General features: G+C 36.5%; 1 long non-coding RNA gene and 2 other non-coding genes across 4 annotated transcripts; 1 reads left to right on the top strand and 2 right to left on the bottom strand.

Annotated features, from left to right (window-relative positions):
- Positions 1–19,379: 19,379 nt before the first annotated feature.
- Positions 19,380–19,484, bottom strand: LOC121230978 (small nucleolar RNA R71). The gene has a single exon (XR_005929048.1). It is a non-coding gene; the product is annotated as a small nucleolar RNA R71 (small nucleolar RNA).
- Positions 19,485–40,058: 20,574 nt separating this feature from the next.
- On the bottom strand, positions 40,059–41,473 carry LOC107961706 (uncharacterized). Of its 2 annotated transcripts, none has more exons than XR_005928593.1 (2): positions 40,489–41,473; positions 40,059–40,362 (listed from the first exon to the last, which is right to left on the bottom strand). It is a non-coding gene; the product is annotated as an uncharacterized lncRNA (long non-coding RNA). The 2 variants fall into 2 exon arrangements; XR_001701379.2 differs by having other exon boundaries at positions 40,821–41,473.
- A 6,648-nt stretch (positions 41,474–48,121) lies between these two features.
- On the top strand, positions 48,122–48,228 carry LOC121231233 (small nucleolar RNA R71). The gene has a single exon (XR_005929298.1). It is a non-coding gene; the product is annotated as a small nucleolar RNA R71 (small nucleolar RNA).
- The last annotated feature ends 23,861 nt before the right edge of the window (positions 48,229–72,089 follow it).

Genomic DNA, 72,089 nt, shown 5'->3' with positions numbered 1-72,089 from the left:
TACTACCATAATTCACTATCACATCATGAGCAGTTAACCAATCCATGCTAAGAATTAGGTCAAATTCATCAAACAGTAATAACATGAGGTTAGCTGAAAAGCAATAACCTCTAACCATCGAAGGACAATTTCTACACACTTTATCAACTATCAGATGCCTACCTAAGGGTTTTGACACTTTTATCACAAATTCGATGGACTTAATAGACATATTCATAGTGGGTACTGATTTCATGCATACATAGGAATGAGTAGACCCTGGATCAATCAAGGCAATAACAAAGATATCGTGAAGAGAAAAAGTACCCGTAATCACATTTGGTGAAGATGCCTCTTCGTGAGCATGAATGTGATAAGTCCTTACAGGCGCACGGCCCTCAGACCTCACAACTGAATCTCTAAGGGCACCTCTACTGCTAGCCCCACTACCTGGGTTCTTCTGTGGTCTACCCCTATTAGGAGCACTATTCGTCTTCACGTCTTGTTTTTTCTCTTTCTCATGTAATTCAAGGCAGTCTTGGATGAAGTGGTCCAAAGATCCGTATTTGAAGCAGCCTATTTCATTCGTTCGGCATTCACCGAAATGACGTCTACCACATTGTGAACACTTTGGTCTGTTTGGCCGAGCACTACCAACACTCGCGACAGAAGTAGTTTAGGATTTAGACACCATATGTTGCTTATTCTTGCCCTTATTCGAGAACCCCACTGACTCGTTTGATCAGGTAGAAAACTCTCTCGGTCTCTTGGATGAGGTCTGCTGTGATTTCCCCATTTGTCTCTTTCTTGAGTCTCGAGACTCTATGTCAGCTCTTTTCTTCTCTTTGGCCAATTCCTTAACCTTACATGCCCTCTCCACGAGCACCACAAATTCCCTTATCTCCAAGATTCCAACTAATAGACAAATGTCTTCATTCAAACCATCTTCAAACCTGTTGCGCATAATGGCTTATGTAGGCACGCACTCCCATGCATATTTGCTGAGTCTCACAAACTCATGTTCGTACCCAGTCACCGTCCTACGGCCTTGCTTCAGTTCTAAAAACTCTTTTCTTCTCTGGTCTACAAACCTCTAACTAATATACTTCTTCTGAAACTCCTCCTGGAAGAACTCCCATGTAATATTTTCCCTTGGTACTACCGACACAAGGGTGTTCTACCATTTATAGGTTGAGTCTTGTAGGAGTGACACTACACACTTCACGCACTTCTCAGGTGTGTACGATAACTCATCAAATACCCTAATGGTATTTTCTAGCCAAAATTTTTCTCTCTCCGGGTCATCATTAATCTTAGCCAGAAATTCCTCGGCCCTTTGCTTTTGTATCTTATCTATTGGGTGTTTCTCTCTCCTAACCAAATCCACTCCTTGTAGAGCTACAAGGGCATATTAAAGAATCGGAGGAGGTGGGGGATGTGGAGTGTTCAAATTTGCATGAACAAACTCCGTGTACCAAGCATCCATCATGTAGAGATAAGCCTCTCTAGCTCCTCCACCCTAAGTTAGTGTAACGGGCTCACTATCTACTTGCGTGATCCCTTTAGCTGGAACCGGCGCATTACTCTCTACATCGTTTGCCGTAGCTTCGTCGGGATCCATTTACTATATGAAAAACATGATTTGTAATCGTCAAGAGTTATCACACTATCAATGTATATCTATGACATGTATAGCTAGACTCGTACTCAGGCTAGGTTAGTCCTAGAACCGACTAAACCATACTCTGATACTACTAAATGTAACATCCCTTACCTGAGTCCGAGGCTGGGACTGGGCATGAGGCATTACTATACTTAACTACATGCATAGAATCATTTCTGAGTCACCAAGACTCGATCAAATTTAAAACTTTTTCTAACCTTGCTTAAAACATCCTTAATGTGGGCCTACGAGGTCTCAAACTCTCATTGGAAACCATTCGAAACTAACTCAAGTACTTAAACCGACAAAATAAAAATAACCCTTGAAACAGGGCACACGCCCGTGTGGAAGGGTAACACGCCCGTGTGGAATTAAATTTTAAATTCGAACCTATAGGGGTTTTCACAAGGCCTAACACGTGCCCGTGTCTCTCACACGGCCATGACACGTCTATGTCCTATCCCGTGTCTAAAAACCTTGACATTTTGTTTCTGTCGTCAGCAATCCTTAAGGGTCACACGGCCAAGGCATACGCCTGTGTGTTAGGCCATGTCCTTCACACGGTTGAGACACACGGCCATGTCTCTACCCGTGTGTTTACTACCATACATACTGACTTGAAATTTCTATGTGCAGGGAACACACGGCTGGACAACACACCCATGGGGCTGGCCGTGTGTCACACACGGCCTTGACACACACCCGTGTGTCTACCCGTTTGGGCAACATAGGGCTATTTACCAAGCCCTTTGCCACCTTGAAACACAAAACAACAACAACCATCATGCTAAAGATCATCTTAATATGATTCCTCAGTCCAACAACTACATCTAAGGCCTTTACACATTTCATATTTACTAAAACAACTAACAAATTACCCTTTCATGAAATAGCTTCTTGTTTTCATATAATAACTTTCAACTTTAGCCATTTCCATGACTTTGTCCAAAATGAATCAAAATGCTAAAGTAAGCCAACACATTTGGCCAATTAACAAAGACACAAAATTCTAAAGTCAGGGTCCTATACATGCCATAATCAAAATAAATAGATCTAACTATACCAAGTGCTTCGATTGATAGTGTGATCGATGCCTCTGACAACCGATGATCCACAAGCTAATTAGACGACACTATAAGAAAATGGAAAGAAATAGGGTAAGCATAAAGCTTACTAAGTTGCATGCAATAAATATAACAACAACTTTACCATTTATCATCATGCTTATAGTACATAAGTAGGCATAAGCACAACTTACTCATCACTAGCCAATACATTTCACATAGCATATATTGAGCTCGCATCTCATATATTTCAAATAGGTATCTGTACCACTCACAACATGATCATACTTTTCTCGTTTAACTTAAACTGTAACTCTCGCCCTTGAACCATTTGAAATACTATCGGGTAATCACTAAGCCTCAAACACAAGGTGTAATGTCGATGCCATGTCCCAGACAGGGTCTTACACTGACACATCTTGTAGCCGATGCATGTCCTAGACATGTCTTACACTGGCTTACGTCACGAGGCCGATGCATGTCCCATAAATGTCTCACACTAGCTTTCGTTTCAATGTTGATGACATGTTCCAGAAATGGTCTTACACTAGCATACAAATGACCCGAGTGTCATGGCACGAATAACCGATTTATTTCCTAAGGTTTAACGGGAGTTTTACTATCTCAATATTCATCATACATAATTATTTCCACAGACAAGTGATTTATGCTATATCAAATTAAACAGTTATAATAACTATGTAGTTATATTATTTACATACAACTTACCTCGGTATGTAAAAATGTAGGCCACTCGTCCGACTTAGTCCACTGGCTTTGGTTTTCCCCGGTCTAGGCCCGGATTTTGAAATTCTTGATCTAAAATGATAAAAATTCACAAATTGAATCCTTATAATGATATAGGTGCTCAACAATTTATAATTGGGCAAAATGAACATTTTGCCCCTATACTTTTGCAAAGTGACCATTTTATCCCTAGCTCCGAAAATTAATTTTTATCGAATTTATTCATATCTTAATCCTAGCCGAACCCTTTTTGCTCTTATAACAACCCAAAATTCTCATTATTTCTCACATTCACCATCTAATTTTTCAACTTATGCAAAAAGGGTCCCTAGTTAGGGCTTTCATGAAATTTTTTTCAAAAAGTTATTTATTTTTCAACCATAGCTCATATTCTTCCATAAAATTTAAGAAATAAACATGTCTAATATCATGGAAAAACTATAGACTTTCAACCATTTTACAAAATAGTCCTCTTGTTAGAAAGTTCATGTTACAAGGGGTCCAAAAATGCAAAAATCATTAAGGAAACTATCAAAATCACTTACCTACGAGAATAGAGAGTGGATGAAATTTTTCAAGCTCTAAAACCCTCCTATGGCTGACATTTTCAGCACTGGAGAAGATGGGAAAGGGATGATATCATCCTTTGTTGATTTTATTTTCTTTTTAGTCAAACAAGCTATCAAACCCACCTAATTTGACTTTTTTGACCATTTTTGTCCAATGGCTAGCCTAGCACTCTTTTTAGGGTCTATTTGCCCTTTAAAGACCCCCAATTTAAGTTCCATGGCAATTTAACACCCTTAGCTATCAATTTAAGTCTTTTAAACTTTATGTGATTTAGTCCTTTTTTTGCAATTAAGTTCACAGATGCTAAAATTACCTCGCCAAATTTTTCATGCACTCATATAATAATGCCACAACACATAAAAATAATATCAAAAAAAATTTCTCTAACCTCAGGTCGGTGGTCCTGAAACCACTGTTCTGACTAGCCCCAAAAAATTGGACTGTTACACGTGAGGTTTGAAGAAGGTTTGAGATACCATTTACGGGTTCTGGTAGCTCCTCAGAGGGAGCAAGTTTTTGCAGTTCTGGTTGATAAAGAAAAAATAGTGGAAGAGGTGAAGCACAACGAGCATGAGTGACGTGACTGCGAGAGAGATCAGAGTAAAATTAAGAGGGATTCGGGTCCCTCTAGTTCTAGGTAGTGCCCTAAGAAACGGGAAAGATTTAACAGGCCCCCGAGGGTAGAGGCACCAGCTGTAATGACTGAGATTCAACTGTACAATGATTGCGGGAAATGCCATCCGGGCGAATGCTGGAGGAAGTTAGGAGTGTGCCTTCGTTGCGGGTTGATGGAGCATCTAATTAGGGACTGCCCTCGTCGACCAAATCAGGTTCCAGCTTCAGCGCAGACTCCAGCTCCAGGTTTTGTCCAGCCTCCGAGAGTGGTTCCATAACCACTTAGATGCCGTAGTACTGACAGAAGTGGTAATGGGTCTAGGAGAGAACAGAAAGCACAAGGTAGAGGTGTAGGTTAGATTGAGGCTCATCAGCCGGCTCTAGTTAATGCAACAAGACGCTGCGAGGATAGCAATGATGCTGATGTCATTGCAGGTACCTTCTTTATTCATTCTTTTCCATACTATGCTCTCATTGATATTGGATATGCTCACTCGTATATAGCTAGTGTTGTTTCTACAAATTAGGGTTTAACTACTGAAAATACTGTTAGAGAGTTCTCTATGATTAGTCATTTGGGTCAGTCAGTTTAGGTTGATAGAGTATATAGACGGGTACCTTTGTAGATCAAGGGTATGGTATTTCTAGCTGATATGATGAAATTACCCTTTAATGAGTTTGATTTGATTCTGAGAATGGATTGGCTTGTAGAATATCGGACCAGTCTAGATTGTAGAGAGTTACTCTGAGAACGTATGAGAATAATGAGGTGGTCATGGTTGGTGAGTGTCGAAATTACATATCTAATGTAATCTCTGCTCTTGTAGCATACAAGTTGGTCCTAAAGGGGTGTAAGGCATACCTTGCCTATGTATCAGAGTCTGTTCCTGTAAAGCTTTTCATGGGGGGTATTCGCATTGTGAGGGAATTCCCATATGTTTATCCTGAGGAATTGCCTAGAGTACCTCCAGATTGGGAGGTGAAATTCGGTATTGATCTGTCACTAGGTAAGGCTTCAGTGTCCGTTGTGCACTATCGTATGGAATCGAAGGAGCTGACCAAGCTAAAAGTGCAACTTCAGGAACTTCTTGATAAAGGGTTCATTCTATCGAGCGTGTCTCCGTGAAGGGCACTAGTTTTGTTTGTTAAGAAGAAAGATGGATTGATAAGGATGTGCATAGATTATAGAGAGTTGAATAAGTTCACAATCAAGAATATGTACCCGTTACCGAGGATTGATGACTTGTTTAACGGGTTTCGAGGAGCGTCTATTTTCTCCAAAATTGATCTGCGCTCTGGTTATCATCAGCTCAAAGTCAAAGAGACTGATGTGTACAAACCGCCTTCAAGACTTGTTACGGATATTACAAGTTCTTGGTGATGCATTTCGATTTGACGAATGCCTCGACGATGTTTATGGATCTAATGAATCAAGTATTTCAATCGTATTTGGACCAATTTGGAGTGGTTTTTATCAATGACATCCTGATTTATTCTAAAACTGAGTCTAAGCATGATACGCACTTTTGCATTGTACTTCAGATACTCTGAGAAAAATAGTTGTATGCCAAGTTCAGTAAGTATGAGTTTTGGTTATAAGAAGTCGCTTTTCTAGCTCATGTCATAATCGTGGAAGGGATCTGAGTTGATCTCAAGAAAATAGAAGCTATAGTGAGTGGAAGCAACCGAAAGATGTAGCTGAGCTTCGTAGTTTCCTAGGTTTAGCCAGTTATTACTGAAGATTCATTGAGGGATTTTATCTGATTGCATCACCTCTAATGAAGCTGCTACATAAGAATACTCCATTTGTATGGTCTGAAACACAATAATCTAGTTTTGATAAGCTCAAGTCCGTTCTGACACATGTTCTTATTTCAGTTAAACTAGAACGGGGTCGAGAATTTGTGCTATACAGTGATGCATTGCATGTTGGGTTAGGATGTGTGCTTACGTAAGATGGTAAGGTAGTCACTTATTCGTCACGATAGCTTAAGACACATGAGAGCAACTACCCTACGTACGATCTTGAGATGATTGTGGTCGTGTTTGCTCTGAAGATCTGGAAACACTATTTGTATGGTGACAGCTGTATCATTTACTTTGATCACAAGAGACTGAAATATTTGTTAACTCATAAAGAGTTAAATCTTCGACAGCAAAGGTGGGTTGAATTACTTAAGGATTATGCTGCACGATAGAGTACCATCTGGGTAAGGCTAATGTGGCAGCTGGTGCCTTTAGCTGTAGAGCGATGACTGATTTGAGAGCTATGTTCACCCATCTGAGTTTGGTTGATGATGGTGGGCTGTTAGAGGAGTTTTAGGTTAAACTGACTTAGGTTGAGCAGATTCGAGCTAAATAGTTAAGCGATGAGTCTCTACTTAAGCGATTGCAACATGTTGGTTCAAACGAGACTTCTGATTTCAACTTGAATAGCGATAATGTATTGTGTTTCAAAGTTCAAATTTGTGTACCTAATGATAAAGAGTTGAGACAGTCGATCCTTCAGGAGGTGCATAGTAGTCCCTATGCTATGCATCCTGGTGGGAAGAAAATGTATCGAGACCTCTGGGAACTCTATTGGTGGCCCGGACTGAAACGGGAAGTAATCACTTTGGTGTCCTGCTGTCTGATGTGCCAAAAGGTTAAGGTTGAACATCATTTGCCCTCTGGTTTGCTTAAACTAGTTAAGATTCCCCAATAGAAGTGGGAGTGGGTAATGATGGATTTTGTTAGTGGGTTGCCTTTAACCCCTACTAAGAAAGATTCAGTTTGGGTCATTTTTGATCGGTTAACCAAATTAGATCACTTTATTCCTATTCGAACAGATTACTCCCTACAGAAGTTAGTTAAACTATATATTGCCGAAATTGTGAGATTACAAGGGATCCCAGTCTCAATTATCTCTGATAGAGATCTGTGATTAACATCTCAGTTCTAGAAGAAAATTCACGAGGCCTTAGGCACCCGACTTAATTTCAGTACTACGTATCACCCTCAGACCAATGGATAGTCTGAGCAAGTCATTCAGATTCTGGAGGATATGCTTTGAAGTTGTGTGATAGACTTCTGGGTAATTTGGAGAAGTTTCTACCATTGGCTGAGTTTTCATAAAATAACAGCTTCCAATCTAGTATTTAGATGACACCCTACGAGGCCTTGTATGGTCATAGGTGCCACACTCCGTTGTGTTGGACTGAATTAAGTGGATGTCGGGTTCTAGGTCCCAAGCTAGTGTCTAAAATTGAGAACACTGGGAGATTGATTTAAGATCATTTAAGAGCTGTCTCTGATCTGCAGAAGTCTTATGATAATTTTAAAAGAAAAGATATCGAGTTTTCTGTAGGTGATCAGGTATTTCTGAAGGTATCACCATGGAAAAAGGTTCTCCGGTTTGGACGTAAAGATAAGTTGAGCCCGAGGTTCATTGGACCGTACCACATTCTGAAATGCGTCAGACCTATTGTTTATCAGTAAGAATTACCACCCGAGTTAGAGCGAATTCATGATGTGTTTCATGTCTTGATGTTGAGACGATATCGGTCTGATCCATCGTATATTATTCTTGTTAATGAGATCGAGTTGTGACCAGATTTAACATTCGAGGAAGAACTTGTTTAGATCATAGAACGTGATGTCAAGGTAGTGAGGAAGAAAAATGTCCCTCTAGTAAAGGTTTTATGGTGGAATCATGGCACTGAAGAAGTGACATGGGAACTCGAAGAAGAGATTCGACGGCAATACTTGTATCTATTTGAATCAAGTAAATTTCATGGCCGGAATTTATTTTTGGGGGAGAGAGTTGTAACGCCCCAAAAATTTGAGAATTTAATTGTGAGAATCTATAGAAATTAATCTCTACATCTGTGGTTTTGTGTTCTACTATTGTATTTAAGGGCTGGAGTTTGAGTTGTATCGTTAAAGGTTTTATTCTTTTAGAATAATCCTTACTCATGTAGTACTTAGTTAAGTGGAATTATGTGCAAATCTGTATCAAGAATGAGCCTACTGGTTCACTAGTTAAACATCCATATTTTGTCTGGTCCTAAGTTCAAATCCCATCGTATGCATTAGGAAATATTTTTGCTAAATATCGGAAGGCGGGATGGTGGTTAACTTAAAACATTCTAAAAGAAATTCTATCATTCTTTTCTTTTTATTTTTTCTAAGTGCTGAGTTCTTCCTTTTCTTCCTTTCTTTTATTCTTGCTTGTTGCTACTTGATTCTGCGTTAATTGGGAATTCTTCGTTGCTTGTTACGCCGATTATGCAATAGTTGAGTAAGTTTCGTGATTACCTCTTTTCATTTTGCGAGTTTCATCTTATTAACGCTTATTCTGTTGAAAAGGGGTTTTACTCGTTTTACTTGAACGCATTGTTGAAACGATTGATTGGTTACGTTTTAGGTAAGAATCTTACGAGATATGCTCCACCACCATGTTAGTTTGGTCTCCTTCATTATGTGAAAGGTAAGTTTGGAAAACTGAACTGGGATTGTGTTAAAACTTTTGACATAGTTTTGACGTTAGGCTGATCTTAGTGATTTATTTAGAATAATGGCGTAATTGATTATCAGATGGCTGTGTTAGGTCTTGGAATCCTCCTACGTCATTTCTGCATCAAAAGTACTTTAGGTGCATGCCAAAAACCTTAATTTTTTTGAGTTTTCGTCACTAAAAATGGTGGCTATCGACGCCACACGGCCAGGCACATGGGCATGTATCCAGGCCGTATGAAATTTACCTGATTCAAACAGAAATTTTACTGGAGTAACAGTTTTCTTTATCAGTAACTTGACATCATATTCCAAGATCTGAAAATGTTCCTCCTCGAATGTTAAATTTGATCGCAACTCGATCTCGTCAACTAGAATAATGTGCGACGGATCAGATCAGTACCACCACAACATCGAGACATGAAACACATCATGAATTTGCTCTAGATCTGGTGATAACTCTAACTAATATGCAGCGGGTCCAACATGTTTCAAGATGCGGAAAGGCTAATGAACTTCGAGCTCAGTTTCCCTTGTGTCTAAATCGAAAAACCTTTCTCCATGGTGGTACTTTCAGAAATACCTGCTCACCTATAGAATACTCAATATCATTTCTTTTTAAATTAGTATACGACTTTTGCTAATTGAAGGCGGCCTTCAAACGATCTCAAATCAATTTCACAGTGTTTTTAGTTTCTGAAACTAACTCGAGACCAAGAACCTGACGTTCATTTAATTCTGTCTAACATAACGGAGTATGACACCTACAACCATACAAGGCCTCATAGGTTGCCATCTGAATACTAGACTAGATGCTGTTGTTATATACAAACTCAGCCAACGGTAAATACTCCTCCTAATTGCCCCAAAAGTCTATCATACAACCCTGAAACATATCCTCTAGAATTTGAATGATCTACTCAGACTGTCTGTGGATCTGAGGATGATAGGCGATAATGAAATTTAGTCGGATGCCTAAAGCCTCATGAAGTTTCTTCCAGAACCAAGACATGAATCGCGGATCTCTATCAGAGATCATTAAGACTGAAATCTTGTGCAACCTCACAATCTCAGCAATATACAGCTTGGCTAACTCAGTTGTAACACCCCTAACCCGTATTCGTCATCAGAATAGGGTTTCGAGGCATTACCGAAACTTTTAAAAACATTTACAGATAAATTATGCAAGTTACTATTCAAATTCTAAAATCATTCGTAACGTCCTTTAAATGGAGCCTCGAGGTCCAATACGAGCATTAGAATCGAGTCAGGACTTAATCAGAACCTCTAAGAATTTTTCGCGAAATGTCAAAAATTTTCCAAGGTGCAAGGCTCACATGCTCGTGTGGTCCAAGGGACACGACTGTGCGACCCTAGGGCACGCCCTTGTTGGAGGCCGTGTTCAACCCCGTGTAACTCTCTAACTTGTGCACATGGCCATGCCACACACCTGTATGCTAGGCCGTGTGGTTAATTAATTCAATTTGAATTTAGGTGTAGGTTTCACACGGCCAAGACACACGTCTATGTTCTAGGTCGTGTAGCACACACGGCTAAGACACACACCCGTGTCTCTGCCTATGTGCTCAATTCTGAGCATTCTGATTCTCGAATTTATGGTGCAGGGGACACACGGCCTAACTACAATCCCATGTATCTGGCCGTATGTCACACACGGTCTAGACATACACCCGTGTGGACAAAATAAAGCCATTCCTAGCTTCATTTCTCACCCAAAATCACACCCATAACTTGCACTTGAATCACACATCCAAATACCAACCATTTCAAGCATTCAAATCAAACAAATTCCATCATTCATCATGGCATATCATTTCATGCATTCATGTCTATAATCTTACCTTTGTTAAGTCCTCAAGTAAGACATAATTTGATCAACTACTTAACATATATGTAGCTACCATAGTTTGGCACTACAAGTATATTAAAACAAACCAATACTAGCCATTCCAATGGCTAGATTACAAGTATCATTTACATTTACATGCCAATGTGACCAATATATCTTATACATGCCATTACAACCATAATTGATTTACCATATTGTACCGACATGGGCCGATGGATAGTGTGAGTGATCTCCGCCAAGCTTCCAATCCAATGAGCTTCTGATTTACTATAAAACAGGGAAATAAAACTAAGTAAGCATGAAATGCTTAGTAAGTTCATATAACATGGTACTTAACTTACCATTTATTCTATTTTGAGGTAACTATGTAAGGCACATTCATTCAATTTGACATTAAGCCCTACACATATCCTCATTGCCCTTTTAGTCATATATTCCATAATAACATCAAAAACATGTATGAGCTCAATAACAATCAAGTTTCCATGCACATACACTTTCCACTACATGTATAATTCATATTACTATATCTCAAGTATATTTTCATATAACACATCTTGAGTTCAGATTATTTCATATAAAAACATTATACATTTTACTCGAAATAGCACTGTCACACGAGTAGTAGTACACTTAAAGTGTACAAGTCTATAACCAAGGATGAATATATTCATTAAAAGAATCCCATGTACAAATATCATCATCTCATGTTTTCATATGTCAATTGTCATGTAGCATCATTTTCATAGATTTCAGAAAACTATGTGTAATAACTCATTTCTTATTCATGTCCTTTCATGTCAAGATTTTTACCTGTTGGATTTGTTTGGAACATCTATGGATACACATGTAGTACACCCAAGGTGTACAAATCAGAATTTGTCAATTCATGTTCAGTGATACCTATAAGGTACTATTTCAGAGAATACCTATAGGATTACCAGTCTAGGCTAAGTCCCTTTCATTACATATGGTCTAAGGAGCTTGATCTAGATTACCCATCTCCATAACATATGCTCGAGAGGACTTATATCAGGATTAACCATCCGGGCTAAATCCTTTCTGTAATGAGGTCAATAGGATTACTCGTCTGAACTAAATCATGCCAACAACAAATGCAGGACCTCATTCATTTCAGGAAATCACATATCCATCAAATTTTCCATTTATTCAAATGAAATTTAGCATCTTTCAAGCATGATCAAGCATGTGGTCAATCTCATTTATTTATGCATTTTTGCAATTCAAATGTTCACATTCAACTCAAGCATAAAATTTACATTTTTATCATTTATAATTTCACATATTTATGGAATTTATATAATTCACAAACACAACATTTAATTCAAGCATAAAAACATATACAATTTAGTTACACGAACTTACCTCGACAAATGTTCATATACATAAATCTACTAATCCAACATTTTCCTCTTTTCCTCGTTCTAACTCTGAATTTGGTCCATCCGAATCTATACAAGTGAATTTAACGTCAATTTTTCACATTTCACATTCATGTGGACTCAATTTACATCCAAGGCAAAATTACCATTTTGCCCCTAACTTTTCGATAAATTTCAATTTCGTCCCTAGGCTTGGAAAATGAAATTTATGAAATTTACTCCCTATTCCAAGCCTAACCAAAATTTCAACATAGAATTTAAAGAACATATATTCTATAAATTTTAGAATTTTCATCAATTTTCACCACTTTGCATTTTAGTCCCTAAATCATGTTTTCATCAAAAATCACTTTGTAAAAGTTATTTATCTATCAACAATCTTTCATTTTCTACCATAAATTTCAAGTTTTAAGCATATACACCCATGACCCATTTTTCATACTTTGGTAACTTCTCAAATTGATCCTCCAAATAGATAGATTAAGCTATCCCGGTTTCAAAAATATCAAAATTACTAAAAATAGGACAAGAAAACTTACCCAATTTGGCCAAGAAAGTTTCTTCTCTCTCTCCTAGGGTTTTCATGTATTATTTTGGGGAAGAAGATGATAAAAATGATTTTTATTTCTATTTAATTAATTTATCATCTTTAATAAGTTTGGTTTCTAATTTAGTCCCTAGCCTTTTTCTAATTTTCCATGGATGAAACATCCAAAAATATCTACTAACTTTTTATTAATGGTCTAATTTCCATATAAGGACCTTAAGTTTTGAATTCCATAGCTATTTGATCTTCTAGCTACTAGAATTCAACTTTTGCATTTTATGCGATTTGGTCTTTCCCGTAATTAAACACTTAATCGATAAAATTTTCGTATCAAAATTTTCACACGACATGTAAATCATAATACAGACCATATAATATAATAAAAATAAACCTTTTTTTGGGTCAGATTTGTGGTCCCGAAACCATTGTTCCGATTTCACTGAAAAATGGGTTGTTACATCGGTAGGGAGTAATCTATTCTAATAGGAATGAAATGGGAAGATTTGGTCAATTGATCAACAATGAACCAAGCTGAATCTTTCTTAGTGGGGGTTAAAGGCAACCACTAACAAAATCCATCGTTACTCATTCCCACTTCCATTGAGGAATCTTAACTGGCTGAAGAAAACCAGAGGGCAACTAATGTTTGGCCTTAACCTTTTGGCATGTCAGACAATGGGACACAAAAACGACTACTTCCCATTTCAGTCTGGGCCACCAATAGATTTCTCAGAGTTTCTAATACATTTTGTTCCCACCAGGGTGTATAACATAAGGACTACTATGTGCCTTCCGTAGGATTGATTGTCTCAACTCTTTATCATTAGGTATGCAAATCTGACATTTGATGCACAACACTTGATAGCTGTTGAAGCTAAAATCGAAATTCTCGTTCAGATTAACATGTTGTACCACTGAACTAAGGACTTATCAGTCAATTGTTTAGCTCAAATCTATTCAACCCAAGTCGGTTTAACCTGTAATTCTACTAATAACCCACCATTCTCAACCAAACTCAGACGAACAAACATTGCTCTCAGATCAATTTTCGCTCTACTGTTAAGGGCATCAGCTACCACATTAGCCTTACTCGAGTGATACTCTATTGTGCAGTCATAATATTTAAGTAATTCAACCCACCTGCACTGCCGAAGATTTAACTCTTTTTGAGTTAACAAATATTTGAGACTATTGTGATCGGTGTAAATGATACACCTTTCACCATACAAATAATGTCTCCAGATTTTCAAAACAAATATGACTGTCGCCAGCTCAAGATCATGTGTAGGGTAGTTACCCTCGTGTGTCTTAAGCTATCATGACACATAAGCGGCCACCTTACCGTCTTGCATCAGAACACATCCTAGCTTGATGTGTGACGCATCACTATATTCCTGACTCAGTTCCGGTTGAACTAAAATAGGAGCTTATGTCAAAACGGACTTGAGTTTATCAAAACTATGCCTCAGACCATACGAACGGAGCATTCTTACATAGTAGCTTTGACAGAGGTGACACTATCAAAGAAAATCCCTCGATTAATCTTTAATAGTAATTGGCTAAACCTAGGAAACTACGAAGCTAAGACACATTTTTCGGTTGCTTCCACTCAACTGTAGCTTCAATTTTCTTAGGATCGACTCGGATCCCTTCTACCGTCGCCACATAACCTAGAAAGGCAACTTCCTGTAACTAAAACTTACACTTGCTGAACTTATCATACAACTGTTTTTCTCGGAGTATCTAAAGTACAATGCGAAGGAGATTATCATGCTCAGTTTCAGTTTTAGAGTAAATCAGGATGTCATCAATAAAAACCACTACAAACTAATCTAAGTACAGTTGGAACACCCGATTCATTAAGTCCATAAACACCGCTAGGGCATTCGTCAAGCCAAAATGCATCACCAGAAACTCATAGTGTCTGTAACAAGTCTGGAGGAAAGTTTTGTACACATCAGTCTCTTTGACCTTGAGCTGATGGTAAACAGAGCGCAAATCAATTTTGGAAAAAAAAGATGCCCCTCAAAACTGGTCAAATAAGTCGTCAATCCTCGATAACGGGTATTTATTCTTAATGGTCAACTTGTTCAATTGTCGATAGTCGATGTACATCCTCATCAACCCATCTTTCTTCTTAACAAATAACACCAACACCCCTATGAGGACACACTCAATCGAATGAACCCCTATCAAGAAGTTCCTGAAGCTGCACTTTTAGTTCAGTCAACTCTTTCAGTGCCATACGATAGGACGCAATAGAAACCGAAATAGTACCTGGTAACAGATCAATACCAAATTCCACCTCTCTATCTGAAGGTACTCCAGGCAATTCCTAGGGAAAAACATCCAGGAACTGCCTCACGGTGCGGGTTTAGGGTTTAGGGTCCCACAGTGAGCTTTGCGGGAACAGAATCGGATACGTAGGCAAGGTATGCCTCACACCCTTTTCAGACTAACTTATTTGCTACAAGAGCGGCGTTTACATTAGAGAGGTAGTCTCGACGCTCACCAACCATGACCACTTTGTTGTTCGCATCTATTTTCAAAGTAACTTTCTTAGTTGTACAATCTAGACTGACCCGATATTCAACGAGCCAATCTATTCCCAGAATGAAATCAAACTCATTAAAGGGTAACTCCACCGAATCAACTAGAAATACCATACCTTGGAGTTCCAGGGGTACCCGCCTGTATACTCTATCAACCAGAACTAATTGACCCAAAGTACTAATCCCAGAAAAATCTCTTACAATATTTTCGATAGTTAAACCCAGATTTGCAGAAACAACACTAGCGATATACGAGTGAGTAGATCCAATATCAATGAGAACATAATACAATATAGAATGAATAAAGAAGGTACCTGTAATGACATCAGCATCATCGCTATCCTTGCGGCATCTCATTGCATAAACTAGAGCTGGCTGACGAGCCTTAATCTGACTTGCACCTTTACCCAGGGCTCCCTGTCTTCTTCCAGATCCATTACCACCTCTACTAGTACCACGACCTTTAAGCGGTTTCTAAACCACTCTCAGAGGCTAAACAGAACCCCGAACTGGAGTCTATACTATAGCTAGCACCTGATCTGGTTGACGGGGGGCGACCTCTAACCTGATGCTCCATCAACCCGTAATGGAGACATGCTCCTAACTTCCTCCAGCACTCACCCGGATGGAGTTTCCCACAATCATTGCATAGCTGAATCTCAGTCTCCACAACTGATGCCTATGGCCTTGGGAGCCTACCAATTCTTGCCCATTTCTTAGGGCGCCGTCTAGAACCATAGGGACCCAAATCCCTCTTTCTCTTACTCTGATCCCTCTAGCGGTCACGCCACTCGCGCTCAGTGCGCTTCACTTTCTCCATTATATTTGATTTGTCAACCAGAACCGCAAAACCCGTTCCCTCTTAAGAGCTATCATAACTCACAGATCATATCTCAATCCTTCCTCAAACCTCACACACTTGTTGTAGTTAGACGCTACCAGTGCCCATGCATACTTGCTCAATCGCAGAAACTCAGCTTCATATTCAACAACAGATCAGTCACCCTGAACTAGGCTCATAAACTCACGTCGGCAAGCCTTAACATAACTCGCCCCACGTACTTACCTTCAACGGTGTTCTTGAAATAATCCCAATTAACCTGCTCAGCCTGAGCACCTTGCTCAACTGTCAGCCACCACTGATAGGCTTTGTCCCGGAGTAAAGACTCTGCACCCCTCAATTTTTGAGTGGGGGTAAAATCTAGATTAGTCATAATATGCTCGGTAGCCTCGAGCCAATATTCTGCAATAGTAGGAGCGACTCCTATGGCACTTCTGAACAATTCAATATCAGTCGACCAGAGTCATTTAATAACTGACCCTCGGGCCTCTCGACACAAAATGGGTCCTTGCAACCCTCTCCAGTGCTTGAATTATGGCCTGACACAGTGTGTCGTCCCCAGTCGTCCGAGTCTGGGACACTGTCTCAGTAGTGGGAGTATCAACTGTTACACTAGTCTCCAAGTTGGGCATACTTCCCATAAAGGATGACTCTACTCGAGCTCCTCTTCGGCGTCCTCGACACCAACGAGTTCCCCGTCCATGACTACCACGCGAACTCATTTTAGCAGTCTAGTTACAATGTTAGAGTGCACAGATCAGTTCAGACATTCAACATGATAATTTCACCAGTCCATATTAAAACCTTCAACTAGTCTTTATTTTAGAATAGAAATACTTACAAGGTTGGCGTCGGAGGCTCAGTCACTCACTAATATTTCAGTTTCCAAATTAACTCAGATGGATTATCACCTAATTACTTTTTATCATACATTATGAGCCCAAACACAGTCCAAGTGATAAACCGTAATTCATACATATTTTTATCCCATGCTTAGCACATTTTATGGATGATTTTCCTTAAAATTGGTGAATTCGATGCTCCTAATGCCTTAATTTCATGTTTTATACGTAGGTGAGCATATGAGAGTGAAAGGAATAAGAAACGGGCCAAAAACGGAGAAACTGGGCCAACGTATGAAATCAACACGGCCTGTACCTCCTCAGTAGACCAAATGACCGTGTCAATTTGGTAGAATCGAAGCACAACTCACACGGGTGGACCACACGCCCGTACCTATTTAACAGGCTTGACCACAGCCTTAAGCAATCGCACACGGGCGTGTCCCTATCGAGCCCAAATTGAGTCCAATTCGGAAAAGGCCAATTTTGAGGGTTCTTAGGCATTCTAAAGCCTATAAATACACCCTAGAGGAGGAGGAAAAAGGACACACATAGAGAGGGAAGCAGGGAACTGCTCAAGGAAAGTCGATTGATCCATCTCAGAAGTCGGATTCATCATCAAGACTGAAGATCTCCCCTTAAATTCCCTTCAGGAGTTTTGGGTTTTTCTTTATGTTTTGTATTCATTATTCTTCTGAGATGTTTACCTTTTTAGTTATGAACTAAAACCGCTAAATACCTAAGGAGAATGAAACCTAAGAAAAATCTTGTTATTATTATCTAAATTGTATGATAAATATTTGACTTGTTCTTAATTATGTGTTCTTAATTCCTGTTTTGATATTCCAGGATATTGCTTCTAGTTAAGCTCTTATTCAGAGGAGGAATAGACCTTGTCTAAGAGTACATTTTTCATGATTAAGCGGAGTTAGTTGCGCGCCTAGAGATAGGGTGACAAGATTTTGTCGGATTAGGGTGAAACCTAATAAGGGGATCTATAGATTGAGTTAATGCAACCCTAGGGAGTTAATTAGAAAGAGATTTCAATTATTCAACCTAGGGTTAGACGTTGTTAGTCTCGAGAGAGATAATAATATAACTTAGGGATTTCTACGGATCAAGTCAAATGAATAAATTGTCCGATTCAGAGTCAAATAACAAGTGAAGTCTAGGTGAATTTTTCCTTAGGTATTGTCTTAATCAATCGAGTTTTCCAAAAGTAATTACACATTTCTATTTTGTATGAATTCTTAGTTTAGTTAATTAGCTAGTTAAAACAAACCCCATTATTCTTAGGCTAGATAATAAAAAGACAGTCATTACTAGTACTTTTTGTTCCTTTGGGTTCGACAATCCGGTCTTGCTAAAGCTATACTACTGTTCGATAGGTACACTTGCCTTCATCGTGATATAGTTAGTTTCAAGAACGATTCATTATAAATATTTAAAACCTGTCACGAATATCATGTATCAAGTTTTTGGCACTGTTGTCGGGGAACTAAGATATTATTAACACTTGATTTTTATTACTTTAGCCATTTACTTTTACTGCAATTTAATTTTTATTATAATTTTTATTACTAATTCTTCTTTTTTCCTTTTTCTGGCAGGTTCTTATAGTTTATGACTAGAAGAAACCCATCAGGACCATTACTTTTTGACAGTGAGATCGATCACATAGTTCGCAGAAACCAAAGAGAAATAAGGTGAAGCTTAAAATACACAGAGAACGAGTAAGAGGACGATATTCAAACCACGACCGAGGAGATGGTTGAAAACCAAGAAAATTCGCTACCTCCTGCAATTGCTGTTAATCAAAATCCTACTCCGCGTACTATGTATGATTATGCTAAACCTAATTTGACAGGAACTGAGTCAAGTATAGTTAGACCTGCTATTGTTGCAAATAATTTTGAACTGAAACCTAACACAATTCAAATGATACAACAGTTTGTTTAGTTTGATGATTTGCAGGACGAGGATCCCAACGCTTACTTGGCAAATTTCCTAGAATTTTGCGATACCTTCAAAATTAATGGCATTTTTGATGATGCCATACACCTTCGGTTGTTTCCCTTTTCTTTATGGAATAAGGCTAAACAATGGTTGAACTTGTTGGCACGAGGATCAATCACTACTTGGGAACAAATGACTAAAAAATTTTTATTAAAATATTTTCCACCGGCTAAAACAGCCAACTTACGTATCTCTTCTTTTGTGCAGATGGATTTAGAAACACTCTACGATGCATGGGAGAGATACAAGGACCTTTTAAGAAGGTGCCCTCACCATGGGTTACCGCTTGGGCTACAGGTTCAAACGTTCCATAATGGCTTGAATCCTTCAACTCGGCAGATGATTGATGCAGCCGCTGGAGGAACTATCAATAATAAGACACCTGAGACGGCTTACGAATTTATTGAGGAGATGTCACTGAATAACTATCAGTGGCAAGTTATAAGAACAAAGCCGATGAAAGCAGCCGGTGTTTTCAACCTCGACGCGGTTACTATGCTATCTAACCAAGTAGAACTCTTAAATAAAAAAGATTGATGGTTTGTGAGGTTCTACTCAGGTACATCCAGTGATGAGATGCGATTTGAATAGAGGAGGAGCATGCACAGAATATCAACTCTTCAACCCTAGCATCGAGGAGGAACAAGTCCAGTACATGGGTAACAATAACTCTAGATCCCAAAATAACCCATATAGAAACACTTATTATGCAGGTTGGAGGAACCATCCCAATTTATTGTGGGGCGGTCAAGGAAATCAAAGGCCACAACATCCTCCGGGTGTTCAACATCCACCTTACCAGCAAGAAAAGAAGCCGAACCTTGAGAAGATGCTAACCAAATTCATCTCGGTGTCAGAAACTCATTTTCAGAATAAGGAGATAGCACTCAAAAATCAACAAGCATCGATCTAAGGGCTCAAAACTCAAATTGGACAGCTGGCTAAGATGATTTCTGAAAGAGCACCAGGAAATCTTCCTAGTAACACCGAACCCAATCCAGAAGCACATGTGAAAGTTGTTACACTACGGAGTGGGAAAGTGTTAGCTGAATCGGAAAAGAAGCCACAACAAGAAGCTGACAAAAGCAAAAGAGAGAAGGTAAAACCCGAAAGTAATGACAATCCAATGCCGAAGGAATATAAACCATCAATTCCATACATAGAAAAGTTGAAGAAAGACCGCATGGATGCACAATTTGGTAAATTCGTTGAACTTTTTAAACAACTACATATTAACTTACCTTTTGTTGAAGCTATATCGCAGATGCCTACATACACAAAATTTTTAAAGGAGCTCTTAACAAACAAAAAGAAGTTTAAAGACTTATCTATAGTGGAACTTAACAAGGAATGCTCGGCTATACTCCAAAACAAATTGCCAACCAAACTAAAAGATCCAGGAAGTTTTACTATACCCTGCTTAATTGGTAGTTTTAACGTTGATAAGGCACTAGCTGATTTAGGTGCTAGTATTAATTTGATGCCATATAAAATGTTTAAACAACTTGGTCTTGGGGAACCTAAACCCACTAGGATGAGTATTCAACTAGCTAATAGATCTGCTAAATATCCTAGGGGTGTTATAGAAGACATACTTGTAAAAGTAGATAAATTTATATTCCCTGTTGACTTCGTCGTGCTTGATATGGATGAAGATGTTAAAGTGCCTTTAATCTTAGGGCGTCCATTTTTAGCCAGTACTAGGGCTGTTATTGATGTAGGTGATGGTAAAATGGTACTTAGAGCAGGTGACGAAGAAATCGTTTTTAAAATTTATGATGCCATGAGATTTTCTAGCGAACAAGACGACTCATGTTATTTTATTGACTCTATTGATCATGCTGCTCAAGATTCTTTTCAGGAAATCATACATAAGGACACGTTGGAACTGTGCCATGCCCAAGGAGAGGAGATAGATGACGATGATTCCGAGATAGGTAAAATAAAAGCTAAACTAAACTTCAATGAATCTTTCCAAAGACAAGAAGAATATGAGGACATTAAAGGGAATGATGGATCTAAGCAAAAACCCTCTATTGAAGAACCTCCCAAACTGGAACTCAAACAATTACCAAACCACTTGGCATACGCATTCCTTGGAAATAATTCTACATTACCAGTTATCATTGCATCTAACTTGCAACCCAAGAAGAAAGAGGAATTAATCCAAGTATTAAAAGAACATAAAAAGGCCATAGCTTGGAGGATTTCTGACAGTAAAAGGATTAGCCCTTCTTTTTGCACCCACAAAATTTTAATGGAAGATGAATATAAACCATGTGTGCAAGCTCAAAGACGGCTAAACCCCAACATGAAGGAAGTTGTTAAAGCCAAGGTAATTAAACTTCTAGATGCTGGAACTATTTATCCTATTTCGGACAGTTCTTGGGTAAGTCCAGTGCAGGTTGTTCCTAAGAAAGGAGGCATAACTGTGGTAACCAATGAGAAGAATGAACTAATTCCAACTAGGACAGTCACAGGTTGGAGAGATTACATTGACTATAGGAAGATAAATGATGGCACGAGGAAAGATCACTCCTCCTTACCATTCATTGACCAAATGTTGGAAAGACTATCAGGGCACATGTACTACTGCTTATTAGACAGACTATCTGGCTATTTTCAAATCCAATAGCTCTTGAAGATCAGGAAAAAATGACATTCACATGCCCATACGATACATTTTCTTATCGAAGAATGCCCTTTGGATTATGTAATGCTCCTGCTACGTTCCAGCGCTGCATGATGGCCATCTTTGACAAACTCGTAGAAGATATCATGGAGGTATTTATGGATGATTTCTCGGTATTCGGTAACTCTTTCCATCTTTGCCTTGAAAATTTAAAACGAGTTCTAATAAGATGTGAGGAAACGAACCTCGTACTTAACTGGGAAAAATGTCACTTTATGGTTCAAGAAGGTATTGTGGTAGGACATAAAATTTCTAGTAAAGGGATTGAGGTTGATAAATCTAAAGTCGAAATCATTGAAAAATTACCTCCCTCTAGTTCGGTTAAGGCTATTAGAAGTTTTTTAGGACATGCTGGGTTTTATAGAAGATTTATTAAAGATTTTTCTAAAATAGCTAAGCCTTTGACCAAATTACTAGAAAAAGATATGCCCTTTAATTTTAATCAGGAATGTTTAGAAGCATTTTATACTCTAAAGGATAAATTGATTAATGCTTCAATTATAATAACACTTGATTGAAATTTACCTTTTGAACTAATGTGTGATGCGAGTGACTTTGCAGTAGGTGTAGTTTTGGGACAGCGAAGGGACAAGCACTTTCAATCTATTTATTATACTAGCAAAACGTTGATAGCTGCACAGGAGAACTACACTACCACGGAGAAAGAATTGTTAGCTGTGGTTTTTGCATTCAATAAATTTAGGCCATATCTAATATTGTTTAAAGTTGTCGTTTATACTGGCCATTCTGCCCTTCGCTATCTGTTAACTAAGACTGATGCAAAACCTCGTCTCATTCGATGGATTTTGCTATTACAGGAATTCGACTTGGAAATTCAAGATAAGAAAGGAGCAGAAAATCTAGCAGCTGATCATTTATCCAGGCTTGAAAATTCAAATACTAAAGAGCTAGATGAAGTGGAAATAAATGATTCATTCCCTGAAGAACAATTTTTTGCTATTTCTGACTCAGAGGTACCTTGGTTTGCAGACATCGCGAATTTTTTAGCCACTAACGTTATCCCAAAAGGGTTGACACATCAGCAAAAGAAACGATTCTTTACTGATGTGAAAAACTACTTTTGGGAAGATCCTTTTCTTTTCCGTATATGTGTAGATCAAGTCATTCAGTGTTGCGTTACAAGAACAGAAGCATTAAAATTCTTGGAACATTGCTACTCAGGACTAGCTGGAGGACATTACAGTGGAAATAAGACCGCGCATAAAATACTTGAATCAGGTTTTTATTGGCCCACCTTATTCAAAGATGCCAACAGGTATGTTATTTCTTGTGACAAATGCCAAAGTATCTCTAACCGTGATGAAATGACTCAGATATATATGCTTTCATGTGTAATATTTGATGTTTGGGGTATCAACTTCGTGGGTCCATTCCCTAGTTCATTTGGAAATAAATACATCTTAGTAGCTGTCTATTATATGTCTAAATGGGTTGAAGCCCAAGCTCTGCCTACAAATGATGCTAGAGTAGTGGTACATTTCCTTAAAAAACTTTTCTCTCAATTTGGAACACCTAGATTAATCATCAGTGATAGGGGGACTCATTTCTATAACGCCTAATTTGAAAAAACCTTTAAGAAATATGGATTTTACCATCGAACAGCTACCACTTACCACTCTCAAACTAGTGGCCAAGTCGAAGTGGCAAATCGAGAACTTAAACGTATCCTAGAAAAGACGGTAGATTAAACAGGAAAGTTTGGACAATGAAAGTAGAAGACACATTATGGGCTTATAGATTTGCTTTTAAAACCCCCATAGGAACATCACCATACAAATTCATTTATGGAAAAAGTTATCATCTACCGTTTAAGTTAGAACACAAAGCATTCTGGGCTATAAATTTCTAAACTTTGATCCCAAACTTGTAGGTAAAAACAGGTTGATGCAGTTAAACAAGTTAGACGAATGGCGAACCTATGTATATGAAAATTCAAGACTATACAAGGAAGCAACGAAACGACGCCACGATGCTCAGTTGAAACAAAATAAACAATTTGAAGTTGGAGATCTTGTACTATTATATAACTTGAGACTCAAATTGTTTCCTGGGAAGCTTAAATCACGATGGTCAGGTCCGTTCGTAGTCAAAACAGTTTTCCCATACGGCACCGTATTAATAAGTCACCCATCGAAAGGTACTTTCAAAGTAAATGGACATCGCCTCAAACCTTACAACGGTGAGAAATTTAAAGATGACAGGGAGGAGCTACGGCTCCACGAATCTCCTTAAGTATACTCACACGGTAAAGTCTAGCTTAGACTTTAAATAAGCGCTTCTTAGGAGGCAACCCGGGCACTAACAATATTACTTTCTTTAAATTTTAGTTTTTAAAATCTAACATACTAACCAAATCAATGAGCACAGGCTTTTCAGAACCACACGGCTAGAGTGCACATACCATGGGATGCAACACGGCCGTGCAATACGGCCGTGTGAAAATAGGACAAAAATTTCTTCCCCAACACGGGATGCGATAAGTAGCCACGGCCATGCGACATGGCCGTGGGAGAAACTGCCAAACCGTATTTTGAAACCGTGGTGAAACCTGTCAATTTAACACGGGTGTGCGCCTTCTTACACGGACGTAGGATAAGAGAACGGAGATCGACACGATCGTGTAACATGGCCATGTACACCAATACGCCTAATTTCGAAAATACGAAACTCACGGGCTGAGCTAGAGCACGGTCGTGTGCCCCAATTTCTTTATAAACACCTATTATTTATTTTATTTTATTTTATTTTATTTTTATCTCTATATTTTGAAATTATTCTTTTTTTTTATTTTATTTCCTTTTAATACTATTTCATCTTGGGTTTTTACAATTTCTATTCTTCGGCTATTTCATTACGAGTAATTATGCTTCAGTATACCTCTTACAGAATTCCTAATTTGCTCACAGTCAGAAAGAGCTCCAAAGCTCACTATTACTCAAGAACTTGAAACTCTACCGGGAAAGGTTCTCCACGACTGCCATGTCCTGCTCGACCACGACCATAGCTACCACCAGATATAATATTCTTTTGGTGCAGGACTTATGGAGTAATGAAGCTCTACCACTGCCGGAGAATCTTCCTCCACCCTCACGCCGATTATTCTCCAAAACTCCAGTTCAAGGAAATTCATTCATCACTTAGGAAGTTTCACTTCTCTCCCTATCTTATATTTATATTCTTTTTTATATATCTATCTTTGTACATTGAGGGCAATGTACATCTTAAGTGTGGGGGGTATTAATTTAACTATCAGAAAAATCCCTGAATAATTGCCTTGTTCTCTTGAAAAGCTCTCATATCATGTTTAGGATAAATTTTGATTGATTTATGACTTTTATTGATATATCTTGAATTAAAACATAGGCATTTATGCATTGACTGTTTAAACTTTAAGACATTAGGGAATCAAGCATGAGAAGTTGATTTTTTAAGAATTAAAAACTTTTAGGTTGTTTCCCCAAGTTTAGGTATTATATTGAGTTGGAATTCACAAGTTTAAACATCAAAAAGCCATAATTTTTATGAGATCTTGAGCCTTTAGAGCATCTATTATTTCTTTCATGCTCACTTTCATTATGAGTGCATCAGTATTGAATTGCTATTCTAAAACTTGCTTGATTGTGCATGTCAAGACCACACCATTTGATTTGATATGTCAAATGATAAAGGCACTTAGGTTTAACCCACTCACTCCATAAAAGCCTACCTTCACAATTAACCCTTAGTGAACCCCCTTGAGCCTAACAACCTATTCATTGATTTACCCTCGATATTAACCCATAACTCTTTATTGTTGAAATCCCCTAAATTAATTTGATCCCTATTTTTGTTGAGATTTGAGTTAGAATAATTGCTTAGCTATGTTTTATTCTATTTTGTAATTTGACTTGTTCTTAAAAAAAATACATGTATATATATTAGTAGTAGTGATCTTTTGAGCTAAAGAAGTTAAATTCCATATCCTGAGAAAAAGCTCTGTTGTACGCAATTGATGACTAGTCATTTTTCTAGTTAAACAATTTTTCAATTCAATCTCGATTCTGACCCTTTCTTTTAGTTTGTGACCACACCCTCTAACCAAAGTCACGTTACAACCCTCTAAAGACCTTTTGATTGATGTTTCATCTCAATTTATAGTGGTGGAGATTTGAATTTCATGCAAGCCTATGATAATGACTCTTCATTATTGACTATTGAGTGCTTCATTTATTGTCCTTAAACACCTCGAGTGATTTGAGTGAATCTTTAGTGAGGATGTGAAACTCTGTGATATTTTGAATCAAAGGTAACTACTTAAATTAGGGGAGACACCTATGTTTTCATGATAAAATGCTTAACTTGGAATGTTTGAAACTTTGATGTTCTTTTAGTTGAATTTTCAATGTATGATTACCTATGGATTATTTTGAGATATTATCAATAGAAATTATAAGTTGAGAAGAATTTATTTTGATTATGAGTTGAGGATTTTGCTTGAGGACAAGCAAATGCTTAAGTGTGGGGGTATTTGATAAACCATAATTCATACATATTTTTATCCCATGCTTAGCACATTTTATGGATGATTTTTCCTTAAAATTGGTGAATTCGATGCTCCTAATGCCTTAATTTCATGTTTTATACTTAGGTGAGCATAGGAGAGTGAAAGGAACGAGAAACGGGCCAAAAATGGAGAAAATGGGCCAATGTACGAAATCAACGCGGCCTGGACCTCCTCACATGGGCAGACCACATGGTCGTGTCAATTTGGAGAATCAAAGTACAACTCACACAGGTGGACCACACGCCCGTGCCTATTTAACAGGCTTGACCACGGCCTTAAGCAATCACACACGAGCGTGTCCCTGTCGAGCCCAAATTGTGTACAATTCGGAAAAGGCCAATTTTGAGGGTTCTTAGGCATTCTAAAGCCTATAAATACACCTAGAGGAGGAGGAAAAAGGACGCACATAGAGAGGGAAGCAGGGAACTTCTCAAGAAAAGCCGATTGATCTATCTCAGAAGCCGGATTCATCATCAAGACTGAAGATCTCCCCTCAATTTCCCTTCAGAGTTTTGGGTTTTTCTTTATGTTTTGTATTCATTATTCTTCTGAGATTTTTACATTTTTAGTTATGAACTAAAACCCCTAAATACCTAAGGGGAATGAAACCTAAAATAGATCTTGTTATTATTATCTGAATTGTATGATAAATATTTGACTTGTTCTTAATTATGTGTTCTTAATTCTTGTTTTGATATTCCAGGATATTGATTCAAGTTAAGATCTTATTCAGAGGAGGAATAGATGACAAGATTTTTTCGGATTAGGGTGAAACCTAATAAGGGGATCCATAGATTGAGTTAATACAACCCTAGGGAGTTAATTAGAAAGAGATTTCAATTATTCAACCTAGGGTTAGACATTGTTAGTCTCGAGAGAGATAATAATATAACTTAGGGTTTTCTACGGATCAAGTCAAATGAATAAATAGTCCGATTCAAAGTCAAATAACAAGTGAAGTCTAGGTGGATTTTCCTTAGGTATTGTCTCAATCAATCGAGTTTTCCAAAAGTAATTCCCCAATTCTATTTTTTGTGAATGCTTATTTTAGTTAATTAGCTAGTTAAAACAAACCCCATTATTCTTAGGCTAGATAATAAAAAGACAGTCATTAGTAGTACTTTTAGTTCCTTTGGGTTCGACAATCCAGTCTTACTAAAGCTATACTACTGTTCGATAGGTACACTTGCCTTCATCGTGATAATAGTTAGTTTCAAGAACGATTCATTATAAATATTTAAAACCTGTCACGAATATCACGTATCACCAAGTGTTGTGAAACTAACTTTGATACCACTAAATGTAACACCCAAAACCCAGCCTAGACATCTAGACCAAGTCCAAAGAATTACACCATCGATCTTAAAATCTCACAGTTATAACGCAATAACACTAAACCATTTATCACATTGTATCTAACACACGATTAATTAAGTATGCAATTTCCCAAAAAATCATATTATCATAAAATATTGAAAACCCTAGTAGTAATTATTAAATGAAAGGATAAAGTTTGATCGAGCTTTCGGAGCGCCAACCCATTCAAGTTTGTGAACCACCTACAATTCAATCAGAAAATTGATGAGTTGTGAACTCAATGCATAAATGAGGGTTCATATAGGTATAACACAATTGAAATATCATCTCAAATCCCAAGATTCAATTAAGTAACAGAAGTCATTCCTGTTCAGATATAGAATAGTTCAGTTACAGAAACAGTAGTAGTTTCGGTGTCATTTACATAACAAATCAGTTTCATATGCAAGTTTTCCTATCCCCAACCTCTACACACCATCATCAACCATCCTAACACACCATTAAAGACGTTCAATACCCATCCAACCCTACACACCATAGAGTGTTTGTCTGACACATTTACAGAGTCGTTGCTTAACTGCTAAATTAGAATATGTCAAAGCACTAGATTTGGAGTTATCTGCATTGTGGCTTAGCCAGTAGTTTGGACCAGAGTACTTCCTTCTTCATAGTATCCCAACCAATGCAATTGCAGTGTAAAAATATCCACATTTGTAGAGCAAAGTTAGATATCAGAATTAGTTATCATAGTACACACATAGTTATGTTATACATATGTTAATCGTAAAGCACCATAGAACCTTTATACAATCGAATTTAGATCCTTCATATATTGAGGAGGTCAAGATCAGTGTTGGCCACAGACACGACCTCAAAAATCAAGAATTCGAACTCAATTTATATGCCATACAGCCTGGACACTTGCCTATGTCCTTGCCTGTGTGGCTCACACGGCCTGGACACACGCCCGTGTCCTTAGCCGTGTGGCTCACATGGCCTAGACACATGCTCATGTCCTTTTTCTGTGTGGCTCCAAAATAAAAATAGTGAGTTACACGACGGGACAGACATCTGTGTCCCTGCCCGTGTGACTCACACGGCCTGGGTACACACACATGTCCTTGACAGTGTGATTCTAAGTCACAAACAGTGAGTTACATGGCCTAGACACATGCCCATGTCCTTTGCCCGTGTGAACACTACACTAATATGGCCACACACGACCTAGAAACACACTCGTGTGCCTTACCCGTATGGCCCCAAATTGATGAATAGTAAGTTACACGACCAACCACATGGCCTGGCACACGGCCGTGTGGCTCACATGACTTGGACACACGCTCGTGTCCTCTGCCAATGTGGCGTCGACAGCCACCATTTTTTGCGAACAAAACTCATCAAAAAATTAAGGTTTTTGGCACGTGCCGAAGTAGTTTTTTTACGCACAAACAGCGTGACAAACTTTTGAGGCCTAAAATAGACGATCAATAACCAGTAAACACAAAATCATTGCAACTACCAAGGTTAACGATTCATCGACACAATTCAACACAGAACCCCAATTCGACATAACCATTACCTCTGCACTCCAATAACATTCATGAATTACAAGCATTCGAAAGACCTTTGTCTTCAAGATTCTCTCCTAAATCAATAATCAAACATGCAAACACAGATTCTATCATTAATCACAAAACTACTTTCTTGACAAAACCAAGAAGTTTAGCGATTATACAACCAAATTTACAGAGTTCTTCGAAACAACTTACTAACCACAATAATAGGCAAAACACAAGTCTAAGTAGGTGATATGAAGTAAAAAAAATAGAATCGATAATACTACGAGCGAAAAGAAGTAGAAGGAACAAAAAGAAAAAGAAAAAAGACATAAAGCAAAAAGGAAAAAAAATGAAGAAAGGAGAAAGAATGTTAATTTTGAGTGGTCCAACTTCCAACCAAAAATCTGACAGTTAGCAAAATTGTCTTAACGCATATGCTGAGATTCGAGCTCAGGACCAAATAGGATACATATATATGCTTAACTAGTGAACCAGCAGGCTTATTCTTGATGTAGATTCACACAGAATTACATTTAACTATGTCATGCATGGATAGGGGTTATTCTAAAATGATAAAACTCTTAACGACGTGACTTGAACCCTTGACCTCAATCACATGATTAGAGCACACAACCACAGATACAGTAACTTAATTACTGTAGATTCTCACAATTAAATTCTAAAATTTTGGGGCGTTACAATAACGCTTGGCATCATGAAGGAACTTACGTTTTCTTTTGCTGTTGAGATCAGGTGGCAGCAGCCCACTTATTAAGAAGCTCACCTTATCAACATACTAAGGTAATGCCGTCGCAACCAATAGTTGCTTGTCTGGGAAATCTTCCTTAATTAGTTGAACATTGCCATTTTCATCCCCAGCTTTTAACCTTGATAGGTGATCAGCCACTTGATTTTTAGTCCCCTTTCTATCTCAAATTTTTAAATCAAACTTATGCAACAAAAGTATCCACTGAATTAATCTTGGCTTGACATCTTTCTTGGTTACCATATTTAATAGAAGAGTGATTTGTGTAGACCGTGACTTTGGTACTAACTAAATAAGATCAAAATTTATCGAATGCGAAAACCATAACCAATAGCTCTTTTTTAGTAGTGGTGTAGTTAAGCTGCACATCTATCAAGGTCCTGCTCGCATAATAAATTTCATGAAATACATTGTTTTTCCTTTGTCCTAACATTGCTCCCATGGCATAATTGGTACTGTTACGAATCGTCTCTTCAGCTCCTCGAAAGCAATCAAACAAGGTTCATTAAAATTGAAAGGTTTATTTTGTTCCAGCAAGGCGCACAAAGGTTTAGATAGATATCTTCGAAAAATCCTTAATGAATTTTCTATAAAATCTCACATGACCTAGAAAACTTTTAATACCCTTGAAACTGGTTAGAGGTGATGATTTTTCTATCACCTCAATTTTTTCTTTGCCAACTTTAATCCATTGCTACGATATCTTATGACCTAGCACAATACCTTCACAAACCATGATGTGACATTTCTCCAAATTTAAAACAAGATTTTTTTCTTCACAACGGCACAGTACCAATTCCAGATTTTTCAAGCAATCCTCAAAATCATTGCCAAACATAGAGAAATTTTCAATGAAGACTTCAAGAAACTTCAAGAAAATTTTCCACTATGTCTAAGAATATCACCATCACGCAACGCTAAAATGTTGTCGGGGTATTACACAACCTGAATGCCACTCGTCTAAATGCAAAAGTACCATATGGACACGTGAAAGTTTTCTTCTCTTGGTCCTTTGGAGCTATTGTAACACCCCTTACTCGTATTCAACGCCAAAATATATGAGGCATTATCGGACTTATACACTAGCAAATATACATTTTCGAGTCATAAATTTTGCATCCAAATTAAAACTTTTCACACACATTCATATCAAGAAATTTAATTCTTACCTTTTTGAGTTTCGTCTCATCACAAACACATTTTCAAACATTTTAATATCACTTTCGACCTTATCAAAAGTAGCTCGGCATTTCTATCTCAACAGAACAATTTCTTCAGGATCAGGAGATATCACACTATCACAGGTAGTAACATGGCATGTATAGCTAGACTCACGTACGCTATACTAGTCCGAGAATCGACTAAACCATAGTTCTGATACCACTAAATATAACACCCCTTACCCTTATCTGACACCTGGATAGGGTCCGAGGCGTTACCGGACTCAAACATAAACATTTATACAAAATTGGGCCATAAAAGTTTGCCAAATTAAAACCATTCATTAACATAAAAATCGTCCCTTATATGGGCCCACGAGGCCTAAAACATACATTGGGTGTGGTTCAAGAGTAAATCGAGAACTTTTGGAACTTATACAACACTTAGAAAATTTTCTTATTTTGGAGAGTTACACGCCTATGTCCTCCGCCCGTGTAACTCTCTGTTTATGATGTCATCAACAAAATAGGGTCACACGCCCGTGTGCTTAGGCCGTGTTTTTCACACGGCTGAGACACACTCCCGTGTTTCCACCCGTGTGCTTGATACTGAGCATTCTGTTTTGCAACAATTTAGGCACAAGGGACACACGGCCGTATCACACGCCCATGGGGCTGACCGTGTGTCACACACATCTTAGACACATGCCTGTGTGTTTACTCATGTGGACAAAACTATTTACCAAGCCAATTGCCACGCCCATTCACCCATACATTCACATCAATTCAAAGGCACAAAACATATCATACTTAGACAACCAAACACTCACAACTAAGACAATAACATGTCATTCTCACGCCATCATTTATCATGCTTAAAACATTATACTTAGCCCATTAAATACATACTAATTTTCACATTCACAAGAGGGCACTAACATATGAATGAACTTATAATCAGCATAAGCCATCATTCATGGCTATATATAAGAAGAAACATTAACAATTACAAGCCAATACATATAGCCCAATTTAATCATGAAACATATAACAAATGACCAAACCCCTATACATGCCATAGACTTAAAATACTTGAATTCATCAATACCCGTAGTTATAGCTTGATGGTGTGATGGAATCTCCGGCGATCTCCAACCCGAGCTAGCTTATTGACCTTATAAGACATGGGAAAGGAAAGGGGTAAGCTATATTATATATCTTAGTAAGTTCATATAAAAATAATAAGCAACATCAACCGTACATATATCATACATTTAACATAATGTAAACTCATACAATGTCATTTATGTCTCATAAGAATATCTTATTCATTCACATCTTACCAAATGTTTGTTGTAACACTCCTCGCCCGTATCCCTCGCTGGAATAGGGTTCGAGGTGTTACCCTACTTAAACTCAGTCAATCACACAAAAACCGTGCCAAAAAATTTCAATCAATTTAAATATTTTCTTTTCACATGCAATCTGTCCCATATATAGGCTTACGAGGCCCGAAACATCACTAGCCAACATAGGCCAATTCACATGGCCAAAACACTTTATCAATACAAGCCACCACCTTTGGCTAACTTATAGTATCACATACTCAACATTAAAACCCTATACATGCCATAGACTCGAAATACTAGGATTTACTTACACCAATAGCGTGAGCTCGACAGTGTGATAATATCTCCGGCGAACTCCAACCTGAGCAAATAACTGGAGCCAACAATCTACAAAACAGAGGAATGTAACAATGGAGTAAGCTTTCATAAGCTTAGTAAGTTTTAAGCAATGCAAACAAATAAACGCAATTGTACTTCGATTATTCAATTTCTCAAGAGGCCATATTCTAGGTATATTGCCATCTGGCCGAATACACACAAACACATAATGCACGTTCAGCATTCTTATCATACTTAATCTGAATTCATATAACATAATTAACTCAAATACTTTCACATACTTTCACACCCTGACCCGATGTATCATGATCATAGATATAGTTATAACATTTATTCACGTATGTATCACATTACACACTAATGATTCACTTCAAATCAAACTCACATATGAGTACATAATGTGTACCTGGCCCCACTTAACGTATTGAATGTATTCATTTGTCAATCTAACACGAGGTACCTTAGTCTTAGACTTTTCTCAAATCACGGGCATTTCGCCTACTAGGATCGAGGCCCGATTATCATTTCATCGGCATTATAGCCTGCTAGGCTCGAAAGCCCGAATAGTATCTCACCGGCATTATAGCCTGCTAGGCCCAAAGGCCCGAATAGTGTCTCACCGGCATAATAGCCTGCTAGGCTTAAAGGCTCGAATATAATACCAGCACTAGGCCTGTAGGATTTAACCCAGATATAATACCAGCACGAAGCCTGCGGGAATTAACCCGGATATATTACCAGCACGAAGCCTGCGAGATTTAACCCGGATATATTACCAGCATGAAGCCTGTAGTCTTTAAGCCGAATACAAATATCATGCATATTTAATCATATATTAACACATTTCAACACTTTTCTTTCATCTCATTTTCACACTTAGCATTTGATAGCTTATGCATAACATTTTACTCACATTCATTTCAAACTTATCAATCGATTATAAAATCACATTGCATATTTACCAAAATGTTATACTTACCATTAGGCCATATAAGCATGATATAATACACTATCATTTCATCTTAAACATTCGGCTAAATCCCTATCTTACAAGGAACACGTAATTCACATAACATTTCATTTCACCGACATTATAGCTTGCTAGGCTCAAAGGCTCGATTAATATTTCACCGGCATCATAGCCTACTAAGCTCAAAGCCCGATATCATTTCACCGGCATTATAGCCTGCTAGGCCCAAAGCCCGAATATCACATTTCGATAGACAATTCACCTGTTCTTTCCCACTTTCATAACTTATACTTCAATCATGTATAACTGAAACACATATCTATGAACAAATATTTTCATCCTTTCAACCACATAGGGTTTAATTTCCACATTGGAACACATATCTTAGTACATCATTTAATAGTATCAAATTCGACTAGATATGCTAGTCACATACGGCTCATAACTTTAATTTAATATTCATTCAACACAAAGAACATATGTATATTTTCACTGAAGCATCATCTTAATACAATACATCTTGCTCACTGATTTGCACACAACCATTCAAATTAGCAATTATAAGACGGTTTCGCACATAGCCCATCCTTATTGATAATTTACGATGATTTTATCCTTACTCATATATATGACATAGGCATTTTCACCTATGCTTCTCAATTCACATTCATGATTCAATTCCAATCGATTTAACATGCATAAGTACATATCGCATACCTGACCAACTTAATGTATTGAACGAAATCGATTGTCGATTTAACACAAGGTCTCATAGTTAAACATAAACATGAAACCATTTCTTATATGTTCGATTCACATCAATCATCAAATTCATTTAATTCACATGTACTTAATTAGGTTGTTCGTACCTGAATAGTTTACTTTACGAAATGAATCCACATATCCTATTAGCCCATAGTCTTATAGCACCACACTTTTAATAGTTTACCGGCAATTTGCCTGCTAGGTAATAACCTGATTTCATCGCCAGCCATAAGCCTGCTAGACCTTTAAGTCCGATGTCATTTCACCGGCATTACGCCTGCTAGGTTTGAAACTCGAATATATATTATAATGGATAACTTATATCATCGATCACTAACAGTTACCTCATCGAAGTTCAAATTTAATCACTTTAGTACCAAGCCACATTCGGCTACCACAAAGGACTAATAAAAATAATTTTATACACATCATGGTTTCCTTTAGATATTTAATAATCACAAATCGTGATATCTCTACCAGCACATATACGACATAGTTTATTCATTGTAACACTCATTTAGTGCATCAAATTTCCAAATCCAATTCAACTTAAGCATAATAGCCATAATCGGCTTATAGCCTTAAATCATTACATATTCGGCACATTAACTAAATAAAATTTACATTCTCTCTGCCATATTAATTTAGCTCTTAGGCATATAAGAAGGAATCAAGCTTAAACACTTAAGAACTTACCTTGAACGTTGCTGAATGATTACAACGGCTATTCGATTACTTTCTCTTTTCCCTTATCCGAATTTTCCCCTCTATGCTCTTGAGCTTAAATTCAAAGATTTTAAACTAGTCATTATTCGACTATTCCAGCATCACTTTCAAAATATAATATATATATATTCGAATTTCACACCTACTGATCATAGTAAGCTTATAAGAAATCAATAAGCAACTCATTAACAAATTTTTGTCAATGTTTACCACATAATCATAATTTCACTGCAAGCTGTCTTCCTGAGCAACAGTCACTAAATCATTTATAACTGGAGCTACGAAACTCCAAATCAAGTGTCGTTAATTTTACCTGAAAATAGACTCATATATATTTTATCCATAAAATTTTAATAATTTTTGGTTTGGCTAATTAATACCAGATATTTCTTAAATTTCCCCTGTTTCACTGTTTGACTAATCTGACCACTCCTCACTACAAATCAATTTTATCATTGTACAGAATTCAAAAGATGTTCTCATTTATTTCATTTGAAACTAGACTCATTAAGGAGTATAATCATATAAATTTCATCTTATGATCATTTTTGTTCAATTTATAATGATTTTATAAATACAGAAAAGAGGATCTAGAAGTCATTCTGACTCTGTCCCACATCACTTCAAATATCTCATTATCGGCAATTCTTTTGCTTACACGGTTTCTTTTATAAGAAACTAGACTCATTAATATTTAATTACATAATTTATTCAGCTTCTAACTCATCTCCCACAATTTATGGTGATTTTCTAAAATCATGTTACTGCTGCTGTCCCAAGCAGATTTATTACCAATTCACTCTTTCACACATAACTTGCATGCATGTTATTCAAACATGCATATCCCAAATCAATCATCACATACCTATGATTTCACTTAAGTATAATCTCCATTTAATCATTTTAAAGCACAAACATTACTCAATGTTATCCAAGTTCACATTCGGCCATAATACACACAACATGTTAGCCGATTTTCCCCCTTAGCATCTAAGGCACATGCATGCTCATTTGTTTGGCTCAACTTCACCTATCTTCCATTATTCATCAAAAGAACATGAAACAACAACCATTTCCTTCATTTCCATTCATGACCGAATGCTCACAACACAACCAAAAATAAAAAATATGCTTCATGAGTTAAGGTAGAATCAAGAAGAACTCATGAAAATCAAGATAGAAGTAAACTACCATGAACTTACCTTGGATTTTTCTTCCCCTAGTGACCGAATTTTTCAAGAGCTTTTTCCCCTCTTGCTCTCCTATTTTCGGCTATGAAGAACAAGGATGAACAAAAAACCTTGTCTTTTACTTCCTTTTATTATTTTATTACTACATTTTATGACACAAAATAACATATATTATTTGTGCCATACTTATGCCATAATTTCAATAAAAAAAATTGCACAAATTCTTATCATGCCCATCATGGCCGGCCACTATGTTTTAAGGTGGGAAATTTGACATGCAAATCCACCTATTTCATACTATAAGTTATTTGGCCGCTACAAATTAACCTATAGCATTTTCAAAAATTTTCACATGAGTCCTATTTCATAATTTCACTCACAAATGGCAAAATCAAAGCATGAAATTTTCACACATGCACTTTCACATGAAATAAACATAGAATATAACATCTAATTATTTTTGTGACTCGGTTTTGTGATCCCGAAACCACTTTTCGACTAGGGCCAAATTAGGGTTGTCACATTTGTCATGTTCAACACTATGAACACACATTATTATAATCTACCATAATCTCATGGTTATAATTTATTCTATCCCAATGCTTACTCTTTTCAACTTATAAGCATAATTTAACATATCCTGGCATTAGTCTAACAACCATAACGTTTTCTTTGTAACATATTACAACAATTAACAAATCATTTTACATCTCATAATAAACATGCACATTAATTATGCGTACTCGTATTTCCAAGCATATATCTTAATATCTTTCGATTTTCTAAGCTCTTAACTTCTCATACTAACTGATATGTGATATTCGCGACAAGTTTTAAATATTTATAATTAATCGTTCTTGAAACTAACTATTATCACGATGAAGGTAAGTGTACCTATCGATCAGTAGTATAGCTTTAGTAAGACCAGATTGTCAAACCCAAAGGAACCAAGAGTACTAGTAATTACTTTCTTTTTATTATCTAACCTAAAAAATTAAGGGATTTGTTTATCTAAATTAATTAACTAAACTAAGAGTGCACAGAGAGAAATTGGGGAAAAGCTTTTGGGAAAATTCAATTGATTAAGACAATACCCAAGAAAAAATCCACCTAGACTTCACTTGTTATTTAACTTTGAATTAGACGATTTAGTCATTTGACTTGATCAGTAGAAATCCCTAAGTTATATTATTATCTCTCTCGAGACTAATAACGTCTAACCCTAGGTTGATTAATTGAAATCTCTTTCTAATTAACACTTAGTGTTGCATTAACTCGATCTATGGATCCCCTTATTAGGTTTCACCCTAATCCAGCAAAATCTTGTCACCCTATCTCTAGGCGTGCAATCAACTCCGCTTAATTATGACAAATTTACTCTTAGAAAGGGTCTATTCCTCCTCTGAATAAGAGCATTAACTCGAATCAATATCCTGGAATATTAAAGCAAGAATTAAGAATACATAATTAAGAACAAGTAAAATATTTATCATACAATTCAGATAATAATAACAAGATCCATCTTAGGTTAATTCCCCTTAGGTATTTAGGGGGTTTAGTTCATGATTATAGAAGAAAACATCTCAAAAGCATAAAGATAACAAAACATAAGAAAACCCAAAACTCCTGAAAGATCTTGAAAGGAGATCTTCAGTCTTGATGATGAGTCTGCCTTCTAAGATGGATCAATCGGCTTTCCTTGAGTAATTCCTTGCTTCCTACTCTGCGTCCCCTTCCTAAGTACCTCCTCCGGTGTTTAAATAGGCTTTAGAATGCCTAAGAGCCCTCAAAATTGGCCTTTTCCAAATAGGGTTATACTTGGGCTCGACAGGGACACGCCCGTGTGCGATTACTCTAGCCTGTGGTCAAGGCTGTTGAATAAGCACGGGTGTGTAGTCTACTCGTGTAAGTCGTGCTTCGATCTTGCCAAAGGGACACGACCGTGTGACACGGCCGTGTGAGGAAGTCCAGGCTGTGTTGATTTCCCATGTGGGTCCATTTTCTCTGTTTTCAGCCCGTTTCTTGCTTTTTTTGCTCTCCTATGCTCACCTAAGTATAAAACATGAAATTAAAGAATTAGGAGCATCGAATTCACCAAATCTAAGGAGAAACCATCCATAAATGTGCTAAGCATGGGATAAAAACATGTATAAATTATGGTTTATCAAATACCCCACACTTAAGCGTTTGCTTGTCCTCAAGAAAATTTATAACCCGTATCAATAATATCTCAAAATAATCGATGAGTATTCATACATTGAAAATTCAACTAAAAATACATCAAAGTTTCAAACATTCTAAGTTGAGTATTTTATCACGAAAACATAGGTGTCTCCCATTATCTAAGTGAATACCTTTGATCAAAATATCACAGAGTTTAACATCCTCACTAAAGATTCACTCAAATCACTCAAGGTGTTTAAGGACATCAATTAAAGCACTCATTAGTCAATATGAAAAGCTATTGCCATAGGCTTGCTTGAAAATCAAATCTCCACCACTATATATTGAGTTGATACATCAATCAAAAAGGTCTTTTAGAGGGTTGTAACGTGGCTTTGGTTAGGGGGTGTGGTCACAAGCTGAAAGAAAAGGTTAGAACCGAGATTGAATTGAAAAATTACCTAGCTAGAAAAATTACTAGTCATCAATTAAATACAAGTGAGCTTCTTCTCAGAATATGAAATTAACACTCAAGCGCAAAAACGATGAATTACTACTAATATGTGTTGAAATATATATATATTAAGAACAAGTCAAATACATAGAAGAACAAAACATAGCTAAGCAATTTGTTCAAATCAAATTTCGACAAAAATAGGGATCAAATTAGGGGATTTCAACAATAATGGGTTATGGGTTAATATTGAGGGTAAATCAATTAATGGCTTGTTAGGCCACTAAAAGTTAATTATGGAGGTAGGCTTTTGTGGGGTGAGTGGGATAAGCCTAAGTGCCTTTATCATCTCGACATATCAAATCAAACGGTGTGGTCTTGATATGAATAATCAAGCAAGTTTTAGAATAACAAATCAATACTGACGCACTCATAATAAAAGTAAGCATGAAAGAAATAAAATATGCTCTAAAGGCTTAAGATAAAAAAATTATGGCTTTTTTATGTTTAAACTTGTAAATTTCATCTTAAGATCATACCTAAACTTAGGGGAACAACCTAAAAGTTTTTAATTCTTCAAAAATCAACATATCATGCTTGATTCCCTAACGTCTTAAAGTTTAAACAATCAATGCATAAATGCCTATGTTTTAATTCAAGACATATCAATAAAAATCATAAATTAGTTAAAATTCATTCTAATAATGATATGAGTGATTCACGTGAGAATAAGACAAAATTCAGGGATTTCTAATGATGATATAAAAAACCCCACACTTAAGATGTACATTGCCCTCAATGTACAAAGATAGATGGAGACAACTAATTTTGCCCGGGCCCATTAGAATAAAAAATAGAAATTAAAAACCAAAAAAAAAAAAACAAATAAAAAATCCAAATGTCAATGTCCTTTTACAAATTTGACCAGCCCAAATATAATTTCAGCCCAAATTCTAAAATCCCTAACCATGACCCAATAAACCCCAAAACCCGAGGCCCAATACACCCAAAGTTATTTCAGCACCTTGTGAATACCAGAAGATTCTGGAACGAGCTAGAAAGGCGCCAGAAGGTTGGTCTCACACGAGAGACCCTCGCGCTCGGCCTCCACGTCACCCGGGGTCATTTTCTCCGTACGACCGTCCCTACAAAAGAACACACGAGAAAAAAAGATAACAGAATACAATAGATGACAGCCAATAAAATGTATTTTTATTATTTATTTATTTTTTTCTCTATAAATCCGGCTATAAAAAGCCGAGAATATGTACCTGCAAATTTACGCAGAATATACACTTACGCATATAGTATCTGTACACACGCACAGAGAATAGAGAAAAGCAATTTAAGATTAGCAAAGGTGGTTTCAAGTTCTCTCATATTTTTTTAGTTTATTTTTTCATTTGGTTCGGATTTTTTTTAGTATGTGACTCGATCCCAATGAAAACCTGGATACTTCAAAAATACTGAGTTAAAGGTGAGGGAACAAATAGTGATGATTTTTCTTTTGCTTTATGAACCTATTTTCGTTTTTAAAGGAAATAATGGAGATTTGATTTTTTTTAAAAAAAATAAATAAAAACGGGAGGAAGAGAATACTTACTATTTTTCTTTAAGCATGGTCGAGCGCCTTTAACGGGGAGGGTGGGTACTGTTTGCATGTTGACTGATCACCAAAACAATGGTGGTTCGGCTGCTAACAAAAGAACCCTAGAAATCCAATTTCAAGGCTGTAATTTTCGGCCAAGAATGAATCTGCGTTTAAAAAGGAAAATGGGAAAGAAAGGTTTTAAATAGCCTTTTAACAAAGTAGTGCTGTTTGCATAAATGAAGGCCCGCGTGTCAACTCATTTGGCAGGCCCAATTTGCGCATTACCACTCAAAAATGAGGAATTTGCGCGAAAAATCCCTCCCCTTGTGCACAACCCTCAATTTGCGCCTAATTCGCCTATTTTATGTTTTAAAATTGGCCTGCTAGTTTGTGCGTGGTTTCAATTGGATCCGCGGTTCATTGCTGCATTATGGGCACGGGATATTTTCAATACCAATCCCCACATATTTGTGCACATGGCACATTAATCCTAATTTTATTTTATTTCATTTGTAAATTGTTTCTCCTGTTTCAATTTTGTTTCAGTTTAGTCTTATTTCTTTATTTTACTGCACATACATTTTTTTACATGCTTAATCATTGGTTGTGATATTTTGTATTGTTTTGATAGCTGAATTTTGTAATCTTTTCTGTTTTTGTTCTATTATTTTAATAATGGGTGTATTATTTGAAGTAAAATTCATTTTGGTTTGTGTATGCTATTAATTCTATGTTTTTACAGATCTTAAGGTTTATATTCTTTTTGAAAATTTCATCTATTTTTATATATCATTTAAATTATTATTAAACTTATATTTTACCTGTATACATTATCAAAGCAATATTTTTTATATATACATATAATTTTTAGCAAATTTGTATATAATTGTGTTTTTTATGTTATTCATTATATATATATATTTATGCTAATTTTAAGTTAATTTTATAATTCATTTTTTATTATATCTTATTTTAATATTAAATTATTTTAAAAATGTCTTCACATGTATATAACACATATTAAATTATTTTTATTATAGTACGTGTTATTAATTTCGTATAACTTTATGTAAATATTTTTTTATGTAAATATTTTCTTTTAAATTTATTCATGTGTATAATACATATTTTTTAAGGACCATATTTTCATATTTTATTATCCTTATGTATGTATTATTTATATGTTCCATCACTTCCCAAATCAATTTATTACCTATAGGATTATATTATACTTGTTCTCAAAGTTCTCTAATTAAATATAGGCACATAGATATATATCACTAATCTAAGTATTTTGTAAATATGGTTTTTTTTTACCTTTTCTTTGAGTATATGATTATGTTTTCTAAATTTGCTTATATATTATTGATATATTTATTTACTTTTTCATACATTATCAATTTCAGGTCGTTTTTTTATAAACAAATATTTCCAAATTTATGTATATATACATATGGGTTCTATGAAGTTATTATGTATATTATATCTTATCATGTATTTTATAATTACTTCAAAATTTTTTTATACATTATCTAAGTTACTAAGTATTTTGTCATTTTTAGATGAATTGGTATTTAAAATAATGTGCATATAATTTGATTCAAACTTTTATTTCATAAGGTTTATTTCAACCATCATATAAATTATTAGTTTTTTTCACAAATATATCAAAATTATATATATTACGAGTTCATTAATTCATTTTTATTTTTAAGAATATCCTATACTATATTGACCTTTAATTCCCTTTTATTTTGTACACATTTTGTGGATCGATTTATATTGTGTCATGCATGGTTAAGAATTTAGTTACATTTTAGTTGTACATAATTGTTGGATTTATTAATTATGACTTGTTGTATTTTATTATTTCATGTTCATTAATTCTTTCTTTTGCCAATGTTTTTATACAATTCATTAAGCATTCCATTTTAAAGCGGGTAAACATGTTTTGAGCAAATTTCCAATTTTCTTTATCATTCAAAAATTCTGAAATAAGGCAATATCCAATATTTGGGGAATTTGGAAAATCGTGCTCAATCGTACTGGGTATGATTTTTCTGGTGAACTAAATATTTGGATAACCTTTTTAATTTTAGTGTACGAGTTTTCGAAAGTCGAAAATCGATCGCGTTTTAAAGGTATAAGAGATCGCATCCAATCGTATTGGGTGTGAAACTGCATATCTTTGAAACGAGAGATTTTTGACCACTAATTTGAACTATTCACGCATTTTAAAAAGGGAATCACACTTTGAGAAATATTTTGATATAAGGACAGCATCAAATCAATTTGGTACCAATTTTTGGGCGTAATGAGGGTGCTAACCCTTCCTCATGCGTAACCAACTCCCGAACCCATTTTTATTTTGCTTAAACCAAATTTATTTTCCATTGAATAAAACGTTTTAGCAGGTGGTCCAATCACACCTAGATCAAGAGATTGGTGGTGACTCCACATTTTTGTTTTCAAAAGTCGATCCCCATTACTTTTAAAATAAAAAAGGTTTCGACAATAGATATACTGAAAAAGATAGATATATAATCATGAGATAGGGGGAGAAGTGAAACTTCCTGAATGATGAATGAACTCCTTGAGTTGGAGTTATAAAGAATAATAAGCCAAGGCAATGATGAGAGAGGAGGAGGATATTCCGGTGGTGGTAGAGGTTCATTAGTCCATAAGTCCTGCACCAAAAGAATATTATATCTGGTGGTAGCGATGGTCGTAGTCGAGCAGGACATGGCAGTCGTGGAGAACCTTTCCCAGTGGAGTTTTTGGTTCCTATGCCATGATGAGATTTGGAGCTCTTTATAACTGTGATAGAATCAGGAACTTTTTAGGGAATATAATGAAGCATAATTACTCGTAATGAAATAGCCAAAACTATAAATTATTCAATAAAAATTATAAAAACTAAGATTAAAATAATATTAAAGAAAAATGAAATAAAAAGTACTTAATTAAGATAAATAAAGATAAAAGTGAAAATTAAAATAAAAAATAAAAAGTTTTTAAACATTGTCATCGCCGGATGGTTCGCGAGATGGTGGTGGCGATGAGATGTGGAAGTGCTGACAAATCTGATGTAGAGTCGCATCAATGTGATCGAAGCGCTGAAAACATTACTGCTCAAATCATGTAAGGTGCTCAGAGATGTCAGAATATGAAGCCGCCGCATGATCTAGACGATGGATGGGTGGTGGCTGAGACGGTGGGTCCTCATGACATGGAAGGACATCATCAGTAATGTCCTCTGGGTCCTCCTCCTCGATGGACTGGACGAGGCGGTACTGAAGAGGGTAGGTGCCATGTCGTTTCTCGATCATCCTCATCCTTAGCATGCTCGAGATGCCCTGTGGGGACATCTGGCCGATGAGAGTGAGGGAGGATGATTGTGCTGCTATGTTGAGGAGCCCGAAGTGTCGAGCCAGTCGAGTCACATAGGGCCCGATAGAGATTATCCCTCTCCTATATCGCTTCGTCTGATGGCGGACGTGCCCATTTGCCATGCTCCATAAGAAATAGGCGTCGTGGGTGGTGACGACACCGGTGCTCCTTCGTCGTCCCGTCAGAGTGTGGGCCAAGATGGAGTATAGGTATCACTAGGATGGGGTGAGGGCCGATGCCTTAGAGCGGCTAGGATCATAGGTGGCCAAGGCAGGGACGAGGTCCCTCTAGTATTTTGAGGGGGAGTAGTGGATGTGGTAGTGGAGGGTGTTGAGTTTATTGTCGTCCATGAACTCCTCCATGTACAGCCCTAGTGCAATCCCGAACTCGGGTACTCTCAACTAGCATACTAGACTACCAAGGCGGAACTAGATCGTTCCAGGATCGTCGAAGTTGGTCATGACGGTCTGAAGATGGAACGTCGAGCAGAGTTCCAATGTGAACTCAAGATACGTCGGCTCGACGATCTCAAAAAAGAGCCCCCACGGGTCAGTCATCAGGAGGGCTCAGACCGCGTCAACCAAATGATTCTGTTCAAGTGCGGCCCAGTCAATGCAGCGACCCACATCTAGGGGTCGGGCCTGTAATATCTGATATAATTCCTCCTAGGGTCCCAAGGGAACCTGGAGGAACGAGTGTCAAATCTCCGCGGTAGGACTTGAGGATGACGCTGCTCCTTTCCTTTTCTTCGAGGCGGGAACAGCGGTCTTCTTACCATGTGAGGATGACATTGTACCTGCATTGAAAAGTCGAAGTTCAACCAATACGTCCCAAAAATAGCATGAAAAAACAAAACTAATTAGGAATATTTCATGAGACTCGCATACTAAATGAAGAGAACAAAACTAAAACAACTAAAGCAATTATATCAAGTCATTAAAATAGGACTTTGAGAATAATACGATGAGAAAATCTAATGCATGAATGTATGTGGGTAAATATAAAATCCATGGAAACAAGAAAAATGGATGAATGTAGTATAAAAAATGGCAATATTCTTTAATGACAAGCATGAGTATTTCTATTATTCTACTATTAATATTCACTTAAGATAGTCAAATGGATCAGAAAAATCATGAAATAGGAAAAATATTTAAAGAAAATAGAGAGAAAAGAGGAAACAAATGCAAAAGGGAGAAGCTTGAGTAGTTAGAAACATTGTTGTAGGCGGCGCAAGGGCATGGCAGGTAGGGTGTGTGGAGTTGCAGCGGCTAGGGTTAGGGATTTTTGGGGAGGGAGATTATGAATAGTAAGGGGTTTACATAGATTTTGGGGCACATAGCCGTAGGCCACACCCGTGTGCCCTAATTTTTTCCCGTGTGTTCCGCAATTTTTAAATTTGGGCGCGTATGACATTCGGCCCATGCCCGTGTTCCTTAGACATGTGGGTGTACACGGCCGTGTCGCATGATCGTGTCTTGCTTCGTTTGCTTCTCCCAAGCCCGTTATGATGCCCACGGCGTGTTCTTTTTGACAGTGTCGACCATGGGTGAATGACACGGGCGTGTCGCACGTCCGTGTTAAATTCTCAGTTTCAACCATAGTTTCAAGGCACGGGCGTGTCTCATGCCCATGTTGTTTTGGTAGTTTTTCCCACAACCATGTCGCACGGCCATGGCAACTTATCACATCCCGTGTTGGGGAAAACTTTTGCCCTGCTTTCACACGGCCGTATCGCACGGCCGTGTCTCCTCTTGTAGTGTGAGCACGGTCTAAGCCACGCCCGTGTGCCTGGCCGTGTGGATGGGAAAACCCTATGTTTCAAGACTCAGTTAGTAGGTTAGATGTGAAAAACTAGAATTTGAATAAATCATTACTGTTAGTGCTCAGGTTGCCTCCCGAGAAGCGCTTATTTATAATCTAAGCTTGACTTACCTCTCTGGTGTGTGATCATGGTGGCTCGAGGAGTCTACACTCCTCATCCCTATTATCAACTTTATCAATATAAGGTTTAAGACGAGTATTGTTTTCCTTAAAAGTGCCAAATTTAGGATGAATTACCTTGACTGTACCATATGGGAAAATATTGAGTACCCTGAGAGTAATTTCTTCATTAGGTTTAGAAGTGGCAATGCGAAGGTCTGCTGCATCTAGTAGTACTTTGTCTCCAACCTTAAGTTGATTTGGTGTGTCATTGAGATCGTCATGGCGTGGTTTTGGTTTATCGTGTGTCCTTGGTCCATGTGTCCGCCATTCATCCAGTTCCTTGATTTGTAGCCTTCGTTCTTCATAGATAGGTCATTTGTTATTGTTTGAACACGGCTCATATGCGTTCTTCGAAACTATTTCCTACACAGAGGGTTTCACCACATGATTAGTACTAGTAGAATGATTTATACAACCACCTTCAATTTTTGATGTGTTACTCGAATTACGAGCTTGAAGGGTGATTGTTTTGTCTCCTACACGAAGTGTGAGTTTACCTGTACCAACATCAATAATGGTTCTAGCAGTCACTAAAAAGGGTCATCCTAAAATCAAAGGTGCGTTATTATCCTCTTCCATTTCTAGAACAATAAAGTCTATTGGGTATATAAATTTATCGATCTTAAGAAGAACATCTTCAATGATACCCCTAGGAAATCTAATGGTTTTATCAACTAATTGAATGTTCATCCTAGTTTGTTTGGGTTTCCCAAGACCTAGCTGTTTAAACATTTTATAAGGCATAACATTAATGCTTACCCTTAAGTCAGCAAATGCATTATGAACATCTAAATTACCAATTAAACAAGGAATCGTAAAACTCCCTGGATCTTTCAATTTGTTGGGTAGCTTATTCTGTGGAATAGCTGAGCAAACTGCATTCAACTCCACATGCGACGCCTCATCCAACTTTCGTTTGTTTGCTAGAAGCTTCCTTAAAAATTTGACTGCGTTTGGCATCTGTGAGAGAGCTGTGATAAATGGTAAGTTAATATGTAATTTCTTTAATAGTTTAAGGAATTTACCGAATTGTTCATCTGTACTGTCTTTTCCTTGTCGCATTGGGGTATGGTACCCGTGGTTTGTACTCTTACCGTTTTTTGCTCATTGTGGTCCACCTAACCTTTATCTTGACTTACCATAATTCCTTACCTCGGTTCTGATGTAGGCTCAACTAACTCTTCCTTGTCTTGAGTGGTAATCGCACTGAGTTGTTCCCTTGGGTTAGATTCTGTGTTACTCAGCAAACTACTTTGTGGTCGTTCAGAAATCAATTTGGCAAGTTGGCCTATCTACGTTTCGAGCCCTTGGATTGACGCTTGTTGATTCTTAAGGGCTGTCTCAGTATTCTGGAAATGAGTTTCTGACACCGAGATGAATTTTGTTAACATCTCCTCAAGGTTCGGCTTCTTTTCTTTCTGGTAAGGTGGTTGTTGAAAACCCGGAGGATGTTGTGGCCTTTTATTTCCTTAACCACCCCACGAGAAATTTAGATGGTTCCTCCAACGTGCATTATAAGTGTTACATACAGGTTATTTTGGGGTCTAGAGTTATTGTTACCCATATATTGGACTTGTTCCTCCTCGAGGCTAGGGTTGAAGGGTTGATATTCTGTGCATGCTCCTCCTCTATTTGAATCGCACCTCATCACTAGATGTACCTGAGTAGAACCACACAAACCGTCAATCTTTTTATTTAAGAGTTTTACTTGGTTAGATAGCATAGAAACTGTATCGAGGTTGAAAACACCAGCTGCTTTCGTCGGCTTTGTCCTCATAAATTGCCACTGATAGTTATTCAGTGACATCTCTTCAATAAATTCGTAAGCTGCCTCAGGTGTTTTGTTATTCAAAGTTCCACCAGTGGCTGCGTCGATGATTTGCCTCGTTGAGGGGTTCACACTGTTGTAAAATGTTTGAACCTGTAGCCAAAGTGGTAACCCATGGTAAGGGCATCTTCTCAAAAGATCCTTGTATCTCTCCCATGCATCGTAGAGTGTTTATAAATCCATCTGCACAAAGGAAGAAATGCCATTCCCTAACTTAGCCGTTTTAGCTGGCGGAAAATATTTAAGTAAAAAAATTTCGATCATTTGTTCCCAAGTAGTGATTGACCCTCGTGGTAACGAGTTCAACCATTGTTTAGCCTTATTCCTCAATGAAAAAGGGAATAACCAAAGGCGAATGGCGTTATTAGAAACGCCATTGATTTTAAAAGTGTCGCAAAACTCTAAGAAATTTTCCAAGTGAGCGTTGGGATCCTCATCCTGCAAACCATCAAACTGAACAAACTGTTGGATCATTTGAATTGTGTTAGGTTTCAGTTCAAAATTATTTGCAGCAACAGCAGGCCTAACTATGCTTGATTCAGTTCCTGTTAAAGAAGGTTTAGCATAGTCATGCATAGTGCGTGGAGCAGGATTCTGATTTACTGGATCAGCAACAATCACAGGAGGTAGCAAATTTTCTTGGTTTTCAGCCATCTCCTCGGTTGTGGTTGAAGTATCATCCTCTTGCTCTTCCTCCGTGTATAGTAAGCTTCGTCTTATTTCTCTTCGGTTTCTGCAAACTGTGCGATCGATCTCACCGTCAAAAAGTAGTGGTCCTGACGGGTTTCTTCTGGTCATAAACTAGAAAAACCTGTCAGAAGAAAATAAATGAAAAATTAGAACAGAAAATGAAAATTTAAATTGCAATAAAAGTAAAATGGCTAAAGTAATAAAAATCGAGTGTTCCTAATATCCTAGTTCCCCGGTAACGGCGCCAAAAACTTGATACGTGATATTCATGACAGGTTTTAAATATTTATAATTAATCGTTCTTGAAACTGACTATTATCACGATGAAGGCAAGTGTACCTATCGAACAGTAGTATAGCTTTATCAAGACTGGATTGTCGAATCCAAAGGAACCAAGAGTACTAGTAATTACTTTCTTTTTATTATCTAACCTAAAAAATTAAGGGATTTGTTTATCTAAATTAGTTAACTAAACTAAGAGTGCACAGAGAGAAATTGGGGAAAAGCTTTTGGGAAAATTCAATTCATTAAGACAATACCCAAGGAAAAATCCACCTAGACTTCACTTGTTATTTGACTCTGAATCAGACGATTTATTCATTTGACTTGATCCGTAGAAATCCCTAAGTTTTATTATTATCTCTCTCAAGACTAATAACGTCTAACCCTAGGTTGATTAATTGAAATCTCGTTCTAATTAACACCTAGTGTTGCATTAACTCGATCTATGGATACCCTTATTAGGTTTCACCCTAATTCGGCAAAATCTTATCACCCTATCTCTAGGCGTGCAATCAACTCCGCTTAATTATGACAAATTTACTCTTAGGCAGGGTCTATTCCTCCTCTAAATAAGAGCATTAACTCGAATCAATATCCTGGAATATTAAAACAAGAATTAAGAACACATAATTAAAAACAAGTCAAATATTTATCATACAATTCAGATAATAATAATAAGATCCGTCTTAGGTTTAATTCCCCTTAGGTATTTAGGGGGTTTAGTTCATGATTATAGAAGAAAACATCTCAAAAGCATAAAGATAACAAAACATAAGAAAACCCAAAACTCCTAAAGTAACTTGAAGGGAGATCTTCAGTCTTGATGATGAATCTGACTTCTAAGATGGATCAATCAGCTTTCCTTGAGTAATTCCTTGCTTCCTACTCTACGTTCCCTTCCTAAGTGCCTCCTCCGATGTTCAAATAGGCTTTAGAATGCCTAAGAGCCCTCAAAATTTCCCTTTCTGAATAGGGTTATACTTGGGCTCGACAGGTACACGCCCGTGTATGATTACTCTAGCCCGTGGTCAAGGCTGTTGAATAGGCACGGGCATGTAGTCTACCCATATAAGTCGTGTTTCAATCCTGCCAAAGGGACATGACCATGTGACATGCTCGTGTGAGGAAGTCCAGGCCGTGTTGATTTCCCATATGGGTCTATTTTCTCCGTTTTCGACCCGTTTCTCGCTCTTTTTACTCTCCTATGCTCACCTAAGTATAAAACATGAAATTAAAGAATTAGGAGCATCGAATTCAAAAAATCTAAGGAGAAACCATCCATAAATGTGCTAAGCATGGGATAAAAACATGTATAAATTACGGTTTATCACTAACATAGCAATCTTTAGTGAATAATCATACCAATCTTTTCTTTCTGCTCATATCCGACGAATCATTTTCAAGTTAAATACAACATACCACATTTCAATTCAATTTGGCCTAAAATTCCAATTGATAAACATCAACAATTCTTACCATACATATATACACATATACCGTTATTCATAAGCTTAACAAAATAACATTGTCACAATGCTCATGAACTCACCATTCATGAATTCCATACTTAATTGAATTTCTGTACATACCTGTACAATTTCATAACATAATCATATCCTTTCACATTTAACATAATCTTTGTATTACCCATTGAACACTTGGAAAACTAATCGGATACACAGAAAGTCTTTGCACGCAAGTGCCACATATGTAGCCAAATCTACCTCATATTTCATATCACATAAATGCTCGTTTTCGAGCTAATCATGGCTTGCTCACACAAGCTGACGGTCAAGATGTAACTACACGGGCTGCTCACACAAACTGTCAGGTATCCGTAACACATGCTGGACTACCTAACCACCAGTAGGACGTACATGACGAAGACCTGGATCACATAATCATATATATCACATGGGGTCCTAGTGACATGTCACTAGTATCCTATTCTACTCCTAAGGTTCAACTAGGATTTTGTTGCTTATCACATCGTTGTCGAACTTGTCCATAATGTTATTCATATAATTCATAAAATATTAAAGTATACAAATAACAATGCAATAATAAAAATAACGCTTATATTTACACACAAACTTACCTCGAATGAGATAATGGAAAAAATGACCTAACCGTCCAATACTTTGTTTTTCCCCCGTTCTAGGCTCGAATCTCGTTTTTATTGATCTATAACATCACATTTAGCTTATTTAATCATTAAGCTAATCAATACAACCCAAAATCTCATTTTGGAAAATTTACATTTTTGTCCCTAAACTTTGTCATATTTACACTTTTTCCCCTAAGCTCGTAAAATGATTTTCATTCAATTTCTTTGTACCTTAAGCCTATGCGAACCATTTTCATAACTATAGCAGCCCACACTTTTCATTAAAACACATTTTTACTACATATTTTATAATTTTTACAAATTAGTCCTTTTCAGCATTTTCACCGAAAATCACTTAGCAAAAGTCGTTTAACAATCCATAAACATGCATTTTCTACCATCATACATCAAAATACACAAATATCCATCATGGGTTAAACCCTAGACCTTCATCATATCTCAAATAAGTGGTAGAAATAGGTGGATCATGATATAAGGATTTTAAAAACGTAAAAATTATTAAAAACGTGGCTAGAATGGACTTTCTATGGAGCTTGGAAAGCTTGAACAAAAACCTAGCCATGGTGGTCTTCAAAATTTCGGCCAAGAGGTTGAAGATGAGCAAAATTTGGCTTTTATTTTGTTTATTTATCAATTAATTATTAAATGATCAAAATACCCCTAACTTAAAATTATTCTATTTCACCTATTTCAGGTCCATTTTTTTATTTTGTTTATTTATCAATTAATTATTAAATGATCAAAATACCCCTAACTTAAAATTATTCTATTTCACCTATTTCATGTCCATTTTTGTCCACCATCTTAACCAATGGTCTAATTACCATTTAAGGACCTCCAATTTAAAATTTCATAGCAATTTGACACCTTTAGCTTCTAAAACTCAAGTTTTGTACTTTTTTACAATTTAGTTTTTTTGACTAAATTGAGTGCCCAAACGTCAATATTTTCGAGCGAGATTTTCACGAAATCATCCCGTGAAATTGTAGACCATAAAAATATAATAAAAATAAATTTTACTGTATCAAATTTGTGGTCCCAAAACCACAGGTCCGACTAGGCCCAAAATCGAGCTGTTACAGCAAGACAATTTGATTATATCCTGAATAACCATACAAAAAATAGTAGAAAAATTTCCTAGCTAATCTATCCAACATTTGGCCAATAAATGGTAAGGGAAAATGGTCCTTTTGAGTTGCCTTATTGAGCTTGCGTTAATCCATGCATGTTCTCCATCCCGTGACATTGTAAGTTGGAATAAGCTCGTTGTTATCATTGTTGACCACTATGGTACCTCCTTTCTCAGGTACACATTGTATAAGGCTCACCCACGAACTGTCAGAGATCAGGTAAATAATACCAGCATCTAACAACTTGATAATATCTTTTCTAACAACTTCATAATTGGATTCAACCTCATTTTTTGTTCAATAGAATTACTATGGCAATCCTTCAGTAAAATTTTATGCATACAGATAGCAGGGCTAATTCTCTTGATGTCGGCAATTATCTATCCCAATGCTTTCTTAGATCATTGGAGTACTTCCAACAACCTCACCTCTTGATCGGGTGTCAACTCAGTAGAAATAACTCCTGAAAAAGTGTTGTTTTCTCCCAAATAAGCATATTTTAAATGCTACAACAAAAGCTTCAACTCTAGTATGGGAGGTTCCTCTATAAAAGGTTTAGGAGGCTTGAAAGAGTGATATGATAAATCCAAGGATTCAAACTTCCTCCCTGGTCTATCCACAAGCTACTTAGCTTCCGGAAGTTCACCAAGGTCCTCAAAAATTATTGCTTCACTATGCTCAAGTGAGTCTTCATCACTATCAAAATTTCTAGGGAAAAATCTTGTGAACTCTTCCTCCACTATTGCCCTTATAAGGTCAATGGCATGGCATTCTTTATTCAAATTAGCACATTTTAAGGCATCAAATACATTGAATGTAATCTGCTATTCATTTAACCTCATGGTCAGTTCACCTTTCTGTACATCAATTAAAGTCCTGCCTATAGCAAGAAAAGGTCTTCCGAGAATAATTGGAACATTTTTGTCAGCTTCAAATTCTAAAAGAAGAAAATATGCCAGAAAAATAAACTTATCTACTCTTACCAGTACGTCCTCAATTTTACCTTCCGGATATACGTAGGATTAATGAGCCAATTACAACGTAACTGTGTAGGTCTTGCTTTCCCAATTCCCAACTTTCTGAAAATAAACATAGAACATGGGATAGTGAAACTCCCTGGGTCCTTGAACTTTGGAGGTAACTTATTCGTCAAAGTCACTGTGCACCCTTTAGTGAGAGCAACAGTCTCAAATTCTCCCAATCTGCACTTCTTTAACTGTATGTCTTTCATAAACTTCACATAATTGGGCATTTACTCCAAAGCTTCTAATAGCGGTATGTTGATACGGAGTTGTTTTAGGACATCTAGAAATTTTTTTGAACTGGGCATCTTGTTTACAATTGTGAAATTGCTGAGGGAAATGCGGAGGTGCCCGTCCTTCAGGTTGCTGAAACTATTTTGCCGTATCATTTCCATCAGCAAGATGATCTGATTCTTCTGAAACATTCTTTTGTTTAGCCTTTCCAGACGCAGTGTGATTTTTAGACGTTTCTAAAATCTTTCCATTGTTGCAATATGATTTGTCCTCTTCTGCTATGGCATCTGTTATGATTTCATTTAGTTGAGTCCCACTTCTGAGAGTAATTACCTTACAATGCTCCTTCCCTTGTGATCTCGAATTCTAAGTATCATTTTGTAGAGGTCTTTGTAGCCTTGAACTCAAATCATTTGCTATTTTCCCTACTCGATTCTCAAGAGCTCGAAGGGATGCAGCTTGAATTTGAATTACGGCGTCATTCTTGGCCATATATTTTTTTCAACAAGGCTTCAATAGATGATGATGTCTAGCCTTGCTGGACATTTTTCCTCGGCATAGGTTGAGTATTAACAGGTAGTACACTGATGGCGTTGTGTCTTGCCGTATTGTTAAAATTCCCCGTACTTTTATTATTCCAACTAAAGTTCGGATGTTGTTTCCATCCTGGATTATACGTGTTGGAATAGCGGTTATTATTCCGGTTGAAATTACCCAAGTAGCACACGGATGCTGGATTTGATGGGCATTCGTCAAACTCATGGTCTTTACCACAATAAACACACGCTGGCTCGATTGCTTTCATCTCTTGAACTGTAGTTGATCTCTTCATTATTTTGATCATATTAGTTAAAGATGATACCTGGGCAATCAATGAAGTGATTACATCAAGTTCCATGGTGCCAGTAGCTCTCCTATCAATCCCAACTCGCGTGGTAGGATATTGATAATCATTGTTGGCAATCCGTTCTAAAATCTCATACACTTTATTGTAATATTTATCCAACAAGGTACTATTGGAAAAAGCATCAACTACCATTCTCGTATGTGTATTCAACCCATTATAAAACATCTTTATCTGTGTCTAGTCCTAAAACCTATGCATCGGACATTTCTGAAGTAGTTCTTTAAATCTTTCCCAAGCTTCATACAACATTTCATCCTCTAATTACCCAAAAGACATAATGTCTGTAACACCCCAAACCCGGCCTAGACGTTATGGCCGAATCTAGCGAAGTCACATGGAATGGATTTTGACATCAAACTTGTCAAGTTAAAAACCATTCCAGATAAGTATCTTTTAATTTAATTTGAAAGAACGTGCTCTTGGTGATTTGCCTCAAAACTTGTCTTTTAAGCAGAAGCTTTTGTAACCAACTAATTTAGGAAAAACCATTTTTATTTACGAAAACCTTAGTTTTTAGAGAAAACTCGTGCTTTGTTGAGTTACAGTTTAAAAATCCATAAAACCAGTATAAGGTCCCAAAATTAAAACCAAACAGTCCCAGTCCAAATTTACATCAAACCCCGAAATAAGTAATAAAATCTAAAAATTTACGAAAAATAGTCTAAAATTTATGTGTGGCCACCGTCGAGTCCTTCGGCATACTGATCCGTCAGGTTTGGGGATTACCTGCACTGATTAAATAGAAAGGGTGAGTTTTCGTAAACTTAGTGTGTAAGCCCCACAAAACGTCATGCATACAGTAGTACATCAGAATACAGTCATTTACAGTCCGAGCCTGAGCCCATTATAGAGTCAATTTGGTCCTTAGCCCATTTGGATACGATTTCATAGTTATATTAGGGCCTTGGCCCATATCAGATACAGAATGCAGATACAGTAAATCAGAATCCTACCTATCAGCCTCTACACACCATCTCTGTCCAGCCCTACACACCATGTGGAGATTAAATCAACCCACCCATCCCTACACACCATGCTGTACCGAAATGCGACACATAATCAGAATATTGCAGCCGAGCTGCCAGATAACAGGCGTAAGAGCCTTTTAGACAGTTCCTCCAAATAACATCAACCCAACCTCATGCAATGCAACATACCATAAATGACATGCAAATAAGCTAATAATAGAACATACAGGCAGTTCAGAATAGATATCATGCTCAGTCATACACCATACAATCAGGTCACATAATTAGAGGTCTAAGTGACCTTACAGTAGGTCCACGGTCAACTAGGGTGACCCGTGCAACCTTATAGAATATTTCAGAAAAAATGGGCTCACACGCCCATGTGGCCTACCCGTGTGGCCCACACGGCCCAAATTGGCTTTGGCCGTTTGGATCACACGGCCTGGCCTAAAATCCCACACACTAGTGTGGGCTACCCGTGTGGGCCCACATACCTGTGTGGCCCACACGTCTCAATTCAGTCTAGCCCGTGCATCGTACACGGCCTACCTGGCCATCACACGGTCGTGTCTGGTGCATACGTCTTGGCCTCATCGATCACATGCCCGTGTTATGGCACACAGCCTACCACACGGCCGTGTGGCATTGACAGACTAGTTTTCAACTTTTTTTAAACCTCATTTTCTATGTTTCCGGGTACACACCTGGTCTCAATTGAAGCTAAACGATTCCCAAGCACTCCAAAACCTACAAATCATCATTCCAACGCCCAATTTCAGTAATATTAGCAAAACTCAATTGATATTATAACGAGCCAAAACCTTCAAACTCTTACCTTTGATCGAGAACAGGAATTCCACCCTCTTAAAATGTCAATGGGCATACTCCAGCCTCTCAATTAACCCCTAAACCATAAGTAAAAACCCCTCTTAAACACTTATCCAGAGTAACGTTAGAGTTTACAAAAACGAAAAATTACCAAGTGCATACAATCCAACCTTGTACAAAAAAGAATACGAAATAAAGAAGAAACAGAAGGGAAAGCAAAATTCAAGGAGATTACGATAGGGGAACAGAGAAAATTTTTGAAAAAAAAAGAGGGAAAAGGATTTTTGACAGAGGGGAGACACAATGAAACCGATGTCAATTTTTTTCCTCTTGATGGAAACAATAGTTTTGCCAAATTCTACTAACTCCCCACTAATCCACATCCTAACCACCCACTACTCAGACTCTTATTAAAACTCAAACTCTTACCCGACGATCGCTCAAAAATAATGCCCAAGACAAATACAAAAATTAAACTTAAGCCCTTTAGGCTAGGTTAATGCTTTACTCAATAATTAAACTTAATCCCTTTAGGTCAGGTTAAGGCTTTACTCAGGAAAACACAAAAATTTTCCCAAGACAAAGCTTGAACTTAGGACCTCTCACACACACCCAGAACACTTAACCACTAAAGCAGATACACACTTGTGTGTCACAATTTAACAGAACAACAATATAAATTTTGAGGCATTACAATGTCGTTTCTAAGCTTTGCATTCATGTTTGGCGGATTATAGCATAGCAAAAAACTTCTGGCAAAGATCATTCCATGATGCCACTGTCCCTAATGGCAAACAAATCCTTTCTCCACGACAAACCTTCACTTCTTTACTTCTTTTCCTCATTCAACACCTGCCACATAACAAACAAATCTTTCTCGCAAACAATTAGAAGTAGCATGTAATAACATTTAAGCACAGTCCAAACCTTTTAATGCAATTTCCTAAAAACAATGATGGAAAATCCTAAAATGCAACTAAACTTACCTAAGTACAGGCAGTTAACCAAGTCTAAAGGCATAAAATATAACTCTTTTCTAGAGTTATCATTAACCTTAAAGATTTACCTACAAAAAACCAACTTAAGTATACATTCAAAGCTAACCAGTCAACTAGATATAACATTATAACATAGCATTTAACATATTAACAACCAAAAGCCTATATACATGCCATATCCCAGAACGAAATATAAAAGCTACCCAAATGTTGGATAGTGTGAGCTTCTTATCGATACGTCCGGTCAGTCTGCAACTTGACAACTACAAAAGAGCACGAGGGGAACAAATAAGCTTTAGAAGCTTTGTAAGCCCAAATTTTAAACATCAAACTAACTTACCTTGATTGATAAATATATACAAAGAGATAATATACAAATCCTGATATTCAAGTACAAAATTCACAAATTACATTAGTTCATGTTCTCATATCAAAACATATAATCATAATCTTCGTCTCAAATAACTTATCACATTCACAACCAACATTTCATCAATATAAATGTTCTCGCATATGAACAAATAGCATTTAACGTCTTTAATAAGTATCAACATTTACATCCATAGCTCAATTGTACCTTCCATTAACATTTAGCCCGATGAACTAAGTAACTCGACTCAGATACTTGGGTAACTACACCACACCAGAGGCATCATTGATGCAATACAGAAGCACCGAAGTGCAAACAGGGCACAATTGTGCAAGCAGAGGCATCGTAGTGTGAATCAAAGACATCGAAGTGTAACAGAGGCACCGAAGTACAAATCCCATACAAGTGTGCATTCTAAACCTATTGGCATGCCAACCATATCCTGGCGATTACTATGTTCAACCGGGCATTACATGTAACTTCATTTCCATTTAAACATATTCATTGTTCAAAGGCACTTCATTAATTCCATAAACACACTATACTCAATATAGCATCTTCAAATAAATACAATTTCAGCATTGTAACCATCAAATATTCGTTTTCGTTCGTATTTATTTGCAATAATAAATCCGACATATATCTAATAAATTACCTACTTATGAATACTAATAACTAGAAACTAATAACTTAATATCTATAAGTTCATATGTACAATTTAAAGCACTATGAACTTACCTATGATTATTTCCAATTAAAAGAATAGACTACTCTACAATTTTCCTTTTTCCTTGATTATTGTCTTTTTGATTTGGTTCTTGATCTATATAACAATTAAATACAACCTATTAATTACACAAACATTTCACATCAATTCAATGCATATGACCCTTAACTTTTCATTAATTACAAATTTTCCCTAAACTTTCACATTCTTCACAATTTAGTCCTTACCTTCAAAATTCCACAATTAACAAAATTTTGTAACAAAACATGCTTACAGAATTTTTACCCTACTATATTCAACCCTCATTTATACTAATTTCACAAAAACCCCTATCAATTATAACATTTAATCAATTTAATCCTTTAACATCATAATATCATAATATCAAGAATTCATCCTTTAACATCATAATATCAAGAATTCATCAATAGTGCATTTCAAAATTCTTAACAGTTTCAAAAATGAAGCTATGGGTTAGTTGAACCTAGTTGCAATGATATCAAAAACATAAAAATTACAAGAAAAAAGTTAAAAACGAGCTTACATGCAAAGACTTAAGCTAGTCGAACTTAAAGCTCCAAAAATGGAGTTCTTTTTCCTTCTTCAATCTTTAGTGGAACACTTTGTGAAGATGATAACTAATTTTTGTATTTTATTTTACTTTAGTTAAATTTTATAATTATCATTTTACCCTTAGTTCTAATCTTACAATTTTAATAATTCCATCTTTAAACCTTATGGACTTCTTGTTTCATAAGTCCTCCTCGGTTTAGTAATTAAACTATCAAGTCAATACAATTCAATAATTACTAAGTTTTGTGTCTTCGACAATTTAGTCTTTTTTATTAAATTAACTGACTAAACATTGAAATTTCTTCACCAAAACTTAGTACGACTCTAACGTAACTCCATAAATATTAATTAACCCATAAAACACGACCTCATGTATAGGAATTGTGGTCTCGAAATCATTGTTTCCGACGCCACTGAAAAATGGGATGTGACAACTCTCGCCCGAAAGAAATTTTCATCCTCAAAAATCTTACTAGAGAAAAGGTTTAGATAATGAGATTTCATGTTTCTTCCATTTCCCACGTAGCTTCTTATATTTCATGTCAATGCCATAGGAATTTAACTAATAGTACAGATTTATTTCTCAATTCTTTTATTTCCTGAGCTAAGATTTTCACCGGCTCCTCATCATAAGTCAAATCGGGTTGTAACTCAATTTTATCTGTAGATAAAACATGCAACGGGTCAGAATGATAACATCAAACCATCAAAACGTGAAAAATGTTATGAATTTGGTTAAGTTCCGGGGGTAATGCCAAACGATTCGCTACAAGTCTGATTCTGTCTAGAACTTCATACGACCCGATAAACCTAAGACTGAGTTTTCCTTTTCTATCAAAACGCAATACTTTCTTTTAGGGTGAAAATTTTAGGAATACTTTTTCACCAATAGAAAACTCGATATCTTTACGTTTCAGGTCAGCATACGATTTCTAATGATCAAATGCAGCTTTCAAATTATCACGGATAACTCAAACTTTTTCTTCTGTTTCACGAACTATATCAACTCGAACTATCTTTCTTTCATTCAATTTAGTCCTATACAACGGTCTTCTACACTTACGCTGGTATAAAGCTTCGTACGGAGCCATTTTTATGCTTGACTGATTAATATTATTATATGTAAATTCAGCCAACGACAAATATTTATCCCAGCTACCTTCGAACTCAATAATACAACATCGCAACATATCCTCCAAAACTTTAATTATTCGCTTTGACTGTCCATCTATTTGCGGATGAAAAATAGTACCGAAATTCAATCTAGAGCCTAGAGCATCATGTAATTTACTCCAAAATCTAGATGTAAATCGTGGATCACAATAAGATATAATCGACAGCGGTACACCGTGTAACCTCACAATTTCTAAAACATATAATTCTGCAAATTTTTCAAGTGAATAATCGGTTTGAACATGTATAAAATAAGTTATTTTCGTTAATCTATCTACAATAACCCATATTGAGTCTTTTCTTTTCAAGAACGAACCAGAGCCAAGGCCGGGATAAGGTACGAGGCGTTGCCGGACAAACATACAAACATTAAACTAAAATACAGGCCATAAAATTTCATTCATATTTCAAAACGTTCATTCACTTACACATAGTCCCTTATTTGAGTCTACGGAGCCCAAAACATACTTTAGAAAGGGTTCGGGACTAAACCGAGAACTTACAAAAATCTTGGAAATTTCATGTTTTAAGGTTCCACACGCCCGTGTCCCAAAGTCGTGTTCCATACACGGCTGAGACACATGGTCATGTCTCTGCCTGTGTGGAATATACCTAGGCTATTTTCCAAGCTTTGGTCAACCTTAATCTCTTACACACTTATACATTTATACCAAGATTATCATCTTACCAAATATCTTCAGCTTAATCATCAAGCATTCATATTTAAAGCTAGATCATATCTTTATAAAATACCATAATTCAGATGCGCAGAATAACATGTTTGCCTGAAACATTTCAATTCAACTCCATACCCAACAAGCATTACATTTAGACTAGTCATATATATATACATGTCATGATACATATCATTCTCTTTCTGTTGTTTTCTTATAAACACATATCATTTATTTCATTATATCAATATTTCATATACCATAGTTTCCATGTATTCCACATATATTTATTTTCCTCCTCCTCCTCTCCATTCCACATCCTTAATGTATATAGCATTCTTGTAAGTACAATTTCACGATTTACTAATAAATGCTCACAACAAACTGTCCACACAAGTCATAGTCACTTACTTATTTATAATTTGAGCTACAGAGCTCCAAATTAAGATCCGTAGATTTCCCCTGAAACTACAGTCACATATCTTTTCACCATAAAATTTTCATAATTTTTGGTTTAGCCAATTAGTACAGTTTATTCATTAAATTTTCCCCTGTTTCACTTTCTGACAATTCTGACCTCTCTTCACTAAAAATTAATTATCTCATAGTACAGAACTCGGATAGTGTTCTTGTTGATTTATCTTGAAAATAGACTCATTAGAGATTTTAAAAAATATAAGTTTGAGCCTCTAATTATTTTTTTCCAAATTTTTGTGATTTTCCAAAGTCAGAACAAGGGATCACGTAATCATTCTGAATCAGTCTCACAAAAACATAAATATCTAAATATATAGAACTCCTTTTCTTGCTCTGTTTCTTTTATATGAAAATAGACTCATTAAGTTTTAATTTGATATCTCATTCAGTCTCTGATTCAATTTCTACTATTTTTGGTGATTTTTAAAAAACACATCACTGCTACTGTCCAAAACAGTTTTATTGCTAATTCACTCTTTCACACTTTCTTTGTATTAACCTCACCTTAACATACATATCACAAATCATTTTCACCACATTTCATACATCACAAGTATAGGCCCATGATTACAAGGTCATCATAAAATCATCCTCACGTATAATTTACTTGTTTATAACCTTACCACATCCCGGTCACTTAATGTACACATCATTCACATAACCAAGTTCCAACACTTATTCATCACAAAACTCACAAAACAATACATAGAGAGTCTCCCGTTGAACACTTCGGATCAATCCTCGATACATGGTGGTTTCAGCACATAGCTCCACCCATCATATAGTTCGACTCTCTTTTACACATGGTGAACACTTAGTACCACCCATGTGACCTAGCCAGTTTATCTCGTAGCTCTCTTGTCTACATGGTGTACACATAGTATCACCCATGCGACCTAGCTACATCATAATGTCTTGTAGCTCTCTTGTACACATGATGTGCACTCAGCACCATACATGTGACCTAGCTACATACCATCTGTATCATCCAATCTTTCCGAAGGTTCAACCGGGATTTCTCTCTCTTTTCCAACAATTTCACCAATCAAGTAATTATCAACAAACATATTTCCAACATTATTATAAAATATCATAATACAAGTAAAATTGATGTATTACTTACATATAAACTTACATCTCATTTAATATCAAGGTAATAACATTAAATTACACATTGCCTTATTAAAAATCATATGAACTTACAATATTTCATAATATCCATAATCATAGAAATCACATTTATGTATGATAATTCAATGCACTTCATGTACCATAGACATATTTTTAAATCAATTCATAAACTGGGCACCATAAACATTTAATTTAACATAATTCAATTAATTCACTAAATTTAACTTTCAAATATAAATTACAGCATTATTGCTGTATTATTATCACACCAACTTACATACTTTCAACACCTCGGCAATCATAGTAAATATATCAATTTTACATTGAAACATGCATAAATTGATGCTTATTATACATATGAACTTACCTCGATACTAAAACAGCCATTTTACCAACTTTCCCAATTTTTGATTTTTCTCTCATTCTAGGTTCAAATCTCGTTTTCTAAGATCTAAAACATCATATTTTACTTATGTTTTATGACATGCTGATCACTTTTCCCTCCTATGGCAACATCAAATTCTCACTCTAACATATACTTATGACTATTAGGTAGTTTTACCGATTAACCCCTTTTACTCGTTTTCACTCAAAACCGAGTAGCACAAGTTGTCTAACATAATTTAAAACCTCATATTCTATCATAAAACATCAAAATAAACATATTTCACCTATAGGTATTTTTCCAAATATGAACCCTAGCTTAAATTATTGCTAGAATAAGCTTAATCAAATTACCGGGATTCCAAAAACGTAAAGAATTTGAAAAACGGGGTTAGAACGGACTTACTATTGAGCTTGGAAAGGTTGAAAACCCTAGCCATGGCTTCCCCCATGCTAATTTCGGCCTCCATGAAAAAGATGAGTCAATTTTGGCTTTATTTTCCCTTTTTATTTCTTTTAATTACCAAATGACCAAAATGCCCTTCCTTACTAAACTTTCAAAAATTCCATCCATGTCCAATTTTTGTCCATAACTTATAAATTGGTCAAATTGCTATTTAAGACCTCCTAATTAATATTTCAAAGCAATTTTATACTTGAAACTTCTAGAATGCAAGTTTTGCAACTTATTCAATTTAGTACCTAACTTCAAATTGAGCACTTTATGCATAGAATTTCTTCACGAAATTTTCACAAAATCATGCAATCATATCATAGACCTCAAAATAATCATAAAATAATTATTTTTATCTTGGATTTTGTGGTCCCGAAACCTCTGTTCTAACTAGACCCAATTTTGGGCTATTACATCGTCCCTGATGTTCTTGGCCTAAAAATAGTGTGTTGCACTCTAAATCGAACTATGAGTCATTTCTTGGGCCCGTATTGGCCCATTAGGTCATTACATTACCAAAATATGCGTAAAAACTCTTATTCTACTAAAATTAAACATAAACTACTAAAAATGAAAAACATAACAAAATAATAAAAAATGATTTTAAAACAAGCTCATTAAGTATCGAAAAGACTTTAATTTGCCACAACAAATTGTGACGGATCAAAGAGGGAAGTGGTCATCTTTGGTATTGTCCTTACTTACACGAAATTGTGTAATTAGCTTCTCATTATGACAGTTTTGTAGGTCTAACTGATGCTAGTGCTCTTGTTGCTCTTGAAATTGTTGTTGTCGGGCCAAGAGTTGCTTCTCCTTGAGATTTCTTGCATCTTAGTAACATAATGTTGGGAACTAGAAAGTTGCTGCTGGGAAGCTTAATTTGGAGGAATGGGCACAGTACCGAGCTGAGGTTGAGAGGCCAAAAAAAAAAAGAGGATTTGTTTTAGAAGGTCATCTCTGGAATCTTGTGGGGGTATCAAGAGATGATGGGGTATTGATAATTGAAGGAGAGCCCACAGTGAAAAGGGTAAACGAAGGAGTGTTTAGGATATTCAAGAGTTAGGTAAGGGCTTCCATAATGTTAATGAACGGGCAAGTTAATGTTTTGGTTTGGGTTAAAAGGAGTTTAGTATTGATGGAATCATTATCTATCACACCCTAAATTCTCGAAATTTTAAATTAGGTGGGTGACCTAGTGGACTTAGTAGGAATTTATGTTAGCTTTCCCAATTGGCAACGAAAGGCTAGATTTATTTTGGCGCGCTATCTGGAGATTGGTTTCACGGAGTTTCACCATCTTGTGAACTCCCACTTTGTGTTTGGAAAGCTTGCCCGCGTGAGAACAAGCCAGAGGTAGGTTCATTTGTTGCAAGGTTAATTGTTTGACTATTAACCGTGGTTAGTGGGACAAGTACCCATTACATGTCAAACCTTAGGAACAAAATGTGTCACTATGCATAACACTTGGAGAGTTTTGATGGTTGTGCTTATTTAGTGGAATTGTGTGTGTATAAAGAGGGATCTTGTTTAGTGTGGGAATTATTGAATTTTGTGAACGAATTGATAGCCAAGTTGAATTACAATTTTGGTTTCATTATATTTGAGCTAAATAGAATAAGTTGGGAACAACATGATTATAGATTTAATATTTTATATTGAATGTTGGAATTGGAGAACATATGGGAGATGGGTATATATAGGAGAACTAATGTTGGTATAGGGGCATTCTTTCCTATTTTGGTAATCATTTTCTTTAGTTTCCTCTTCTTTTCTGGAATAATGAGAAATTAGGGAGCAATTTGAAAGAAGGGAAAATAGACCCATTAATTTGAGAAAGTAAGAATCTTGTGAGTTGGTAATCCCTCTGACCCTTCTTATACCTTTTAGATGAAGGGAAGAGACAAGAAACTTGTAAGTTATGTATAGTTCATGGTTGTGAACATAAAATCTTAGATAATCTATAAAAATGTTCTGCATGTTAATGAATTTTGTTTGTTTCACTTAGTAAAGTCGTCATTTTGATTGATGAATGGTTATTTTGTTTAGTTAACCAATGAAGAGGTTAGAGTGACAAATGAAGGACTAGGTGGGTGTAGAATTCTAGCCTTTGGGTGTTTTGCGGGTGAGTTTCTGAACTCCAACTTCCAGTTTTCATGACGCATGTTATAAGGTATTGTTATTTGGATTATATCTTGCTGGAAAAGTTTGCTGTATAATCAAAAGATGTTTAAACTTGTTAGTTGTTGTGTGAACGTGTTGTTGTTGCTATTCTACTGTGAGCATGAATATGTGGTCCAAATTGTAAGGCCTGCTTGCATAAATATCATTGTCCTCCTAAGTTGTTAAAGTATAAATTGATAATGAACTATCGTTTGTCTATGAGTCTTTCGTTAATGAATGTATGTGGTTAAATGGTATATAGAATGCTCTTGTGTTGGTGAACTATAAAACATGAAATGGGCTGCATATTAATGCAGAAGTGCGTATGCCTTTTTTATATGAGTTGTTATGTCCAAAGTTGAGGATGTGTTATGAAAGAAGTGTGATGGATGAAGTATTGATGTTGTGGCAAGATGTGTGATAAGTGAAGTATTAGTGTTGTGGTGGGATGTATGATAAATGAAGTATCGATGTTGTGGTAGGATATGTTATGAAAGAAGTATTGGTGTTGTGGTGGGATTTGTCCTTAAATAACAGGATATGATAGCTGCAGGGACTTGTCCTTACGAGTACAGAGATAAGATAGTCCACAAGACTTGTTTTCAAGTGCACAAGTATGTGTCCACTCCATAAGGAGTCTACACATGTGGTAATCAACCAAGGATGGGTCCTCGAAATGTAAATTAGTAGGTGTAAGTCCACCAAATACAAGACTTGGAATAAATTTGCACAGTAAGAGTCATCATGTCAAAGTTCAAGCATGATTGCATTATTTATTAACGCGAGTCTGCTAGAACTATCTCTAAGTACATATTTGCATTTACAAAACAAGGTGCGAATCCGAAAACTATTGGACCGTCGTTATGCTTTGTGACATTATGGAAAAATTATTCCAACGATTATCAACCACAGATCCATGTACGAGGAACAAGTTAGGCTGGAAAAAGGGTTGAAGATTTACCTGTTAAAACTGAAGAATGGTGAATAACGTTGTTGGTTGGATCCCTTCAAATGATGTCAAACCAAGCCGCAAAAAAAATGTCTCAGCCTCTATGTAGTCCACCCAGTTAAGCACGAACAACAAAACTCTTTGAACTTTTTTAGAGAGAATACAAACTTTTGGATGTTAAACCTAGTTTTTGTAACACCTCTTACCCGTATCAGACGCCGGGATAGGGTTCGAGGCGGTACCAGACTTAAACATGAACATTAATACAAAACTGGGCCATAAAATTTCGTCCAAATTAAAAACTTTTCAATCACATGCAAATTGTTCCTTATAAGGGCCTACGAGGCTCAAAACATACATCGAAAGTGGTTCGAGACTAATCCGAGAACTTTTAGGACCTTAAGATAACTTAGGAAAATTTTCTTGTTTTGAAGACTCACACACCTGTGTAGGTTGGCTGTGTGATCACACACGCCCGTGTGGCTGGGGACACGACTATGACATAATCAACATAATAAGGTCACACGGCCAAGTCACAGGCCTGTGTGCTCAGACCGTATGGCGAATTAAATTCCAAAATTTAAGTGCAGACTTCACACGGCCTGGGCACACGCCCATGTCCTAAGGCCATGTCCTTTACATGGCTATGACACACGACCATTCTCTACCGTGTGTATACTACTAGGCATTCTATTTGGCATAATTAGGGTGCAGGGGACACACGTGCATCACACACGGCCTAGACATATGCCCGTGTATCTAACCGTGTGGACAATTTCTAGGCTATTTTCCAAGCCATTTGCCACCCTTAAGCACTCACATATTTAAATCCACGTTATGACATGCAATATGGAACCTTTAATCACTTAAGCATACACATTCATGGTTAACTTATGACTTGTCAATGTCAACCTATCACCTATCCAAACTATTATGCTTTCATATGGCATTCCACACCAATTTCATATTTGTCTATTATCTTTGCTAACCTATTCTCGGGTTATAAATTTGTACCACATTTATTGCATACACGTTTGTCATACTCGATGCACCCAACATATATGTCATCCATCACATCTATTAACCATAAACAACTATAACCACATTAAAGCACAAGCACATTTGCATGCATACCTCGATAACTAGGGTTACAACCCAAAATAATCAATATGAGCCACCTCTCATGGCCATATACAAAATAATCATAATAGCATCATGAGCCAACACATTGGCTAATCAATATGACACATAACAAAAAGGCCACGTCCCTATACATGCCATACTCAAAATAATAAGGCTAGCTATACCCAAATGTTCAATTGATAGTGTGATCGTTCCTCCGACGTCTTCCGATCCCCGAGCTAACTTGGCGAAACTATAAGAGATGATAAAGAAAGGGTGTAAGCATAAAGCTTAGTAAGTTCACGTGCAAATAAAATGCAACTTAAATAAGTATAATTCATGCATTTAACATAACGAACAAAATCTTGCATTTTATCAAATCTCATAAGCTTATTCCTCATACATATATATACATGTTCTTACCACAAGCTCATCCTACTTTATGTCATTCACATGAGTTCGATATACATACCTGTGCCCACTTGCACATAATAACTTACTTTCGTGTCTTGATGCAATCATTACGATTACTCATTAAACTTTCTTTAGGACTACCAGTTGAAATTTCAGAATACTATCAGATACATTAGAAGTTTGCACTTAAGTTCCTTATTTGTAGCCAATGCTACTTCATATCTCGGATCACATGTTACTCGCTTATGAGCTAGTCACGGGTCTACTCGTGCAGGCTGTCCGGTATCCGCAACACATGCCGAACTACCCTTCCATCAATAAAATATATGAGGTCAATACCTGGACACCAAATCACGTGTCACAAATATCACAAACTCAGACCACAACTCAATGAGTTCGGACCTCACATATATTATGAACTCAGACCACAACTCAATGAGTTCAGATTTCATAATTCCTAGTGGCATGTCACTTGTATCCTAAACTATTCCATAGGTTCAAATGGGATTCTTCGATACCATATTTCCGTTGAGCTTGCTCGTAGTGTCGATTTCAATACTCATAGCACCAATCACATACCCATGGAATAATTAAGGCATCATTCATAATAAAAATGTAAGCATTTAAACACATGGTACAACATCTCATTAATGATATAAATAATTAATTATATAAATACTTACCATACATGCAAAGCATTTAAAGAATGGTATATGTTGCATTATTTGCAAATGAACTTACCCCGATACAAAATGATAGAAACGAGCCTAATCCTCGTGAACTTTGTTTTTCCCTCGATCAAGACCCCAATCACGCTTTTCTTGATATATAATGCTAAATTTAACTTGTTTAATACTTACATTATTCATATCGACCCATAATATATACTTTGATAAAATTACCTTTTTACCCCTAACTTTTCACTTATTTACACTTTAGTCCCTAGGCTCATAAAATGAAATGCATGCATTTTTTGGCTATCCAAGCCTAGCCGACTCATATTCTAACTCATATCAGCCCATATTTCTCATTAAAACACATTTTGCTACTCATTTTTACACCTTTTTCAAACAAGTCCTTTTTAACCATTTTCACTAAAAATCACTTAGTAAAAGATGTTTATCACACATCAAACATTCATATTCCTCCATTAATCATCAAAATACAACCATGTCACACATGGGTCAAATTTCATACATGAACCCTAGCTCAAAATAATGGTAGAAATGGACAGATCATGCGTCAAGGACTTAAAAAACGCAAAGAATATTAAAAAAGGGACTTGGAGCACTTACAATCAAGCTTGAAAGTTGAAGAAAAACCCTAACTATGTCCTTAGAAATTTTGGCACTCCTTGAAGAAGATGGACAAGATTTTCACTTCATTTTCCCTTTTAATTCATTTATTTACTGAAAGACACAAATGCCCTTAAGGCCTTTCTTTAAAATTTTACCCACGCATGCCTATTTTTGTCCAAAATTTTAAAACTTGGTCAAATTGCTATTTACAGACCTCTAACTAATAATCCAATGCAATTTCATTCTTAAAGATTCTAGAACACAAGTTTTGCAACTTATTCAATTTGGTCCCTAAAGTCAAATTGGACACTTTAGGCATAGAATTTCTTCATGCAAATTTCACACAAACATGCAATCATGTCATGGACCATAAAATAATCATAAAATAATTATTTCTATTTTGAATTTGTAGTCCCAAAACCATTGTTCTGACTAGACCTTTATTCAGGATGTTACAACTCTCTCCTCTTTAGGGATTTTCGTCCCCAAAAATCTTACCGATGAAAAGGTTTGGATATTGTTTCCTCATAGCCTCCTCGGGTTCCCATGTAGCCTCTTCAACCCCATGTCTTTGCCATAAAACTTTCACCAAGGCAATGCTTTTATTTCTCAACTATTTGACCTCTCGAGCCAAAATCTTAACCGGTTCTTCGCCATAAGTCATATCCAGTCGAATCTCGACCTCTGTCGTGAAATCACATGCGAAGGATCAGATCAATATTGGGGAAGCATAGACACATGGAACACATCATGAATCTTTTCCAACCCTGATAGTAAAGCCAATCGATTGGCAACCTGCCCTATTCTCTTGGTGATATCATACGGTCCTATAAACCGAGGACTCAACTTGCCTTTCTTGCGATGATACTTTCAAAAATACCTTATCACCGACTTGATACTCAATTTCTTTTCATTTTAAATCTGCATAAGATTTCTGTCTATCCGAAGTGGCTTTCAAACAATCACGAATGACCTTCACTTTCTCTTCAGTTTCCTTGACTAGATCAACTCCGTGAATCTGATTTTCTATTAGCTCGTTGCAATACAAAGGTGTTTGGAACTTACATCCGTATAGTGCCTCATAAGGCACCATTTTCAAACTCGACTAATCACTGTTGTTATAGGCAAACTCCACTAGCGGTAGGTACTTTTCCCAACTACCTTGGAATTCCAATGCAGAACATCGGAGCATGTCTTCCAAGATCTGAATTACTCGCTCAGACTGACTATCAGTCTGCGGATGAAAAGCGGTACTAAAATTCAGCTTTGTACCCAAAGTGTAACGCCCCATACCCGAGACCATTGCCGGAGTCGAACACGAGGTGTTAATGACTTAATTCATTACTTAAACAGCTCATACAATTCATTTTAAAATTTTCAGACAAGCTAGCTAACTGCATCACAGTCCCTTTAAAAATCATATCTCGAGTTACGAAACTCGAAATCCAATTCCGTAAATTTTTCCTGAAACTAGACTCATATATATATCTACTAATTTTTTTCTAGAATTTTTGGTCAGGCCAATTAGTACAGTTTATTAGTTAAAGTCTCCCCTGTTTCAGGGTTCAACAACTCTGACCTCTGTGTATTACGAATCAGATATCTCCCTCTACAGAGCTTCAATGACTATGACGTTTGTCTCTAATAAAACTAGACTCAATAAGGAATCTTTACATATAAAGCATGACTTCTAATTATCTTTGTAAAATTTATGGTGAATTTAAAAAGTCAGAACAGGGGATCCAGAAATTGCTCTGGCACTGTTTCACATAAATTTAAACATCTCATAAAATATAACTCATATACCTATTTTGTTCCATCCATATGAAAATAGACTCATAATTCTTCAATTCCATATATTATTCATCATCTAATTGTATCTCTACTATTTTTAGTGATTTTTCAAACTCACGTCACTGGTGCTGTCTGAATCTATTTTATGGTAAATTTTACCTATTTCATGGTTTCCATGGATAGCTAGCAATTTAGCATACATAACACCAAATATGATCATGATTAGCCATTCCAATGGCTAATCATTACCAAGCATTTCCATACCACTCAATAACCATATCATAAGACCATATATACAAAATGATTATAATGCTATACATGCCATACTCAAAATATACAAGCCATTATGCCAAGATGGTATACGGATAGTGTGAGCGAGCCTCCGACCGTTCCCAATTTCCTAGCTGGCTTGTCAAAACTACAAGGAATGAAAAGGAGGGAGTAAGCATAAATGCTTAATAAGTTCACATGCAAATAGCAAGTAACATAACCATATAAGCAAACATAAAACATCATTTGCATAATCATCACCAAGACATTCATATCACATTTTCATTTATCATCTTACCATATTGTTGTTATATCGATTTTTCAACCCGAGGGTTAAGTACATACCTGTTCAAAGTATCCATTTCACAACACTTACCAATACGTCCCTTTCATCTTGAGTATTCCTCCATTTCAGGAGAACTTTACCCGTTGAACACATCGGAATATAATTCGGATACATGGAAAGTTTGCACTTAAGTGCCACATATGTAGCCAAGCTACCATGTAACCCGCCCATAAGTGAACTCGGACTCAACTCAACGAGCTCGGGCGTTCGCATCCATGAGTGAACTCGGACTCAACTCAACGAGTTCGGATGCCTAGTTACATCTCACGAACTCGGACTCAACTCAACGAGTTCGGACATTCGCATCCATAAGTGAACTCGGACTCAACTCAACGAGTTCGGATACTCAACCATCCTAGTGACATGTCACTTGTATCCTAATCTATTCCTAAGGTTCAAACGGGATTTTTTTCCTCGATCTCACATATGCCGTCTTCCATGGAATATCGGAACCGATACTTCGGTGATAGTTCATACTCATCAAGTAATTCACATAATTACATATTATTCAACAATAACCACAAAGCATAATATTTCATGATAATAATCAGCATCATATCATACAAACAACATT

The sequence above is a fragment of the Gossypium hirsutum genome, chromosome A06 (assembly GCF_007990345.1).
Source record: "Gossypium hirsutum isolate 1008001.06 chromosome A06, Gossypium_hirsutum_v2.1, whole genome shotgun sequence".
Lineage (NCBI taxonomy): Eukaryota > Viridiplantae > Streptophyta > Magnoliopsida > Malvales > Malvaceae > Gossypium > Gossypium hirsutum.
This window is presented reverse-complemented; position numbering and strand designations above follow the sequence as displayed.